The sequence below is a fragment of the Sparus aurata genome, unplaced genomic scaffold (genome assembly GCF_900880675.1).
Source record: "Sparus aurata unplaced genomic scaffold, fSpaAur1.1, whole genome shotgun sequence".
NCBI lineage: Eukaryota > Metazoa > Chordata > Actinopteri > Spariformes > Sparidae > Sparus > Sparus aurata.
Genome location: NW_022045108.1, coordinates 249,766 through 301,216, shown reverse-complemented (window position 1 = coordinate 301,216; position 51,451 = coordinate 249,766). Strand labels below are relative to the sequence as shown.

Sequence of the window (51,451 nt, the reverse complement as noted above, 5' to 3'; positions counted from 1 at the left end):
GTGTGGACCTGAATATGTCACTGATCAGAGCTGATGACTGGAGGAGGTACCACTGTGTTTTCCAGCTCTCAGGTGTTGAGGAGGACATGGTCACCGAGCTGGACCCAGCACTGATCAAGACTAACTGGGGTACGTTAACAATGGACTCAACTGGACTGTTTGTAACATAGAACAGACAGTACTGTAGCCAGCTAGCATGTGTGGCTCATTTTGAAATACATCATCTTTGCTAACCTGTTTGACATTTGCATATAATGTCAACTGAGCACTGAAGAACCTGAATCCACTTTTTAGTTTCTACATTGATGTTTACTTTAGACAGAGTAACTAAGTACATGTACCTTACCTAAAGGAATAGTTTCACATTTTGGGGAAATACTTGTTATATTGCAAAAATTTATGAGACTGGGTCCGTGTATCTTTTGGTCATTTGATTTTCCTGTCAGAAACGGGTATTAAAAAACAAAAAAACAAGTGGTTTTTTGAATTTTCATTTTAAAAAACAAAAAATAAAATTGAAATACAAGGCGATTTTCTTTTTCATGGACAAAAGGGGTTGAGTGAAATTTAAAAAATGATTCAATTTTCATTTTCTATTTCATATAACAAAAAATAAAATCACTAGAAATCAGAAACGGAAAAAAGGCCTGTTTTTTCATATTCTGAGACCGGATGTTGTCATTTACAGGATGGTGCTGTGTAGAACAAACAGTAGGCTACGGCGGGGTAATCTACCGTGACACATGGACATGGAACTGCGGTCAAGCCGGCCGTCAAGCTCCGTGGTCAAATCAGCCGCACTTAAATTTCGAGTGTACAAGTATTCTCAGCAGTATGGTAAATGCGGAGAAACAGCGTATTTACTTTCGGTTTTCAAAATAAAGGTATTATGAACAGTAAGCTATTATCCGAACCTACATTTAAAGTATCATTTCTGCACCAGTGTGGAGAAATGCCAAAATAAGAGTCCCATATTTATGCCTCCAGATTGCATATTTTACCATATTTGAGGTGCTGTAAAAACACTTTGCTCAATATTTCCTGCTGGTGGTATATTTCACTTCTACACATCTAAGACTACAACTGTACTTGATATCAAGCATTTTTACTGCACTAATGTGGAGAACTTCAACAGAAAAGTCCCATATTTCTTCCTGGAGATTGCATATTTGACTGTATTTGAGCTACTGCAAAATCACTTTGCTCAATAATTCCTGGCTATGGGTGATATATCTGACTTCTACACATCTAAGAAGTATACTTGATATCGAGCATTTTTACTGCAGCAATGTGGAGAAATTCAAAAATAAAAGTCCCATATTTATACCTGGAGATTGCATATTTGACCATATCTGAGCTACTGTAAGAACACTTGTGTAGAAGTCAGATATATCACCCATAGCCAGGAATTATTGAGCAAAGCGTTTCTACATTACGTCAAATATATGAAAATATGCAATCTCCAGGAAGAAATATGGGACTTTTATTGTTGAATTTCTCCACGTTAGTCTAATAAAAATGCTTGATATCAAGTACAGTTGTAGTCTTATATGTGTAGAAGTGAAACATACCATCCATAGCCAGGAATTGTTGAGCAAAGTGTTTTTACAGTAGCTGAAATATATGAAAATATGCCACTTGGGGGTACAAATGTGGAATTTTATTGTTGAATTTCTCAACATTGGTACAGTGAAAATGCTTCCTATCACGTATAGTTGTAGTCTTAGATGTGTAAAAGTCAAATATACCATCAGTAGCCAGGAAATATTGAGCAATGTGTTTTTACAGCACCTAAATATGGGACTCTTATTTTGGCATTTCTCCACACTGGTGCAGTAAAGATACTTGATATTAAGTGTTTCTTATTCATCATGGGCGCATGAAACACTTTAATGTGACATGTTGCATTTTAAATGTAGGTTCGGATAATAGCTTACTGTTCATAATACCTTTATTTTGAAAACCGAAAGTAAATACGCTGTTTCTCCGCATTTACCATACTGCTGAGAATACTTGTACACTCGAAATTTAAGTGCGGCTGATTTGACCACGGAGCTTGACGGCCAGCTTGACCGCAGTTCCATGTCCATGTGTCACGGTAGATTACCCCGCCGTAGCCTACTGTTTGTTCTACACAGCACCATCCTGTAAATGACAACATCCGGTCTCAGAATATGAAAAAACAGGCCTTTTTTCCGTTTCTGATTTCTAGTGATTTTATTTTTTGTTATATGAAATAGAAAATGAAAATCGAATCATTTTTTAAATTTCACTCAACCCCTTTTGTCCATGACAAAGAAAATCGCCTTGTATTTCAATTTTATTTTTTGTATTTTAAAACGAAAATCAAATAACCACTCATTTTTTGTTTTTTAATACCCATTTCTGACAGGAAAATCGAATGACCAAAAGATACACGGACCAGACTGAATCCACTGTCATGTCTGTGAGGTAAATATGAAGCTGCAGCTAGCAGCTGGTTAACTTCAGTTAGCTTAACAGCTGATTTATGGTCGAACATACTCCGTGCGGTGGTGATACGGTGGATTCCCAGCTGTACTTTCCCCAGTAAACACATCGACCCCTTCAGCTCACAGCTGTTTCTCTGAGCGAGGCAGAGAGTCTGCAGGAAGGGCTGCCTCTCCACACACACCGAGGTTGAAGGACTTGATTTCAGCAAGGTGGTGTTTTTCCACCAGGCGTCTTGTGGAGGGGCAGCCCGCCCTTCAGACATCCAGCCTGTCCACTCTCTGTTGCCCAGGGACACTCTGGCAGGGAAGAGAGGCTCCGGGGGAGATTATAACCCAAGAAGAGCAGCAGCCGGCTGGTCAGGAGGGACTGCAACAGCTGGAGAGGGCGGTGTGTTTACTGGGGAAACTACAGGTCACTGTCCCCAGTATTATCACCATCGCATGGTGCTGGAGGTGAAGCTGGAAAATGTGATTCTACCAAGCGGTGCTGGTCAACACTGTTACTTTAACTCCTTTAGTCACACTGTGGTGCTGACTGGATCATTTGGTTTTGCAGCTGAGTGGAGTGAAGGCAGTCTGACTCCACATCATGAGCTTTCTGAATCCTATAAAAACAAACCAGTAAATCATAATGGTAGTAATGACTCTGCAGATCTACAGTTGGATGTTGTCTTCCTGCATCCTGCAGACAGAACCTGATGTTGTTCTGTGTTCTGTTCAGTTGAGGAGTCCTCATCACTCTTCATCACTGTGGCTGTAGTGATCACAGTGTTCATCATCCTCACAGTGTTCATCACAGTCACAGTTTACAGAAGGAGAAAAGGTGAGAGACTGAAACTTGTTACTGCTGTTAGTCCTCCTCTGTGTCGTCCATGTGAAGTGATCTGAACTGAAGGAGGTGAAGGACACAAACTACAGTCCTCAGTCTGAAGTTCAGCTGATCATTAATTGAGGTTTCATGTAAATCATGAGTTGATCTTCCTCATCGTCACAGTAGGAAACTTTAGTTTCACGTTTGTTTAGCTTCAGATTTCTACTTTTCTCGCGCAGATACAAGTCAAATATTTTTCTGCTGCTTCTGTTTCACATGAAATTCTTCCCTCTTGCATTAGTGGGAGCAGTGTGAAACTCAACAATGATCTTGTAATTCAGGAGCTGTAAGAGAGAAATGCTGCAACAACAACATTTAAACAATTGTAGTGAATTTAAGAGGGAATCAGATTAATTAGAGCTGATGAGATATTCTGTGTTTCACAGAGTAATCCTTTCTGTCCTCTTTACATTTCAGATCAGGACCCTTCACCCTGTGAGTATTTAGTACTTCCTCCATGCTCATAGAGTCTGACCATCACTCTGTACTTACTGTATCTCTGTACTAAATAAATGTATCGGTCCTTCAGCTCCTGAAGATGTTCAGCTCTCTCAGATACTGGAACCAGAGTCCTGACTCCACACACCTCTGAGCAGACAGTAAGTTATCTCCATCTGAGTTTTTGCTCATAAGACATTAAAGACGAGATCCTGCAGACGCTTTTGTCCAAAGCAACTTACAATAAGAACATTTGTCACAAGAAAGAATCCACAACACATCACCATCGATAGAGTAAAAAAAGAAAAAATAGAAACAATTTTCAAGCCCATCTGAGGATCGTAGCTGTCACGGAGGAGGCGGGTCACATGGGAGAATTTGTGTGATTGTAAACGAGGCGCTGCAGCGTTCTGGATACACTGCAGTGGTTCAGTCTCAGAGGCTTAGAGTCCAGCCGAGAGGGAGTTACTGTAGTCCAGGAGGGAGACGACCAGAGCTCGGACCAGGAGCTGTGTTGCGTCCTTTGTGAGGGAAGACCGGATCCTGCAGATGTTGTAGAGGGCAAATCTGCAGGATTGGGCCACAGCAGTGATGGTGGGGGTGCAGGACAGTCCGTCGTCAAGGATTACGCCAAGACTCCTCGCAGTCGATGAAGGCGATACTGTGACATCATCGACAGTGACTGACAGGTCCATGTGAGGGCAGTCTGTCCCCAGGATGAAGAGGAGTTTAGGTTTACTCAGGTTGAGTTTGAGGTGATGAGCAGCTGTCCAAGCAGAGATGATGCAGACATTCAGAGATGAGCGTCATAAGGAGGAAAATACACATTTGAACTGACGTCTGGAAAGAGCCCTTTGGCCCCTGGACCTAAATGGTGATTCATGTCTGTCTCCGGCACCCTGCAGATACACATTTGCATTACACCAGTTGGTCTAAGGACTCCTGGACCCACCCTGATCACTATGTTAAATGTCTGCCCCGTGACACCCACCCTTTGCATACCTTTTGTTTACCTTTTGTTTGAACCTGCCTTTCCCTGTTCTTTGTTCTTACTGTATAAAATGCTACTGTTTTATTTGCTCTGGGTCGACTCACCGGCTCAGACCCACTCTGTGCCTGTCGGTTCACCAGTTTACCGGTATTCTTTGAATAAACACATCACCACAGCAAACTGCTCAACAGGACTTGAATGATTTTCTTCAACAGTCACAACGTGGCTGTTGGGGGAGGACGAGGGGAAAGAGAGGAACAGTTGGTGTCGTCAGCAGAACAGCGGTCAGAGAATCCATGTGATGTGACTGCAGAGCCTCGTCATCTAGTGTTAGTGGAAACAGAACCGGTCCTGATACTGAGCCTTGAGGGACACCAGTTTACAGAAAGCAGGGTTTGGATAAGGAGCCGTTCCATGTGACCTGACAGGTGAGATTTGTCAGGTATGATGTGAACCAGGTCAGAGCTGAGTCAGCGATGTTCAGTCAGAGTGGAGAGGAGGATTTGGTGGTTAACTGTCAAACACAGAAGATAAGTCGAGGAGAACGAGGACTGACGAGTGGGACGAGGTTCTGGAGGCACCGAGCGACTCAGTCACTGTGAGGAGGCCCGACTCAGTGGAGTGAGCGGTCCTGATTTGGGTCCAGGAGGTCGTTTTGTAAAAGATAGGACAGCTGGTTGCAGACGGTGTGTTACAGGGTTTTAGAAAGGAAAGAAAGAAGAGATACTGGTCTGTAGTTCCAGATGTCAGCTGAGGCCAGGGTGGGTTTATTCAGACATGTAAAGAAAAGTCTCCAAAAAAGGCACAAGTAGAACTTAGAACACCTTAACATTTAAATCCAGACTAACAGGGATATGCTTTTTTATTGTGAGAAGGAAAGGAAAAAGAAACAATCGCAACTTGAGTCAGTGGTAAAAAAGTATATTTTAATTACAGGACAAATGTCAAAATCTCAAGAATGACCCTTGATGAGGTGATTAAGTTCATCTCTAGATGTTGAAGAGTGTCTATAAATGTTTCCTGAAGGTTAGTTGGTTAGTTTGTACTCAAGTTAAACTCAGAGTTCTGGTCATGTGGTCCATTCTACTTCACATACATCTGCAACGATTTCCTGAGTTTCAAAAGGTTTTCACTTTATAAAATGTGAACAATGTTACTGTTGATGCTGAAGCGTTTGTCTGTCTCTCTTTAGGTTGGTTGAAAAGATGGACTGGAGCAAAACGAGGTGTCATTTCAGGAACGTGAGGATTTTTATTTGTTACTTGGCTGAAGACGGCAGCAGCTGCTTTGTTTGGACTGAAGATACAGAAGAGTCAGTGATGACCTGCCTCAGCTGGTGGAATGAATCTATTTATGCGTTAAAATTGTGTTGTATGACTTTAAATAAATAAGTAAATCATACTAAGTTTGTTATGTGTCTGATTTCAGTAAGGTATGTTTACTTAATTTAAAATGAGGACAATTAAAAAAAGATGACATCTCTTCTCCTCCTCACAGACAAAACAAGAAGTGAACCTCACACAGCAGTCTGTCCTCCTCTGGAGTCACATGATGAGGAATATCATGGAGTTATTGTATAAAGTGATTTATTACTGAATGATCTGAATATCAATTTCATTTCAGTTTGAGTCCAAGCTGCAGAGTGTTTTTAAATGATCCAGTCAAAATGAAATCAGTGGGTCAGAACGAGTCTAAAGTCTGATGCTTCACTGCTCTTCTGTTCTCAGTCTGAACCAAACCATGGACACACTGACGCTGCTGTTTTGCTATAAATGACCGACAGCTGATTTATCACTGTCAGATTGAAACTCTCAGATAGTCTCCTGACTTCAGCACAGACGGAATAGATAAACAAAACTCACCTCTCCAGCTGCAGGCTCGTTGTGGGGAAGCCCTGTGAGTCGATTACCGAGTGCAGTAGAGTCCCGCAGCTCAATGCTGATCATTACTGCGGGACTCTACTGCACTCGGTAATCGACTCACAGGGCTTCCCCACAACAAGGAAGGCTTCACGGGTGGTGAGTTTTGTTTATCTTTTCCGACAAATACGGCAACGATATCAAATGTTTGATGCCTCGAAATATGTGCTGGAACCCTGTTTCTAATGTTGCTGAAGTTTGGTGCTGTTCTGAGCATTATTTGTGGCTTTTTGATGGCGGTTTTATATTTGGATCCATTTACTGCAGTGTATCGTTGTCATGCGGTCGTTTCTGAGGTTGATAAAACTATGTTAGCTAGCGGTCTGCTAACTTTATCTCTCGAGAGGGAGTCTAACACAGTTTCACAGTGTGTTAGACCATGGATTAAACTTACACCGGAATATCCCTTTAACTGGAAAAACATTTAAACTAAACCCTGTAAGAATTGTATTTATGTCTCCTTTAAACTCATGAATAGATAACAGCCAGCAGATGTTTCTCTGGTCCAGCTGAAGAAGGATATCAGTGTTTATTCTGTCATGTTCTCCCTGAAACACTCATCAGTTCTGCCTCTGTGACAGCACAGCTTCATGGAGGACCTGAGGAGATTCATTAATGACAATATTGATTGTAACAGAGGTCACAGCAGTAAAATCTAAGAATATTAAATTATTAGTCTTTCATTCTCTCAGCAAAATGTCAAATGCACTAATCTACATTTAATAACTGTAAACCTTATATATGTATCATTTATAGATTCAAACAAGAGGTTAACTTTGTGCAATTCCTTTAAGACACACCTCAGTTCCCTTAAATCGCCCTCGTAACTGATGATGTATGAGCATTTTCTGTTGGTCTGAGCTTTGCCCCAGGGCTTTAAATCCGGTTCTGCAAGCAGATTATTCTGATCAGGAAGAAGCTGCCAATACATTAAAAGAAGAAGACGAAGTGAAGAAAACAACGAGGGAGAAAGAGTTTGACTTCATCCGTTCTTCTTTATCTTTTATGAGACTTGTGAAACAGAAATGCTGAGATTGATTTTACTCCTGCTGTCATGTCGTGTCACAGCCTCAGGTAAGATCACTTTTCACACTTATTGTAGTTAAGGAGTGAATGTGTGTTACTGTGTGATCTTCTGAGTATTTCTGACAGAATGCAGCTGAACTAGTGTTCGTTTCACATCAGTTTAACAGTTTAAGTGAAAAGTTGAATCTTTAAAAAGTGTTTGAGCGTTTGGTTTGTCCTCTCATGCACTACAGCTGCACTGACTCCAGCGTGGCTTCAGCTCCTCTGTGTTGTTGGTCTGCTGTCTCTGATCTTCCTCTTCACATTACTCACAGATTTGATAGATGGTCTGCTATCAGAGCAGCCTGAGCTTCAGTAACACCTCAGCAGTACCACAGGTTGATCTCCTCCATACAAAGCTGCACCGATGCAGCTCAGAAAAGAGTCCCGACCGAGTCGTGGGTGCACACATGAACATACTCCTCAGAGAGTCGACATTTCTGTATTATAAATCCTTTTTTGATTGGTCTTGTGTAATATTCTAATATGTATGTTGAATGTGGTTGTGGTGACAGTGGAGGACAGTCCAGTTCTCCCTGGTCTTGTTTGGTCATCTGTAGTTGTGTCAGAATTTTGAGGTGTGTTTGGGCTCATTATCCTGCTGCTGTATGATGTCAAATCATGACTAGACTAAAGGTTTCTAAGGGGGCAGAGCTGGAACTGTAACATACAAAGAAAAGTCCAACAGTGTTAAACAAGTTCAATCATCCACAGGCTCTTGTAGGCAGCTGAGAGAGACAGGAAGGTCTCATTTTACATGTCACGTTACAATCTGCTCACATATTATGGCCAATAGAAAAAGTCATTAATACATGTAGTTTAAAGCTGCAGTCTGGAGTTTTCTGAATAACGTGGACTTAGTCAGAACATCTGAATGATCACAGCTCCCAGGTCAGTCCTTCTTCCTCTCTGCCTTCTAAGCCCCTCCCTCAGAGGAGGAGCCTGCTGTGGGCTTGTAACTACAGTAACAGAGGAAGCCAGATAACCAAGATATCAAATTCAAAATAACAACAACACCATAAGCCCTGATTGTTCTATTTCTGGTCAATACAACTATATCACAAAGACGAGTGCCTCATGCCGAGTCACTGTAGATATCCGGAGTAACAAAAAGGATTCCTCACATCGCGGTAGACGAGTTAACAGGTAATCATTCAGGTAATCATCATCATTGAAGGCACTTTTGCTAACCAGTAGCCATAAACACAAAGCTATACACTGGAGTTTGAATACAAGCCAACAAGCTAGAGTTAGCAACAAGCTACGTAGCTCAACTGCAACATCAGCCATATGCACTATTGTGAGTATTACTGTAAATGCCACCAGCTTAGCCTTGTGGTTGAAACATAGAATGAAACATATATCCAGCAGGGGTCCTTACCTGTCCAGCAGAAAAGTCCTTACAGATGCCGCAGCTCCTCCAACCCTGAAATGACGCTCTGGCTCGGTCCAGTTCTTTGATTTTACTCTGCATTTCTTCGTCACTCTTCTTCTTTCTTCTCATTGACGTGGGCAATGGTGGGACATGTTTCTGCTCTGTTGTTTTTGTCTGTTCTCCGCCTTTGTTGTTTGTACAGTTTGGGCAGGAACGTGTCTGACCAGGTGAGAGCAGACACTGCACCTACACAGGGGAGGCAGGCTGCCAGCAGCGTATGCAAGAGTGATTGACATTTCTCAGACACGCCCCTTGGCTCTGATTGGTTGTGTTGAGCCGGGAGTGGTGGAGTCTTGCAAATCAACTTACAGCCACTGGGTGGAGCCACAGATCTGATTCTACTGTCAGATCATGATGACAATTTTTGCAAATATAAGAAAAAAAAATAGTTAGACTATGAGGTATCTGGATGGCAACACATTCTGATTCTTGAGTTTACTTAGTGTAGATTGAATGATGACTAATTGTTTCTCCTCATGTGAGTTAAGGAGTGCAGACAGAGTGAGGCTCACAGCTCCAGGGGTCCTAGAGTAGTTTTTCAACTGGGTGAGTGCTAATGGTTAGCAGACGGCAGGCCATCATAAAGCACTGAAACCTGAGGTTGGCCCGCACGCCAAATGGTGGGAGATTCCCAAACGTTTATGTTCCCGTAGAAGGATGGGGAACCCATTTGGGTCATTTTGGGGACAAGACCTACAGTTGACTGCAGCCAGGTCAGACGAGTTATGGGAGAAGAGCAGAGAGACAGGTCAACTCCTCTTTTAGTCTATTGGATAATATACCAAAATAACCAATTAGAAGAAGTGGGTGTATACTGGAAAAAGGTCTCTAAAGGCCGGTGCAGGGGGAGAAGAGAGGGGTGGCACTTGGTAAACCTCCTAAGAGCAAAGGCTGAGGTTTTGTGGGAGCAGAGGGCAAAGCATTTTGGCATTGTTTTGTCCACAGATTTGATAATATCAGAACGTGGCCGCTTCTGATCTGGACTCAAGGCGCTAGATTCTTTTTTAATAAAGACTGCTTCATCATTCCACCCAGCCTTGCCTCCGCAGAATCATTTATGATCAAACTACACGCCGACACCTTTAAGAGGAGAAGCCCAGAAACTACAACTACAACTTTAATATTAACTACTACAAAGAACACCTTTTCAATATATACAGTTGCTTTCTTGTAAAAAGATGCTGTGTTAAAAACGACCAGTTGAAAGCTTGAATGTTTCTGCTCGTCTACAGAGAAACACTCCCTAAAGCACCTCCGCACTGCAACTTCTGGGATCCCGAATGTCCCCGACTTTGTGGCTGTTGTGTTTGTTGATGGATATCAAACAGAGTACTACGACAGCATCAGCAGGAAAACGGTACCCACACAGACCTGGATGAACCGGGCCACAGAGGACGATCCAGACTACTGGGAGAGACAAACTTCTTTCTGGAGAGGTAAAGAGCAGTCTGCAAGAGCCAATATCGAGTTTTATAAGGAGGGCTTCAATCGATCTGGAGGTACGTTCACTGAACATTGACTTCTTACTGCTCAGAGGGTTTTTAGTTGTTCTTGTGTCACAGATCTGTGGGAATGTCAAGCTGAAATATCTCAACAACATCATGTCAGACTGTCAGGACATTTTCACAAAACTCCTGTTAACTGCTTTGACATTTCCTTTAGTGCCGTCTGCAGGTTTTACTGATGACTTTTTTCTGATTAAGATATATTTTATTCATATTACCTTTGTTTATGTATGCATTCAGTGCGACTCCCTGAGGATTACAGCATCAGCTAAATAAATGTGATGTAGTTGTGTGTTATTTTCTGTATTATTATCTTTCATACTGTGACCTTTTTACATTTTCTATTACTTGAATTCTAGTATTACTTCTCTTCTCTGGTATTCTCTGATCTTTTGTGGTGTTCTATCTTTTATTCAGACAGCATGTTCTAACTCTGCTACAGATGTTTAATCTGACGAGAATGTTTCCTCCTCTCTCTCTCTCTCTCTCTCTCTCTCAGGCATCCATGTATACCAGGTGTCTCATGGCTGTGAATGGGATGATGAGACTGGAAAAGTTCATGGTTTTAATGTAATTAGTTATGATGGAGTAGAAGTTGCAATGTTTGACGTGAATGCAAAAGTATGCATCCCTATGAAGCCTGAGGCCGAAGCCCGGTATAGGAGTAACGATGACCGAGGTGGGTTCACATTCGTGCAGCACCGTTTGATGCAGGAATGTCCAGAGAGGCTGAAGAAGAGTTTGGACTATGGGAAAAGAGTGCTGCAGAGAACAGGTGAGAGTAGAGCTTTTATCTATCCATCCATCCGGATAGAAGCCTGTCAGTAAATTTCAGCTACCCATGACAGGAAGTGTGTGAGATGGCTTGTCTGTGATTGGCTGACAGTTAGAGAGGTCAGGATTGGTTGAGAGGTCTGCTGGTGAGTGCATGAAAGAGAGATGCTAGTTGTGTGTACTTTTGAGGCGGCAAGTATTTTATTGGTTTGACGATGGTGACAGCCAACAGTCTGTATTCAAGTGATAAATAAAGAAAGAGAAAACCATGTCATGTATGTGTGTGTGTGTGTATATATATATATATATATATATATATATATATATATATATATATATATAATGTGACCTCTCTTGGTCCTGGTGTTCTCCCTCCAGAGCTTCCCTCTGTGTATCTCCTCCAGAAGACTCCCTCGTCTCCAGTGAGCTGCCTTGCCACAGGTTTCTACCCTCACAGAGCCGCCATCTTCTGGAGGAAAGATGGAGAGGAGATCCACGAGCAGGTGGACCACGGTGAGCTCCTCAACAACCATGATGGATCCTTCCAGATGAGTGTGGACCTGAATATGTCACTGATCAGAGCTGATGACTGGAGGAGGTACCACTGTGTTTTCCAGCTCTCAGGTGTTGAGGAGGACATCGTCACTGAGCTGGACCCAGCACTGATCAGGACTAACTGGGGTACGTTAACAATGACCTGGACTGTTTGTAACATAGAACAGACAGTGCTGTAGTGAGCTAGCATGTGTAGCTCATTTTGAAATACATCATCTCTGCTAACCTGTTTGACATTTACATATAATGTCAACTGAGCACTGAAGAGTCTGAATCCACTTTTTAGTTTCTACACTGATATTTACTTAAGACAGAATAACTAAGACATGTACTGTACTTAAAGGAATAGTTTATTAAAGGAATACTTGTTTTATTGCAAAGAGTTAAAGGACTGATTCCACTGTCATGTGTGAGGTATATTTTAAGCTACAGCTAACAGCTGGTTAACTTCACTTGGCATCAAAGGCTGATTTATGGTCGAACACAGGCTCCGTGCAGAGTCTAAGATGTAACCTAAGCACGTGGCCTAAGCTGTTTACACATGTGCTGACATGTCTGTGTTGCTGGCGGTGGTGATACGGTGGATTCTCAGCTGTACTTTCCCCAGTAAACACATCGACCCCTTCAGCTCACAGCTGTTTCTCTGAGCGAGGCAGAGAGTCTGCAGGAAGGGCGGCCTCTCCACACACACCAAGATTGAAGGACTTGATTTCAGCAAGGTGGTGTTTTTCCACCAGGCGTCTTGTGGAGGGGCAGCCCGCCCTTCAGACATCCAGCCTGTCCACTCTCTGTTGCCCAGGGACACTCCGGCAGGGAAGAGAGGCTCCGGGGGAGATTATAACCCAAGAAGAGCAGCAGCCGGCTGGTCAGGAGGGACTGCAACAGCTGGAGAGGGCGGTGTGTTTACTGGGGAAACTACAGGTCACTGTCCCCAGTATTATCACCATCGCATGGTGCTGGAGGTGAAGCTGGAAAATGTGATTCTACCAAGCGGTGCTGGTCAACACTGTTACTTTAACTCCTTCAGTCACGCTGTGGTGCTGACTGGATCATTTGGTTTTGCAGCTGAGTGGAGTGAAGGCAGTCTGACTCCACATCATGAGCTTTCTGAATCCTATAAAGGAGATTCTAAACAAACTAGTGAATCACAACAACATTACTTTATCCTCACTGATCATATCTGTGTCTTCCTGCATCCTGCAGACAGAACCTGATGTTGTTCTGTGTTCTGTTCAGTTGAGGAGTCCTCATCACTCTTCATCACTGTGGCTGCAGTGATCACAGTGTTCATCATCCTCACAGTGTTCATCACAGTCACAGTTTACAGAAGGAGAAAAGGTGAGAGGCTGAAACTTGTTACTGCTGTTAGTCCTCCTCTGTGTCGTCCATGTGAAGTGATCTGAACTGAAGGAGGTGAAGGTCAAATTCTTCCCTCTTGCATTAGTAGGAGCAGTGTGAGACTCTACAATGATCTTGTAATTCAGGAGCTGTAAGAGGGAAATGCTACAACAAAAACATTTAAACAATTTAAGTGAATTTAAGAGGGAATCAGATTAATTAGAGCTGATGAGATATTGTGTGTTTCACAGAGTAATCCTTTCTGTCCTCTTTACATTTCAGATCAGGACCCTTCACCCTGTGAGTATTTAGTACTTCCTCCATGCTCATAGAGTCTGACCATCACTCTGTACTTACTGTATCTCTGTACTAAATAAATATGTGAACAACGATCTATCAATCCTTCAGCTCCTGAAGATGATCAGCTCTCTCAGAAACTGAAGCCAGAGTCCTGACTCCACACACCTCTGAGCAGACAGTAAGTTATCTACATCTGAGTTATTACTCATAAGACATTAAAGACGAGATCCTGCTGACTCAGCAGTGAAAATGGATGTGAAATCTTCAGACATGTAAAGAAAAGTGAAGTCTCCAAACCAGGCACAAGTATAACTTGAAACACTTGAAAATTAAAATCCAAATGTAAGAAGAACCAGAGTCAGTGGTAAAAAAGCATATTTTAGATACAGGACAAATGTCATAATCACAAGAATGACCCTTGATGAGGTCATGAAGTTCATCTCTAGATGTTGTTTTACCTGGACAGTGATCAGCTGAGCAGGTCATGCAGTAATGAATGGATCAGTTAGATTGTCCATGAATGTTTCCTGAAGGTTAGTTGGTTAGTTTGTACTCAAGTTAAACTCAGAGTTCTGGTCATGTGGTCCTGAAGTCGTCCTGAATCAATCTTAAGTCCATTCTACTTCACATCCAGTCCGTCTACAATGATTTCCTGAGTTTAAAAGGATATTCCGGTGTAAATTTAATCCATGGTCTAAATCACTGTGAAACTGTGTTAGACTCCCTCTCGAGAGATCAAGTTAGCAGACCGCTAATTTACGGAGTTTTATCAACCTCAGAAACAACCGCACGACAACAATACACTGCAGTAAATGGATCCAAATATAAACCGCCACCAAAAAGCCACAAATAATGCTCAGAACAGCACCAAACTTCAGCAACAGTACAAATAGGGTCTCAGCACATAGTCCGGGGCATCTAACCTCCGCTAGCTTAGCTGGATTTCTATTGTGAAGCTAAAAACAGATTTCAACTCTCCTCCATCAGCTTCCGGGTCGGGGAAGTCCCGACGCGACGATTACCGAGTGCGGTTAGAAATGCTCAATTCCGTTCTTTTCCCTGTCCGCTCTCGATAATAACTGTTATAAACTGGCAGGTAAGACACATATGAACTTTGATTGCTTTTCCATGGAGTCATAATCATACATTTTCATCCATGAGCCGCGGAACTCTACTGCACTCGGTAATCGACTCGTCGGGACTTCCCGTCAAGCTGCTGCAGAAGAGTGGTAAATTTAGTCAGCTTTTCAGTAGAAATCCAGCTAAGCTAGCGGAGGTTAGATGCCCCGGACTATGTGCTGAGACCCTATTTGTACTGTTGCTGAAGTTTGGTGCTGTTCTGAGCATTATTTGTGGCTTTTTGGTGGCGGTTTATATTTGGATCCATTTACTGCAATGTATTGATGTCGTGCGGTCGTTTCTGAGGTTGATAAAACTCCGTAAATTAGCGGTCTGCTAACTTGATCTCTCGAGAGGGAGTCTAACACAGTTTCACGGTGATTTAGACCATGGATTAAACTTACACCGGAATATCCCTTTAAAAAAGTTTGTACTTTATAAAATGTGAACAGTTGATGTTACTGTTGATGCTGAAGTGTTTGTCTGTCTCTCTTTAGGTTTGTTGAAAAGATGGACTGGAGCAAGACGAGGTGTCGTTTCAGGAACGTGAGGATTTTTATTTGTTACTTGGCTGAAGACGGCAGCAGCTGCTTAGTTTGGACTGAAGATACAGAAGAGTCAGTGATGACCTGCCTCAGCTGGTGGAATGAATCTATTTATGCGTAACAATTGTGTTGTATGACTTTAAATAAATAAGTAAATCATATTAAGTTTGTTATGTGTCTGATTTCAGTAAGGTATGTTTACGTTATTTAAAATGAGGACAATTAAAAAAAGATGACATCTCTTCTCCTCCTCACAGACAAAACAAGAAGTGAACCTCACACAGCAGTCTGTCCTCCTCTGGAGTCACATGATGAGGAAGATCATGGAGTTATTGTATAAAGTGATTTATTACAGAATGAACTGAATATCAATTTCATTTCAGTTTGAGTCCAAGCTGCAGAGTGTTTTTAAATGATCCAGTCAAAATGAAATCAGTCGGTCGAACGAGTCTAAAGTCTGATGCTTCACTGCTCTTCTGTTCTCAGTCAGTTTAATGTATGTCTCCTAACAGGCAGCGTGCACCAGGAGATACACACTCTTTAACATCCTGTAGGGGGTGTGCTGGGAGGTTTTCACTAATCAAGTTAGCATTTATCAAAAGTCTTGTCTGCTATTAGCATCTAGATCACATGATTTGGTTCAGGCTATCTTTCATCGTTTCGTCAGCCTGATCAGAAAATATCATGGCCGCCAGTGATGGAGAACCTGCTTCCTTGGGGGTAAGTAATCATATATTAGTCTTCCTTTTTTTCAATAAAACAACAATATCAATTCCTAAAATTAATTCAGACATTTGTCTAAACATTCTGATGAAGAAAAAATGTTCCAACTGTGTTTGTGTCGTTACTTAGCAGCTTTTGAAATGTATGTATCCCCTGAGATACGTTGCCAGATTAGGGGTAGAAATTTGGTCAATGTGCATTATTAAAATTTTTGTTTTAAACTGGAAGGCATGTTAATAATTACTGCAGTACCATATATTATCATGCACAGCTGTGCCCATTACAACAGTATAATTGTATTTTACCTAAAAATATCTACTTTATTTTCAAGCAGGGCATCTCGGCTAGGTCCTTTTATGGGAAAAGAAAGGAAAGCACAGGGATGAGAGTGATAGAGGAGATCCCTGCAAGTTCTTCTGACTCTGAGTCAAACAGTGATGAAGATCAGGAAGTAATTTTCAGCCAGCATGAGATAGAGGCAGTGAATGAAGGCAGTTCTGATGAGGAGGATGAAGAGATGGATGGCAGTACAGAGTCCAAACGAGCCAAGGGATTCAGGTGACAGTAGTTATATTTAGGGACACTTATATGTGCAATCCATACAAATGTATGTATAAAGTAGTTGATGTAAGGTGAAAAAAAAGAAACGTTCTACTTCTTATGGTTGTGATATTTATTGAAAGTAGCATACCACTAATCAGCAAACCCCCTGAAATGGATTGACTCGCCGGCGTGTCAAAATCCCATGACCAATTTAAGATGACGTAGCAGCGAGACGGAGCCTCAGTCAGTCTCGGTTCTGACTTGTGTGTTGGAGCAGCCTTCAAACTATATACCAGTTTTTAAAGTGTGTTGATAGGCGAAGTAAAACCGTATTTACTATAAATAATGTACGCCACGTTTTTTCGCTAACGTGGCTGTCAGGAAGAAACGATAAAACGTGTTTCTCTCACGAAAGTGTCCGCAAGCAGGAAGTGTTTACAAGCAAAAAAAAAATCTGTGACACTCCCTTTCCTATTGGTGGAAAAAGGCACCACAACAACCAATCACAAAATTATATAGCAAACCACGTGATTTGGTTGCTGAGGAACAGCTGTGGCCGTAAGGTCTCCGGTGCCTGTCGTGGAGGAGTCCTATCGAGCCTGGTTGGCTCGGGGGACTCCTGAGGCAGCTGACGGGTACTGGCAGGCCAAGAGGTTGACCCATTCATCACCCAAGCTGAAGTCACTGAGGTAGTCCAGAAGCTCCTCAGTGGTAAGGCACCGGGGGTGGATGAGATCCGCCCTGAGTACCTCAAGTCTCTGGATGTTGTGGGGCTGTCTTGGTTGACACGTCTCTGCAGCATCGCGTGGCAGTCGGGGACAGTGCCTCTGGACTGGCAGACCAGGGTGGTGGTCCCCCTATTCAAAAAGGGGGACCGGAGGGTGTGTTCCAACTATCAGAGGATCACACTCCTCAGCCTCCCTGGGAAAGTCTATTCCCGGGTACTGGAGAGGAGAATTCGGCCGATAGTCGAACCTCGGATTCAGGAGGAACAATGCGGTTTTCGTCCTGGCCGCGGAACACTGGACCAGCTCTATACTCTCCACAGGGTGCTTGAGGGTTCATGGGAGTTTGCCCAACCAGTCCACATGTGTTTTGTGGACTTGGAGAAAGCATTCGACCGTGTCCCTCGTGGCATTCTGTAGGAGGTGCTCCGGGAGTACGGGGTCAGAGGCCCTCTGTTGAGGGCTGTACGAACAGAGCAGGAGCTTGGTTCGCATTAGGGTGACTATGTCACTCAGCTGGCCTGGGAACACCTTGGGATCCTCCCGGAAGAGCTGGAGGAAGTGTCCGGGGAGAGGGAAGTCTGGGTGTCCCTGCTCAGGCAGCTCCCCCCGTAACCCGGCCCTGGATAAGCGGAAGAAGATGGATGGATGGATGGATTGGTAAAAAATAATAAAATCAACTTTAAAAGTGCTATGTGTAATGTTAATGACCAAGGAATACAACAATGTATAATTCATCTTCATCAAACTGATCATTGATATGTTTAACATTTGGGCTCTATTTAGACCTTAATAGGGCAACGTACCCTGGGAGATCCAACTCATAAAATCCAAAATATTGAATACATATATATTTTAAATATGGAAATATTTTTTTTAGGGCCTTCAGAATGAGTGATAACATTAAATGATTTTTTGCAACTTATTTTCCACTCGTGCCTGTTTAAGGGTTAAACTCATGAATAGATAACAGCCAGCAGATGTTTCTCTGGTCCAGCTGAAGAAGGATATCAGTGTTTATTCTGTCATGTTCTCCCTGAAACACTCATCAGTTCTGCCTCTGTGACAGCACAGCTTCATGGAGGACCTGAGGAGATTCATTAATGAGAATATTGATTGTAACAGAGGTCATAGCAGTAAAATCTAAGTTTATTCAATTATTAGTCTGTCATTCTCTCAGCAAAATGTCAAATGCACAAATCTACATTTAATAACTGTAAACCTTATGTATGTATTATTTATAGAAACAAACAAGAAGTTTATGAAGAGGTTAACTTTGTGTCTCTGCTTTAGTGTATTGTGGCATTTTAGCTCATCTTGGTTACGACATTGTTTCTCTGCACCATACAAGTTTTACAATAGTTTCGCTTTCACTATAAACCTCAGTTCCTAAAATCGCCCTAGTAACTGATGACGTATGAGCCTTTTCTGTGCTCCTATTGGTCTGAACTTTATGTGATCAGGAAGAAGCCGCAGATGAAAATCAAAGACAAAGATGAAGTGAGGAAGTCATCGAGGAGAAAGTTGCACTTCCTCTTTTCTCTCTTATAAAACGTGTGAAACAGAAGTGATGAGACTTCTTCTTCTTCTTCTTCTTCTGCTGTCATGTCGAGTCGCAGCTGCAGGTAAGATCACGTTTAAATCTGACTGTAGATCAGTGTGAGTGTTACTGGGCGTCTGCTGCTCTGTCACAGGTGACCCAGTTCACTCTGAGAAAACAAAAGCCTGAAAACTGTTCAGCCCTCAGGTGTGTGTGAGGACACACCTTCATCACACAGACATGAGGCCGACAACACGCACACCTGCAACCAACCAGCAAGTCCTTTAGAGTCTGTTAAAAAGTCTGTGTATGAATAAATCTTAATGATGCAACGATCTTACAGACAGTTCTGCAGGATTGTCTAAATGGCCCTGAAGTCACACTTGTTGTTCTCATTCCTTCCTGTGAATGTACAAAAAAGACAATAATGATCATGATGACAAATTGTGGTTGTACATGTTGTATGTTGTAGATGTATATTGAGTACCTCTGTATTCTGAGCTGCTTGTTCAGTACATGTTAGAGAGCATCATTGTGTTTATGTCAGGACATCTTTAGGATAAATGGGTCCTTCACTATAAATAGGATGATTTATTTTGGACATTTTGTAGGTCTGGTGTCTCTGATTGTCTTCTTCACATTACTCATTGATTTTGCATTCATGCATAAAGGAGACCCGACCAAGTCACGAGTGCATACGTGAACATACTTTTCAGTTGTGTCAAAGCTTTAAGGTGCAGTATGACGTCACAGCATGGCTAGACTAAAGGTTTCTAAGGAAGCAGAGCTGGAACTGTAATATACAAACAAATCCAGCAGTTCAACACATCATCCACAGGCTTGTGTAGGCAACTGACATGTCATGTTACAATGTGCTCATATATGGTCAATAAAAGTGTATTAATACTACTTGATACATAGAGCTGTTTTAAATAGTACCAGTTTGAATGTTGAGTGTTTCTGCTCGTCTCTACAGTGATTCACTCCCTGAGGTACGCCCACACTGGGTCCTCTGAGATCCCAAATGTCCCCGACACTGTGGCTGTTGTGATTGTTGATGGATATCAAACAAACCACTACGACAGCATCACCAGGAAGATGGTACCCACACAGACCTGGATGAGCCGAGTCTCAGAAGATGATCCAGACTACTGGGAGAGAGAAACGTCGTTCTGGAGAGATCAGGAGCAGTATGCAAGAATGCACATTGAGTTTTATAAGGAGCGCTTCAATCAGTCTGGAGGTACGTTCACTGAATGTTACCGTCTTTCTGCTAAAAGAGGTTTTTTTTTTCTTGCTCTGTGGGAATGTCAGACTGAAACATCTCAACAACACCTGGTTGGACTGCTATGGCATTTTCTGAAACTTTATTGTTTCTTAGAGCAGAACTCCTGTTTGCCTTGGTGAACCTCTGACTGTCATCTAGCGCCATCATCAGGTCAACATGTTGATGTGTCCAATACTTTGGTCTTTAATCAAAAACCTGCAGTGAATGATGATTTTTGGTTCATCATGTCCTGTTTTTATTTTGTAGAATTCATCCAGATGTTTCCCTTCTCACTTTTGTGTGTTTTCTGCCCTCTCTGCTGCTCACCTGTGTTCCATTAATCAATCATTAATCAATCATTCCTGTGTATTTAAACATGTGTGTTCCCGTCACTCTTCGTAGGTTAGACGGTGTTTCTCTGTTTTCCCCTCCCGTCATATTTTATCTGCTTTTGCTGCCTGAGTCCTCGTGGTATTCTGGTTTGTTCTTAGTTTAGTGTCAGTTTTGCTCCTGTTTTGTTGTGAGCCTTTTCGCCTGCTTTTTGTTGTGGATTTTGGATTTTATTGCCTAAAACTTTCAGTGTTTCCCACACATATATTTTCCTTGGGCAGGGCGTCCAGGTATATTTGCCGACCCACTTTAGCATTTTTGTTTTTGCTGCATAACGAGGCTCCTCCACACCTGGCTCACCTGCTGTTATGACGACAGAATTTAGGGTGAAAGTTATTTGTTCTTTTGGTTTGTAAATAACTTGGTGCTGACAAAGAAGGCAGATAAGCTGGTGGAGAGAAAACAGAAAGGAGTACATGAACTATTCTGAGGTTGTCAATTATCCACCCCAGGTTCACAGCTACCAGCCCAAGTCTCAGCCTCCAGCCACACCTGCTAGATATCAGCCTGCCTTTTTATTAGGCTCTGTTTAGTTCACCTGTAGCCTTCCAGTTCTGAGCTGGCTAACCACCTGCCTGTCTGCCTTTAGCCAGAGATGCAACCTGAGCTGGTTGGCCTCCAGTGTGGTGCCTACTAATTCTTGAATCAAATCAAATCAAATCTGACAGGACAGGTTCACTGATGTCTGTTTCCTCCTCTCTTTCTCTCTCAGGTATCCATGTCCTCCAGGTGTCTCATGGCTGTGAATGGGATGATGAGACTGGAGAAGTTCATGGTTTTGATGTAGTTCGTTATGATGGAGAAGACGTCTTGATATTGGATGTGAAGGCACGGAGATGGATCGCTATGAAACCACAGGCACTTAGTTATCAGCACAGGTATAACAAGGACGAAGGTTGGCTAGAGTTCATGGATCACCGGTTGTTGAAGGAGTGCCCTGAGAGCCTGAAGAAGAGTTTGGACTACGGGAAGAGCACGCTGCAGAGAACAGGTATGCATACATACATACATAGATAAAAAGAATGCATCCCCTTTAAATGAACTGACCTAATTCAACAGAGGTCCAGCCAATTGGTGCTAGTAGTCTCACAATTAGTACAATGCAGATCACCTGAGTCCAGTGAGTGTGTCTCAAGTGATTGTAGTATAAAGACACCTGTATGTGAAGGTCTAGTCACTGGATAATCAGTATTCATGGCTAATTACTCCATAAAGACAAACGATGTTCCAAGAAACTCCAGGAAAAGTAAAATTCAGGGGGTGGATACAAAAACATTTCCAAGTCACTGACCATCCCCCTGAGTTCAGTTAAATCCATCATTAAGAAATGGACAAGAGAAAGCTGCTGCTGAAGAAAACTCATTAAATCTCAACGGCAGCATATTCACTCACAACCTGAAAATGAGACGAGCAGTATAGGATGTTAACTGTTGATTAAATATCTGCAGCATGTTGACTTTACACCATATTTTTCACCAGTAACCTCAACCTGGTTCACATGTTAAGGTTATTGTAAAGAATAAGGCTGGCTGTATTTTATATCTTTGTTACAGACTTCAGCTCTCATGTTGAGATCCAAACCAACATGTCGGACTCTCTTAACACTGTCTGACTTCCCGTCTCTGTCTCCAAGCCAAGGAGTTCCTTCTTCAACCCTAAATCTTTACAAAACTCCTCACAAATCTACAGGTTCAAGTTTAAAAAGGTTTCGGTAATTTCCTACTCACTGTAGATTTTAGTACTGATCAGCCTGGTGACACAGTGATCCACTGGTGGCACAGACTGATCCTCAGTTTAGTTCAGATTAGATGTGCCCTCTCTTGGTCCTGGTGGTCTCCCTCCAGAGCTTCCCTCGGTGTATCTCCTCCAGAAGACTCCCTCGTCTCCAGTGAGCTGCCTTGCCACAGGTTTCTACCCTCACAGAGCCGCCATCTTCTGGAGGAAAGATGGAGAGGAGATCCACGAGCAGGTGGACCACGGTGAGCTCCTCAACAACCATGATGGATCCTTCCAGATGAGTGTGGACCTGAATATGTCACTGATCAGAGCTGACGACTGGAGGAGGTACCACTGTGTTTTCCAGCTCTCAGGTGTTGAGGAGGACATGGTCACCGAGCTGGACCCAGCACTGATCAGGACTAACTGGGGTACGTTAACAATGGACTCAACTGGACTGTTTGTATTATAGAACAGACAGTGCTGTAGCCAGCTAGCATGTGTGGCTCATTTTGAAATACATCATCTTTGCTAGCTGTTCGAGCGGCTGTGGCTCAGGGGCAGAGCCAGCGTCTTGTAATCTGAAGGTCACTGGTTCAGTTCCCCTGGTCTGCATGTTGAAGTGTCCTTGGGCAAGATACTGAACCCCAAACTGCTCCTGATGTGCTGGCCGGTACCTTGCATGGCAGCCACCACCATCAGTGTATCAGTGTATGTATCAATTACGGTGAGTTTGCTTTGGACAAAAGCATCTGATCAATGGCCTAAATGTAAAAGTTTGACGTTTACATATAATGTGAACTGAGCACTGAAGAGTCTGAATCTCCCTCCACGTTTTAGTTTCTACATTGATGTTTACTTTAGACAGAGTAATTAAGACATGTCATGTACTTAAAAGTTTGACATTGGGGAAATACTTGTTTTATTGCAAAGAGTTATGAGACTGAATCCACTGTCATGTCTGTGAGGTAAATATGAAGCTACAGCTAGCAGCTGGTTGACTTCAGTTAGCTTAGCATTAAAGGCTGATTCATGGTTGAACGCAGGCTACATGCAGAGTCCAAAGGCCCCCATACACCACCCAGACTCAAACCAACAGCCAGCTGCCTTTATGCGACCACTCTGTTGCCTCTCGTCTGACCCGTTCAGCAGAAAAGTTGCATTGAACACACCGCCTCGACGTGCTGCCAGCTCCACAGTAGCGTGTACGTTCTGCTCTTGTGGGAGATGCAACAAGCTGGTGTAGCTAGTGTTGTGTATAAAAGATGCTGGACCAGAGGTTTATGCACGCAACTCTCTTTACTTTTGATCAAATGAAACTTAACTATTTCAGACAAAAACAGCTGCATACTAAACATGCAGCGAGGCATTACCAAACAAACACAGATTAATTTGTCCTGAACGGACATAGCAGCTGGTCTCGTGCCAGTAACGTTCCAAAACATGAAAACAGGAACAGAGTGCATAGAAAAATGAAGCGCACACAGTATTCCGCCCCTTCCACACACCGCGCTGATCGCTAGCACACCGCCAGTCAGAATGGTCATACAGCTGGCACACAACCAATCAGAGAATCCAATTCCTCAGACGGCCGACAGCCAACCTTCTCAGACTTTGCATGTTGAATCAGAGCAGACAACGTCCGCAAAGCTCTGAAAGCTTCCAATGCAGCTGAACACACCGAACAGATTTGTTCCTGACCTCGTCCAAGTCTCTCCAAATGTTTCCGGCGTCCAACGGGTGGACCAGTGTGTTCCTGCCTTAAGACGTAACCTAAGCACGTGGCCTAAGCCGTTTACACATGTGTTGGCATGTCTGTGTTGCTGGCGGTGGTGATACGGTGGATTCCCAGCTGTACTTTCCCCAGTAAACACATCGACCCCTTCAGCTCACAGCTGTTTCTCTGAGCGAGGCAGAGAGTCTGCAGGAAGGGCTGCCTCTCCACACACACCGAGGTTGAAGGACTTGATTTCAGCAAGGTGGTGTTTTTCCACCAGGCGTCTTGTGGAGGGGCAGGGAGCCTGTCCACTCTCTGTTGCCCAGGGACACTCCGGCAGGGAAGAGAGGCTCCGGGGGAGATTATAACCCAAGAAGAGCAGCAGCCGGCTGGTCAGGAGGGACTGCAACAGCTGGAGAGGGCGGTGTGTTTACTGGGGAAACTACAGGTCACAGTCCCCAGTATTATCACCATCGCATGGTGCTGGAGGTGAAGCTGGAAAATGTGATTCTACCAAGCGGTGCTGGTCAACACTGTTACTTTAACTCCTTTAGTCACGCTGTGGTGCTGACTGGATCATTTGGTTTTGCAGCTGAGTGGAGTGAAGGCAGTCTGACTCCACATCATGAGCTTTCTGAATCCTATAAAGGAGATTCTAAACAAACCAGTAAATCATAACAGCAATAATGACTCTGCAGATCTACAGTTGGATGTTGTCTTCCTGCATCCTGCAGACAGAACCTGATGTTGTTCTGTGTTCTGTTCAGTTGAGGAGTCCTCATCACTCTTCATCACTGTGGCTGCAGTGATCACAGTGTTCATCATCCTCACAGTGTTCATCACAGTCACAGTTTACAGAAGGAGAAAAGGTGAGAGGCTGAAACTTGTTACTGCTGTTAGTCCTCCTCTGTGTCGTCCATGTGAAGTGATCTGAACTGAAGGAGGTGAAGGTTAAATTCTTCCCTCTTGCATTAGTGGGAGCAGTGTGAGACTCAACAATGATCTTGTAATTCAGGAGCTGTAAGAGGGAAATGCTACAACAACAACATTTAAACAATTTAAGTGAATTTAAGAGTGAATCAGATTCATTAGAGCTGATGAGATATTCTGTGTTTCACAGAGTAATCCTTTCTGTTCTCTTTACATTTCAGATCAGGACCCTTCACCCTGTGAGTATTTAGTACTTCCTCCATGCTCATAGAGTCTGACCATCACTCTGTACTTACTGTATCTCTGTACTAAATAAATGTATCGGTCCTTCAGCTCCTGAAGATGTTCAGCTCTCTCAGAGACTGAAGCCAGAGTCCTGACTCCACACACCTCTGAGCAGACAGTAAGTTATCTACATCTGAGTTTTTACTCATAAGACATTAAAGATGAGATCCTGCTGACTCAGCAGTGAAAATGGATGTGAAATCTTCAGACATATAATGAAAAGTGAAGTCTCCAAACCAGGCACAGGTATAACTTTGAACAGAAGAATAAAGAATGGCAACTTGAGTCAATGGTAGAAAAGCATATTTTGCATATTGTAGTTGATGGACAAATGTCAAAATCCCAAGAATGATCATTGATGAGGTCATGAAGTTCCTCTCTAGCTGTTGTTTTACCTGGACAGTGATCAGCTGAGCAGGTCATGCAGTAATGAATGGTTCAGTTAGATTGTCCATGAATGTTTCCTGAAGGTTAGTTGGTTAGTTTGTACTCAAGTTAAACTCATAGTTCTGGTCATGTGGTCCATTCTACTTCACATACAGTCCGTCTGCAACGATTTCCTGAGTTTAAGAAAGTTTTTACTGTATAAAATGTGAACAGTTGATGTTACTGTTGATGCTGAAGTGTTTGTCTGTCTCTCTTTAGGTTTGTTGAAAAGATTGACTGAAGAAAGACGAGGTGTCGTTTCAGGAACATGAGGATTTTTATTTGTTATTTGGCTGAAGACGGCAGCAGCTGCTTTGTTTGGACTGAAGAAATGGAGACAGATCGTACAACCTGGTTAAAAGAGTCAGTAACACTTTTAAACAGGTGTTTCATATTGTTACAATACCTGCCTGGGTTTGTGATGTCATCTTGAAAACGTTGCCTTGTTTCTTTAAATGAGCTGCAGTCAAAGAATTAGTGTCACAGGTCGACTGTGTTTTCAGCTTCAGCCCCAGTTGGTCCAAAAGAAAACATAAGCCTGTTACACTCAGTTATTCATTTTTATTTTTGTGATGCTCTGGTTTGTTCACATCTGTAGCCTATATGCTAACACATTTTTACACACACAGTTTTTTTATCACAAAAATGCATGTTTTACTAAAGAAGCATCAAAATGGTGTTTATATATATATATATATATATATATATATATATATATATATATATATATATATATATATATATATATATATATATATATATGTATGTATGTGTATATATATATATATATATATATATATATATATATATATATATATGTTTATGTATATTACTATATGTGTATATGTATATATGTATATATATGTGTATATGTGTATATATATATATATGTATATATATATATATATATATATATGTATATACATATATATATATATATGTATATGTATATATATATATATATATATATAGTATTATTGTCTACTATATATGTCTGTATATACTCTATGTATTTATGTATTTCTATATATATATATATCTCTCTATCCTGTATTACTCTGTTGTATATGTCATATCATATATGTCTATGTATATATCTTTTATCTATCTCTATCTAATAGTATACTCTTTATTATTTTTGTTTATGTATATCTTATTCTATTCTATATGTTATGTATCTATCATATATACATATATATTGTATGTATCTGATATTATTTCTGTAAAACCAACAGCTGGTACATGTAAACAAGAATGAATTCGAAGTGGTTAATCTTGATGTTTTATATATTTTCTAATTTGAACAATTTCTTAAAGATGACAGGAAATTTGAGCTCCTTGTTAAAAACTAATGGTAATTAAATGCAATAATATTCACCCGTTCTTCCTCCTGCATTCAGAAAGTCTCACTGAATGGGTAAATATATGAATGTGCACACTGCCATGGGAAGTATTATCAGCTGCTCTTGTTAAAGATTTCACCTGAAAACCTTTTAAAATGTAAATCTGCAGTGTGTGATCAGATGTTCTGAAATGTATTCTGTGAGTTTCCCGTACAGTGTTTAATGTTGTTCAGGCTGAAACACTCCGTTCATGTTCAGCATTAATACATGAATTCAGGAAATAAAATACTTTTTGACAAAACAAGAATTAATCTGTGGATTTTCTTACATTCTGAAATTTTGTGGGAACATCTCAAACATTCAGGAAGTGACGTCATGAACTGGAGCCACTGGAACATTAGAATAAATCAGTTGAAATCATCTCTGATTATTTAATGCTGTATTTATTATCAGTGCGCTCCTGGTGTTGACACCTCCTCTCCGGCAGGAGGCGGTAGAGACACGACCGTTACCATCGAAAACCTCACTGAGCATGCGCATAGGCGCTGACCCGGAAGTGTAGCTGATAAACAACCGAGCACGACGCTCCGGTGAGTGAAGTTCTCCGGTTTTCCTCTCAGACTGCCGTCAAAATGTCTAAAATCGAGATGCTGCGGCTGCTCATCAACCAGCGGCTCACCGAGGCCGCCGAGGAGATCTTCGGGGTGTTCGGGAGAACCATAGCCGAGTACGAGGAGGAGATCTCCCGCTCCAAGCTGGAGATCGACCGCCAGCGCCGGCTGCTGGACCTCTCCAGGAAGCCGCAGGTCTCCCTGCAGGTCAACAGCTCAGGTCAGACTCTGATCAGGAAGCCAGCTGATCGATAAGCTCATATCGAACTGTTCGGCTGTGTAGTGTTTCAGAGTGAAGGAGCAGATCTGACACAGTGTCAACAGTCACAGGTGTTTAATGTACCTGCAGCTGCACAACTCTGTTACCTTCCAGAGTTTTCTTTACTGAAATACATGCTGAGTGACGTGTCTGCTCCTCTTCACACCTGCTGCAAACACCTGTCCTGACTCTGATCACAGGTGGACAGCTGACAGTGCAGGTCAGACCACAACATCACCAGACTCCATTAACAAATGTGGTGATTTTAAGAGTTGTTGAGTTAAAACAAACTTTATAACGTAGTGAAATTGTTTCTCTCACAGATTCTAACTCATTGTGTTCTTCTTGTAAATTCTGCATTAAATGTAATACATAAAGCCAACTATTAACCACATTTCACCAAACTCCCTTAACAAATCAGCTAATTTAAGGAGTTGTTGTGTTATGTAAAGCCTTATAAACATGATGAAACTGTGTCTCTGACAGATTCTAACTCATTATGACTTTGTTGAAAATTCTGCATTAAATGTAATACATAAAGCCAACTATTAACACAATTTCACCAGACTCCATTAAGAAATCAGCTCATTTTAGGTGTTGTTGAGTTGCGTAAAACTTTATAAACATTATGAAACTGTGTGTGTGACAGATTGTAAGTCATTGTGTCCTTGTTGTAAATTCAGCATTAAATCTTTCAGCTGAAGTTGTTTGTCTCCTTGTAAAAAGTGTCAGTTTGTGGCAGCATGTCTGTACCAGCCTGTCTGCTTCTGTGTCTAAAGTGCTAAAGTCTTACCTGCCAACATTGATCAGCTGTTTGAACACACTGTTTACACTGATTTCACCATTTACACTCCATTTATGAAAGAAGAAACATGTTATTGATCTGAACATGTCACATGTTACAAAGACACTAAACAGGAACAATATAGGCTACTTCTTTGTCCCCGTGGAGAAAGTCCCCAGACTCCCTTAACAAATGTGTCAGTTTAGTGAGTTGTTGAGTTGGAGACACTTTATAAACTCTGTGAAACTCTGTCTCTGACTCATTCTGCATTATTTGGACCTTCTTGTTCATTCAGCAAATGTTCTACATGAACTTCTTTCTGTCTTTGAGTAGAAACATGGAGTCTGTGTGTCTCAGTGATGGACGGGTTTGTTTCATACAGAGCAGGAAGTGACATCACATCACACATGTTGATACGAGGTGTGAACAGGCTCAGTGTGTCTCAGGAGACATCAAATGTTTACATGATTACATAATATCAGGAACTTGTGTACAAAGTGATGTAATGTGTTGAACGTGGGACCAAACTCGTGTTAACTGGTTCTGTTGTTGGTTGTGATTGGCAGGCGTGTCTGAGCAGCAGGACTGGAGCTCCAGTTTGGACCTGAGCGAGATGAAGTCTCCTCACATCAAGGTGGAGGAGGAGGAGGAGGAGCTGTGGCCTCCTCAGCAGGAGGAGTTGGAGCAGAACAGCGTGAAGTTCCTGTTGATCCAGAGCAGCGGTGTGAGAAACAAGCAGGATAACGACCACGTGACCTCAGAGGACTCGGAGCTGGACCAGCAGCCCGGCACCTCGGTCCAGCAGTCCTGCTCAGACCCGGACGAGGACGCACCTGAAGCTTCAGACCCAGCTCCAGGTAACGGCCAGCTCGACTGCGTGGACCTGGAGGTGCCGCTGTCCGAGGTGGTGGACTCCTACATCTGCACCATTTGCGGCCGTGCGTTCGCTCAGCGGGGCCACTGGGCCAAACACGTCCAGGTCCACCGCAAGGTCGAGACCAAAGTGGACAAGTCGTACACGTGCGACATCTGCGGGAAGAGACTGACGCGGTTCGACGGCTATCAGAAACACTTGAGGATTCACACGGGCGAGAAACCGTACAGCTGCGACGAGTGCGGCCGCAGATTCAGCGACAACTCCAACTACAAGCGACACATTCGGACACACATGGGACATAAAACACAGCAGAGCTGAAGCTGCGGGCGAGCACGACACGTAGAGCTGCAGCTAAAGATTATTTATCGATTATTCGATTGGTCGATGTTGATGACGGCCACAAATCCAAAGATGTTCAGTTTAACTTCACCGAGGAATAAAAGCAGAAAACACTCACATTTCAGCAGCTGCAGTCTGAGAGAACGTTATTTAAAAAGATCACCAAAATAATTAGTGATCAATCAATCAGTGGCTGCAGCTCAGCTTCCTGCAGACATGTTGGCCCTGATGTGGACCGATTCATCCTTCACAGCGCTGATGGTTTTATTTATTTTACTGTTTGTGTGCGTCGCCTGTTTTAATCCACTACAAAGTAAAATACTCGCAGTATTTTATCATGATGAAAGATTTCCAGGTTTCACTTTTAGTTTGTGTTTTCTGGAGTTGGAGGAGAACGAGTGGACGAAGAGAAGCAGACGTGTCATCACTCTGTTCTCCACAGTGACCACTTAAAAGCTTTTTTTTCCTTCGTCAACATTTCACTGAGGACGATAAACGGACGAAGAAGAGACATATTGTATTTTTCTATATTCTATATTTTGCCAGACGTTTGTACACTGGAGCAGGAGGCTGTGACTTCTCTGTGAAACCTTTTTATCCTCTGTGTTGCTGACAGTGAGGCGGTCAGACGTCTGCAGCACAGATATGATGAAGTCACTACTCGACAGAAACATCTGTAGTTTCTTCTGGCTGTCAAATAAACCGTGAAACAGCTTTAATGAGACTGTACGACTTTTACTGAGGTAATAAAATCACAGGATTGAAAACTGATTCTGATGATTTGTGTTTTAAAATCTCACGTTTGTATTCTCATGTGTTCGTGATCTTTATGTCACAAATTACAACAATATAAACAATCAGAGACGGTCAGAGTGTCTCAGGAGCAGATTACAGATACTTGTGTTTCAAATGAATCCAAATAAAACACAAAATTCTGGTGAGAAAAAGTAATGAATGAAAAAAAAATGCAGAAAGACATTTTACACAAACTATATCACATTTGATCTATTTATAAATGTGTAATATTGATGATATAATCTCTTTATATTGATTGTATTCCTGCGGTCGCTCATTTACTGTGTGACGTCTTTAACCAGCAGATGGCAGCAGAACTCTTATTAAACAGCTTCACGGTCACACATGTTGACCAGGACGTTTATATCTGGAAATATGATTTAATATCTTAAATATTCAGAATGATGTTCAGCTGGTAACAGAACATGTTGAGTATGATTCTGTATCTAGAGCCCTTTAATGTAACTAACAACACAGCAGCAGCCTAAACCTTTCTGAGGCCTCATGGACCCTCTGGAAGACTCGGACCCTGTTGAAGACTCGGACCCTGTTGAGGACTCGTGCCCTGTTGAAGACTCGGACCCTGTTGAAGACTCGGACCCTGTCGAGGACTCGGACCCTGTTGAAGACTCGGACCCTGTTGAAGACTCGGACCCTGTTGAGGACTCGGACCCTGTTGAAGACTCGGACCCTGTTGAAGACTCGGACCCTGTTGAGGACTCGGACCCTGTTGAAGACTCGGACCCTGTTGAAGACTCGGACCCTGTTGAAGACTCGGACCCTGTTGAAGGCTCGGACCCTGTTGAAGACTCGGACCCTGTTGAAGACTCGGACCCTGTTGAAGACTCGGACCCTGTTGAGGACTCGGACCCTGTTGAGGACTCGGACCCTGTTGAGGACTCGGACCCTCTACACAGTTCTTGGGTTCTCCTCATGTGAGCTCTGAAATCCTCTCAGGACTCTTGGATCCCCTGCAGAACCTCTGGATCATGTTCAGGAACCCTGGCCGTCTCTCCAGCAGCCTGTGGTCCCTCAAAGAAACACCAAAAGATTCCTGGAACACACTGGAAGACTTTAAGGACCCCCGCCGTGAAGTCCTGAAAGCTCACCAGGACTCCTTCAGCACTTTCCATCGTGACGACCACGAAACCTCCTGAAGAGCTCCAGGACCCGCAGAACTGATGGTGTGCAGACCTTCTTCATCACTGACGAGGCACTGAGAGCTGTTCCTCTCGGGAGGATGCCGTACATGTACATGCCGAAGCATCCTTGAGCAAGATACTGAACCCCGGAATTGCTCCTGATGTGCAGTTGGCACCCTGTGGGGCAGCCACTGCCTTCAGTAAGGGTCCTGCGATGAGCTGGCGACTCGTTCAGGGTGAACCCTGGCCTACGCCCATGAGTCGAACTGGATTTGGCCCCAGTAAGACCCGCAACCCCTCAGGGGATAAAAAGCGGCAACATCCCGCAACCCTCACGGAAAAAGCGGAAAAGAAAACGAACGAACAAAAGTTCAAATTGGAATGAAAAGAGAAAAGAAGCAGAAGGTTTCTGCTCGTCTGTTGAGGCTGACGGCAGGATATAAAACACGCTGCTCGTTTGGAACCGACTGGAGGAAATTACTTTGTGTTCTGTTTGTGTGAGCCCAGAACTTTGTGTCCCGGTCAAGAACACCTGGTCCAAAATGACTTCAAGCCCTCCAAAGATCTCTGTGACGTCCTGAACAACAGACGCTCTGATCAGTGAGTGAAGACATTATTGTTCTGGTGATCCATTCTTTAAAATCTGATCTAAATCGTTTGTTGGCTTGAAGGTTTTAACGATGATCTTTACAAGTTTTCATGTTTTTTTATTCATCTGTGAAACTGAAATTAAAATAATTTATTTTAATGTATGAAAAAGAAACATTTCTCCTGCAAAAACTGATTTATTGAATCTTTTTCTCACATTTTGTTTTTTTCAGGGAAATTTTGTATTTAAAATAAATGAATAAAATTCTCCTGAAATTTTTCCCACCTGTGTTTTCACAGACGGAAAAAGAAATTAAGGAATTTAGAAAGATTATCTGGCAGAGCTGGTGGGAGGAATTTTGGCAAAGCAAAACAAATTGTTTGATGTTTGATCTCTAACTTCCTGATTCAATGTGACTTTCAAGGTTCTTTTCAGCATTGATGGCCATGTACGGAAGCCCTGAGGGACAAGTTAAGATGATCTGTTTGCTTCATCTTATCTGAAATATTTCCTTTCCTGTTTTAACTCTGCTGACATTTTATTGGTGAGAAAAAGATTTGTTTTGTTTCACAGATCAGAAAACAATTTAGGGGAGAAAATGTTTTCCCCCTGAAAACAAAATGAAAGAATTTAGAAATATTATTCTGCCAAACGTTTGTTGTGAGAAAAGTTCTCAGGTCAGAAACAACCGAGAGAAACCAGTTTGGATAAGATGTAGAAAACACCTGCAGACAAAGTTAAATGTTTTTTATTTTTCATGTTTTCACATTTGGTTCCACACGTGAAAAAGATGGAAAGATATGAAGGAACTTATAAAGATTATCCTGCAGAACTTTTATTCTCAGCAGTTCTCAACAGTTTAGATCAAATAGAAAACATGACGAGGAAAAGAAAAGTCTTCACTCGCCCCTCTGGGCCTCCGTACAGTCGGCGGTGCTGAAGAAACATTTAAAAACAAATCAGATTGTGACCTTTAACCTGAGAGTCACATCGCATCAGGAAACCCCTGAGAGTCCCTGATCAGCTGCAGGAGTCTCGGAGGGAGTTCCACTTCCTGTCAGGACTCTTGGAGATCATCCGTGACATCCTCGAGGTCTCTGGATCCAATTAAACCTCCTTTATTCTGAGAGATCCCAGCAGACACCTGAATCAGCACATTGTGGAGCTGCAGGTGAGCACACACTGTTTCTATTTTCAATCAGAACTTCAAAATAAGAGTCCACAGAGACACCAGTCGACTCAGTATCCTTTATTTACACCGTCATCCACATCGTTAATTAATAGCAGTAAGGTAAACAGAATAGCTTTTATTACATTGTCATTCTGGTGAGGCCCAGCGGGTGGCGCTGTGAGTCCGTCATCAGTGATGTCACAGTGTCTCCGTCCCTCCAGAGCGCGTTCAGAGGACGGAACCGACAACCAGCAAACCAATAAACACATTTATTTTGAAGGTTACAAGTGCATCTTCATACAAAAAACCCTTTTTATAAAACCAGCCGTCGTGTTTCTCCCAGTGACGGACCAATCAGGAGTCAGAACTCAAACCAACAGCAGCGACTCTTTTAATGGACTTCCTGTTCGTCGCTGTGTCTGTGTGATGTGGACGAGTTAGAATCAGCAATATAAAACATTTAGAAGAGACGAGCTGCTGTGAACACTGAGCTGATGTTTCACTGCAGGAGACCCGGCGGCTCTGACGGGCCTCCTGCAGCCCAAACAGCTACTTTATCTTATTTTATAGCCAATTAAGTTTCAGTTTTGTTGCTTTGGACCATTTCAGAGTGCTCAGAACACTTAGATAATGTTTAGTTTGAGTTTGTGAACTGATAAAACCACAGCGAGTCTCCGTTTATGTGTGAGTGTCCCCAAAAACTGTTTCATTCAACAAAAATGTAAATAGTGGAATAAGAAACGTCAGCAGGTGATCTGAGAACTCACACAGGTTCAAATCTGCAAACCAGGAACGTTTCTCCATCGTCACATTTTGGGTGTTTGACAGTTCAGTTTTTGGTCGGTACAAAAAGAAGTTTGACGTCCAGCAGAACTCAAAAACAAACATTTAAAACTGGTTTGTATGGAGGACGAAAAAAGCCAAAATCAGAAACAAATAAATAAATAAGCCACTGATGATATTTAAGCATTATTTAATTTAAAATTATTAATTTCTGTATTTATTTACTTTCCCATTTTAATTAATAATTCTTTCATTTTTAAATGTATTTCTTTCTTTTCACATTTATTAATGAGTGTCTGCTTCATTATCCTAACGAGGGTCTCACATATGAATAAATACATTTCACAATATATTTTAGATTAATAGATTTATAGATAAGATGCTAAAGGAAATGGGAAAGTGTACGGAAGCCCTGAGGGACAAATGAGGACATTTTTTTTGTTTCTGGTGATTCTTTGTTGAATCTTCTGTGTTTCTGACTCGAGTGAAGATGTGGAGGAAACAAAGTTCTGCAGGATGATCTGTCCAAGCTCCTTCATTTGATTTTTTCAGCTGCGAAAACGTGTGAAAATATTCAGGAAAAAAAATATTTCAGGAGATTTTCTTCTTTGTTTCCTGTGAGAGACTAAGTAAAAAAAAAAGTTTAAAGAGAGAAATTAATTTGAGTTTGTTTTTGTGATACTCACTTTGACCACACGAGGCTGCAGTGCAACACTTCACCATGATCACACACTCTGAACACAACACACATCTATTGATTTATCTTTGTTGTTTTCAAATGAAAACAAAATGCTTGTGGAATATTTCCCCACGTTTTCACAGATGAATAAAAAACCTTGAGGAACTTGAGTCACAAACTCAGAAACTTTCTCCTCAGGACGTCTGTAAATGTCACATTTTAGAAATGAGCCAATATTTATTTATCTTTGATTTCCTTCATAACTTTCTGTTTTTGTTTTTTTCATTCATTCCTTTTGATCATGTTGTCAGAAAAATGCACAAAGTGACATTCAAATGTTTTTTAAAAGAAAACCCCCCAAAATATTCATCTTCAGCAGCAGATTCATCCTCAGAACACAAATCTTTTTCATTTTCAAGAAACAGTCGTTTATTTTGACATTCATGTCTGCGTCTTTATATAAAAACAACATATTTCACCAGCTGACTGTGACTTTGCTGAAGTGAGAGGGTCTTTGAACGCACCACAGAGGACAGGTGTCTCTGAGCGGTACGTAACAAACAGGTGACGCATGTTTGAATCTGTGTATGTTAAGTTTGACAGAAAATAACTGAAGGAAACTAAAGTGAAACTTTATTTTGAAACACTGTTGAGCAGCGACGTTCATGTGACGGGTGTTTAATGAGGTAAATACTCAGGAGGACGCCGCTGCCGCCATCGCCACCACCGCCGCCGCCGCCACAAGCTCAGATCAGATTTGCTCTTCTCGTGTGAAGACGGCTCGTTAATTCAGACTGTGATCCAGGCCGGCAGCCAGAGCAACACTGATCTCAGATCAGCCAACGAGCCGCAGTCAGGACGGAGATTCAGGTCGGACATGATGAGGATGATGTCACATCTTCAGGTACAGCTCAACGTTAAACTGCTGCTTATTAAATCTCAACAAAAACCATCAGTCTTCAGCCTTCACATCCCTCCTTTCCTTTCCTTTCCTTTCCTTTCCCCTCCTCTCTTCCTTCTCCCTCCTCTCCTCTCCTCTCTCCTCTCTCCTCTCCTCTCTCCTCTCTCCTCTCCTCTCCTCTCTCCTCTCCTCCTCTCTCTCCTCTCCTCTCCTCTCCTCTCTCCTCTCTCCCTCTCCTCTCCTCTCCTCTCTCTCCTCCTCTCCCTCCTCTCTCCTCTCCTCTCTCCTCCTCCTCTCTCCTCTCCTCCTCCTCTCCTCTCCTCTCCTCTCCTCTCCTCTCCTCCTCCTCTCTCCTCTCCTCTCCTCTCTCCTCTCTCCTCTCCTCTCTCCCTCTCCTCTCCTCTCCTCTCCTCTCTCTCCTCTCCTCTCTCCCTCTCTCCTCTCTCTCCTCTCCTCTCTCCTCTCCTCTCCTCTCCTCCTCTCCTCTCCTCCCTCCTCTCCTCCCTCTCTCCCCTCCTCTCTCTCTCTCCTCTCCTCTCTTCCTCCTCCCTCCTCTCTCCTCTCTCCCTCCTCTCCTCTCTCCTCTTGGTCTTCTGGTGCTGGTGGACTCACGGTTGCATCATTTGGTGCAGAGGCAGCTCGGCCCGCTCCAGCAGACGAGGATACTTCACTGACACTCTGCTGCAGCATCACTGTCGCTTCATTATTGCTTCATCTGTGTGCCGGTCGGGTCGGATCAGAGTTTGTTTAATAACCGACTCGACTGTTAATTTGTAATGTTATCTCGCTCATTAACGGACCACGCTGGTGTTTCACATGTGATGTTACAGTTTGAACCGACCAATCTCAGCCTAACGCCCACCGACCAGCCTCCCCGGGCTTTTAACCGCGTCTCCTGGTCCTTCTCAGCAGACTGTGTGGAGACTCACCTTCAGTCTTTCAGCGCCTCGTTTCTTTAGAGATCTTCTGTCCGGGTCAGAAACTCCTGTTGCTGTCTGTTACTTGACTCCACTGCCTCAGCGTCGCCGCTGTTAACCTTCCACCTCTGCACTCGTTTGGTTTCTCTTTCAGGCCGAGTGCCCGGACGGGAGAAACGGCCACAGAATGAGAAACTACTCCTGACCGCTGACAGACTCTGAGAGGTAAAACAGGAAGCAGCAGGTTCTGCTCACAGTCGGGTATTTTTAGCCCGTCGATGCAGAAACACTCCCACTGACTGCCGACAGAACCACCGGAGAGTCTGCAAACCGTCCACCCGGATCACCTCAAGTATCGACACGAGTTGTTCCTCTGCTGTGGTGTTTCTATCCACGCAGGTCCATCTGGTTTTATTTGTTTCAAACTAAAACATGCTGAAATTTAACAGACGAGCGACAGAAAACAAAACAAACTGGTTTAACAGAATTAAACCGTCCAGAACATCATCACATGGCAGCAGGTCCAAACTGTCAGGCTGATGACTGAAGGAACAGTCTCTGCTGCAGCTCGGTCGCGGAAGAACGAGACACGATGTCTCCAGATGAAAACAGAACGCGACAGCAGCGCTTCCCAACACAGATTTGAACCGGGTCGGCTCCCTGCCTGCTGCTCCTGCAGCACACCGAGCCCGTTCTCAATGTTCTGATGTGGTGATGGCGGCGCCGACACGTCCACATGTGTCTGCTGTAGCTCTACGACGCCACGTTTCATGTTTATTGCTTATTATTTCTCATCTTTCTGGATTTTATGACTGACTGAACTGAAGCTGGTCCGGTCCACCAGATAAAAACAGAACCTCGGGAGTCTTCTGCTGCCTCGGTTTGTGAGATTGTTTTTACCACGTCAGTACATCTGAGCGGACCGGACCGCAGCTGCAGTGTGACCCGTTTCTGTTGGTTTAGTTTTGATGTGTTGATGTTGTTTGTAATTAGTTTTGATTTGAGCGTCAGCAGTCAGTCACAATCAGCTGGAAAATATCAGCAAAAATCCAAAATGCTGCTTCTCTCCTGAACCAACAGCCGGGTTGGGAAACGCTGCACTCGAGGCTCAAATGATAAAAGAGTTTTTGTAGTTTGGGCCGAACTTTGTTCTACATTTAATTCTGCGAGCTGCATCAGAGCTCAGTGAGCGACCAGGAAACACTTTTGATTAACTTTTCCCTCAAATGTCTTAATTAATACCCTGAAACTCACAGCGGACCGTCGGGTTCATTACAGTCTCACTTCTTCGACACCACTCTAACTTATTTTATGGATCCTGCAGATGTCGGCTCGTCAACATTCAGCTCGGAGGTTTCTTTCTTTCGAGCTCGTCGTACATAAAGACGGATGCAGAAAGGAGAAGGAGGGCGGCACATCAAGTCGTTCGAGGGAGATTATTCATTCAAGAGAATTAATGAAATAATTTTGAACATACAAATTACAAAATTGAAGAAGTATTAAGTGTTTTGAGAGCATGAATTTTTCATTTGAGGGAATAATTGATCAGAAATCTTCCCTGGAACGCCTCGTGGGCTCCAGACAAACACACAGCCGCTGCTCAGTTAATGCTTTGTTTGTGTTTCAGATACCAATATGGTACAAAGAGAACATTCATCTGGTTCTGTCTGGTTCTGTGATGGCTGCTCCGTTTCACTTTCTTCTCACGCTCCTCAAAGTGCTGCTGATGTGTTGGTTTACAAAAATCTGCATCTATCGAATGTCATCGTGAAGCTTCTGATGTGAGAACAAAAACTTCATTGTAGTCATTTTCTCCTTTTTTCCACAGGAAAGCAGTGAACCCGCGTCTCAATGTCAGTTTCCTGGAGCAGATTCAGAGGGACGAGCAGACGCTCCCTCCGGGTGCTTCTGACATTATCAGCTCCGTGTTTTATGTCTCCTGTGGGAAGAAATGCTGCGTCGGACTCGGAGTCCTGCAGAAGCGTCCGTCGCTCCGAGCTGCTCAGATCTGCTGCAGTCCGATTTCCTGCTTTTTTGAATCTTTGCACATGAAATCTGTCTCCGTGCCAAAGTGCAACAACTGGGACATCAGATCAAAGCGCTCGTAAGAAAACTGCTTTAATCAAGGATTTTTCAGGCCACCTCGAGCCTCGGGGACTCTCTTTGAATCATTAACATCGCTCGCTCTCCTTTGGAATGTTTCTCTGACTCGTCTGAGCCGGTTCTGATCCGCAGTCTGTCGTGAGGGGAAAGTCACCACGAGCGTCCCCGCCTGCCCGAGGCGATGAGTCAGAGATCTTGTGTATTTGTCGATCCTCAGAGTGTCTGACTGTGAGGCTCTCTTCAGGACTCAGTGCAGCCGCCGTGACTCAGAGAGGCGACGGACGGCGTCCTCGCCGCCGCAGGAAAGTAACCACAACTGAAGGCTCGTAATGAGGACTGATGGAGACAAGAAGCTCTGAAGTCTCTTTTGTCTTCTCGTCTCATCAGTGGACTCAGTTTGTGTCTCACGAGCCCTGCAGACATGTCGGAGTGCTTTACTTGTTGACGACTGTAGCAGCCATGTTGGATTGGCGCCACTTCCTGTGACAATCTCAGTATTTGTATTTTCCTGCTTCTGCTACCGGTGACGTCGCCGTGTTTGGCAGAAACAGCGGTTTTGGCGGGACTTGGGGTTTCAGCGACGCCGTTCTCCGGACGATGGCCGCCCGCTGCACGTGCGGTCCCTCGCTGTAACTGTGCTGCCGCGTCAGGCAGGAGCTGGCCACTGACGGCCGCTGGCTCTCACTGCTGGTGTTCATGGTAGCCGCCCCGCTCGCGGGCGGGGGGCCATTGCTGCTGCTGTTGGTGTTCATCCTGGCTAGAAAATGTGCGTGCGCCCCCCGTTGGTTGAAGCTGTGGTGGCGTGGCACAGCCCCGCCCCCACCTCCTCCTCCACCCCCGCTGCCGCTGCCCATCTTGATGAGGGAGTGGCGCTGGGAGTGATGTCGTGTCACAGAGACGCTGCTTCCTCCGGGTCTCTCTGGAATCACCTGCTGCTGGAGCGGGGTGGAGGAGGAGGAAGAGGAGGAAGAAGGGATGGAGGTGGAGGAGGTGGGGTTGTTGGACGATGAAGAGGAGGAAGAAGAGGAGGTGGCAGAGGAGGAGGTGGAGTTCTGGACCGGGGCATCCAGGCGCTTGGGGAGGCCGTCCCTCGGGAGGGTGGAGGTGCTGTAGTATGAAGTCGACTCCGTCTCGGGGATCTTCTGCTGGTGATGGTGACCGCCGCCGCCGCCGCCACCACCGCCGCTGCTGCTGTTATTGTTGTGGTGGTTGCTATGGTGATGGCTGTGGTTGTAGTGGTGGGTGCGGGTCTGGCCGGGGGGATTATGATGGTGATGGTGATGGTGATTGTGTCCTCCAGTGGAGGAGGAGGGGAACAGGGAGGACGAGGAGGTGGAGGTGAGGACCTTGATGCCTCCGGTCCCCGACGCGCTGACCTCGTGGATGTGTTTGAGCAGCTCGTCCAGCGCCGACACGTCCACCACCGTCTGTGGGAGGGACTGCTGGGAGTGGTGATGAAGAGGGACTGCTCCTCCTCCTCCTCCTCCTCCTCCTCCACCTCCTGCTGCTGCCATCACTCGCTCATCGTTGGACATCTTCCTCTCCTCGGGGAGGTGCAGGGACGTCGAAGAAGCACCTGCTCCATGAGCTGCTCCGTTGCTGAAACTGTTGCTGTGGTGATGAGAGAAGGGAAACACCTGCTGGGTCAACGAGTTCCCGACCACCGCCATGAAACCCAGACTGGACCCGGAGCAGCTGGGCCCGGGCGGGGGGTTGTTGTCCTTGGCGTTGTTGCAGTTCTGGTTCTTCTCGTACTGATGGTGCCGCAGCGCCTTCATGTTCTTGATGGGAAGCTCCGGGGTGGAGTCGGGCGTGGGCAGGCCGGACAGCTCGCCATCCGCCTGAGACAGAGACTGAACACAGCTCAGTGTTAGAGAGCAGGGTGTCAAATCAAACATCTGATCAAAACAATCAAATAAATCACTCAGTCATTCTGTCCTGCAGACACGCTGACGCTTCGTCTCTAACACGACCTGAGGATGAGCGTCAGTCAGTGTGGGTCTGACCAGATGATCACTGGATTCTACTTTTTGGGTGAACTATTCCTTTAAAATACACAGAGTCACATTCAGTCTCACAAGCTGCTACTGATCTGTATATTTGTTGCGACTGATTTTAAAGGAACATTCCCTCTTTAACCCTGAACAGGTGAAATGTGTTTGATCCTCAGCAGACGAGCCGTCCTACCTGGGAGAGGCTGAGCTCGGGGTCTCCCAGCGGGAGGCCCTGGTGGACGGGGGTGTGGAGGTGAGGCTCCGAGTGTCCGTTGGGGATAAATGAGCTGTACATCTTCGGAGTGGACACGTCCAGTTTGTCCTCCTGAGGGAAGATGACACAACAGAAGAAGAATTAGAGCGCCGCTGCTTTCTCTGTGTTTATTATCATTTCATGTCTCCAGCTGAGGACGATGATTCAGAGATCGATGCAATAAAAAGCATTTTAATCTTTGAATAACACGTTGACCTGAACTGTGAGGAGAAACTTCTCCACCAGCTCGTTTTTAATTATCGTCTCTCTGGCAGTGTAACGAGCAGCTGGTGTAGGTTTCAGCAGCAGGGTCAGAGGTCAGAGGGAACCAGCAGCAGCTCACAGATTCAGTTTCTTGCTCAAGGACACTTTGAAAAAGGATGTAGCTGGTAATGAAAGAGCTGATTGTAATGACTGAATAAAAGAGTGAAGTGAAGCTATTAACTTCTCATGTCCCCCTGAGAGAAGAGGAATATTAACACGCTGCTCTGAATTCAGATGATCACGTCGCTGCCGCTCAGCGCCACAACAGAAAACTGACAAATGTGCTGCAGGATTTCTCTGCTGCATCAGTTTGTTTCAGGTCTGCTGGATAAACGTGACCTTTTCTGTCAGAGGTGAAGAAGAAGTCACAGGAAGTAGAAAGAGGTCATTAAACGTCTTCAAAAACACGACTCGTCAGAAAAGGTCTCCAATTTTATCCATGTGTGGTTTTACTGAACTTTGTCCTCCGAGTGTTTCCTGTTTTGCACTAATAAAGTTTTCAAAGAATTTTTTTTTCATGTTTGAAACAAATAGATTTGGGACACATAATCGTTCTGACTTCTGAAGGTTTTTTTCTTGTGACAAAATTTTAAGGAGGAATTTTTTGTTGTTGTAATTTTTTCCCATGAAGAATTTTATTTTATTCATGTCCTCAAAGTGTTTTCTGTTTTTTTTAAAAAAACAACAAACTTGTGTCTGTTGCTCTGTGTGTTTGTTGGTTTTAATGAAGAAGGTGCAAATTTTTGGAAACCAAAAAATAATCTGCAGGTTTTCTTTCTGTGAAACAGTGAAAGAAGTTTAAGGAGGAGAAACAAAATAATCTTTATGTCAGACCAATCTTTAATTTTCCAAGTAATTCATTTGACTATAAAAAAGGTTTTGACATATTTTCTTTCTTTTGACAGCTCAATAGAAAGAATATCACATTTTTTTCTCAAACAATTTCACAAATAAAAAAAAATATTATTTTCTAACATAGCAACAAAGGAGAATTGATTCCATAATTTTCAGGAAAAATTCCTGGAGATATTCTGGGAAAATTCGGAAAAATACCAGGAACTATTCGGGAAATCCAGGAAATTTTCAGGAAATTTTCGGAAAATTATCACAAAACCGTTTTTTTTTTAGCCTTACAAAAATGAATTCTTATGTTTGTTGTTGTTTTTCTGCTCAGTCTCTTACGAGAACAAACTAATAAAGACATTAAATGTGATCATCAAGTTGTGTCATCACTGCACCAGCCTTTTTTTTCCTCTTTATGTCAAGATAATCTTTAAATTCAATAATTAGTTCATTTTTACCGAAAATCAGGTTTTGAGAGAAGAAACCATTGATCACCCTGTGTCACAAATTGCATCATATTTGTGACTGTCTGATGAAAATTGTCAATTTATTTCTCAATAACACATAAAAAAAGATTTTGGTGTAAAAAATAATTAGGAAAATTCCGGGACATTTTCGGAAAATTCCAGAAAATAAACAGGAATATTCCAGGAATAGTCTGTCATTATCTGGAATATTAGTATATAATATCAATACAATATTTCCAGAATTTTTCTGGCGAATTTTCCGTAATAAAGTTTTCGAAATAAATCTTTTGCAAGTTTGTAACCTAGATAAAGAAACTTTTGTCTGGAATTTTTTACGTTCATTTTTTTTCCCCCAAAACCTGTTAAAGTACAGGACATTTCTTTTCAGGAGAATTTTTGCCTTGTGTGTCTACACAAAGTTTTGTCTACAGTGTTTCCTGTTTTGCACTAATAAAGTTCAGACAAATCTCCTTTTGCATGTTTGCAACATTTGAGTGAAACATTTTTAAGCTGGACAGTAGTTCTAAGTTTATATCTGTGGACGTACAAAATTCGGGAGATTGTTGGGGAAAATTTTTGAAGAAGAAACTTTTCTGAAACTGAGTAAGAAAGTTTAGTTCAGGTAATCGTGTCTTCATGCAGACGGTCCACTCACCTTGGGCTGTCCGTCCAGCAGCCCGTTGAGCTTGGCGAGGGATCGCAGCGATAAGGCGTGCGGCAGCGACGCCTCGGGGTCCTTCCCCAGCCTCCTCGCCCGCTGAGCGGCGCTGCGGCTGCAGTAACACGACACCAGGAAACCCGACAAGATGGCGCCCAGGAAGAACGCCACGAGGACGCAGGCGATGAGCAGCGTGTAGTGGACGTTAGCACCGGCTTGCAGGTCCATCTCGGGGAGACGGCGGACACCTGGAGGACAGGGGTCAGGAGGAGAACAGGGTTATTACACCTGTTTGGCTCCTTAGCTCACATTGTTTCATGTTTGATTATTTCAGAGCGTTGAAGATGTCTGGAGGAACTTCTAAAGAGAAAATGAAACAACATGAAGGAAGGCTGAGTCGGCAGGACGGACTGGACCGGGGGGGAGGGAGGAAAACAGCGGGAGGAAGAAGTGAGGGAGGAAGAAGGGAAGGGAGCGACAGAGACGAGGATTGAACTTAATGAGGAAGAGGTGGTTCACAGCTGAGAAGACAGGATGATGGAGGAGGTGAAGGTGGTGAGATGTGAGAGAAAAAAGAGAGGAAGGAGAAGAAAGGAAGAGAGGAAGAGAGAGAGGAGGAGAGAGAGAGAGGAGGAGAGAGAGAGAGAGAGGAGAGAGAGAGGAGGGAGAGAGGAGGGAGGGAGGAGGGAGAGAGGAAGATGACAAAAGGATGGAGGGATGAAGAAGAGAAGAGATGAAAGAGTGTTTATTGTTTGGCAGTGTTCCTCTCATCAGGTTCAGATTCAACATCAAAGCCTCTCAGGTACAATGATCATCACACACGCACACACACACACACACACACACACACACACACACACAGTATCAGAGAGGAAGTTTTCATCTGTTTTACATGAAACTGAACGGAAACATTCCAGGAGAAATGTATTTCTAAATAAGGGTTTAACTTTCAAAGTCCAAAGAAAATGTTCAGCAGGAAAAAGTCTCTAAATCAAGTTTTTCATGAAAACATGTGAGAACATTATTTTACCAGGATGATTTTCTTGTGTCAAACCGAGCAGGCAAAAATAAAAAGTTTGAGGAGAAATCTTGGAATTATTATTTTCTAAAAGTAAAAAAATTATGTCAGGATATGTTTTTTTTCGTGTGAGAAAACGAGAGATTAAAACATTTTGACAGGATCATTTTCTGATCCTGACACATATTAAGTTAAATCTGTGAAACTGAATGGAATTCTTTGTTTCAGGAGATTTTTTCTCTGATGCTGGAAACAGTGAATATATAAAGATTGTCACATATGAGATTGAGTGGTTCTGAGGTCACAGTCGTGTTATTTACGACAGCTCTTGAAGGCAGCGGTCGGTGCTGAGTCAGCGCTGTGATGGGCCACTCTAACAGATGAATGCTGTGACTTTCAGCTCGGTTCTGTTTGTTTCTCCCTGAAGGTGTGACGGAGCGTCCAGCTCCACACCTGGCAGCCTCCCAGACCCTCGGCTGCTTCACCTGCGGACACGTGACTACGTTTTCTATTTTCATATGAACATCTTCAGCTGATCAGCGCGTTCACGAAGCTGCACGTCACAATACATCTGATTCCTACAGCAGCACAAAATACTTTGACATCTAAATCCATAAATGAAATCAATAAATGTGTGGATCTGACCCAGAATTAAGAAAAGGCCTTCAGAGTCGTTGATGATGAAGATGATTATGATGCAGAGAAATCTCTAATATGAGAGACAACTGACTCAATTTCCGATTCAGGAGCATCTGTTCACCTGCATCGTCTGCATGAACACATCTGTGTGTTCAGCGACGAGCTGGAGCAGCTTTAGTGTTGTTAAAGATAAAACATGAAAGAATTCTGCATTAAACGTCTCCAAATGACTTGACCTTGGTTCTGTGTGTTGTTGAGTTGTGTTGTCACGTCGTCCCAGATGTTGGCGGCAGTGTTCGGAGCAGAGAGTCGCTGAGGAGCTGCTGACTGCAGCTTATTACTTCAGTTTGACTTGAACGTCTCAGAAGGAGCAGCGTGTCCTGAAACCTGATCAAAGGGCCCAAAATACCCGCAGAAACAAAAAAGCTAATTTCATGCCCCGCTCCGCTGGCCGTCCGGGGGTTTGATTCCCCCGCCTGCCGCCAGTCCGGGACTCGAACTGGCAACCGTCTCTAACCTCAAAGCCGGCGTCGCCTAGAGACCCGCGAGGCTTTCGCTTTGATACGAGACGCCATGGAACAAATGTGTCTTTTATGGAAAATACTGTTGAAATGGAGCGAGCAGTCATTACACGTCCAGTCAGGATTAACACACACACACACACACACAGACACACACAGACACACACACACAGACACACACACACACACACACACACACACACACACACACACACACACACAGACACACACACACACACACACACACACACACACACACAGCCCCCTGTGTTTAACAGAGACGATTATTTCATGCCGGTTGTTTCGTCTCTTTCATCTGCGTCCTTCACTCTGACAGTTATAAATAGGATGATGGAGACTCACAGAACAATATTATGCTAATTACAGCCCGACATGGAAAATGTCTGCTTCTGTCTTCTTTGTGTCTTTTCTCCTCCGTCAGGGAGAAACTTTCTCTTTCTTTCTGCTGTCAGTCTCAGTTGTACAAACTTCCTGCTGAAGTCTTTTCTCTGTGTCTCCTGTCAGGACAGAGTTCTGTCCTCTCCGCTCTCTTCTTCACTGACTCACACTGATCAACTTCTTCCTGTCTGAGAAACCAACAGCTGAACCGCTCCAACCAGATTCAGGACAAAATCCTCACAGACGCCACGTCTGGTTATTATCAACATGGTTTTTATTGGAGACTTTGGGTTTTTAGAGACTTTGGGTTTTGGTAGAGATGCACCGATCAGGATTTTTGGGGCCGATCACCGAAAGCAGTATCTGCCGATCCCGATATTGCCGATCACCGATCACAGCATCAAATCCATAAATTCTTCTATATTGTTGTCTTGTGTAACTTTCATATATTTAATTAATGATTCTTCTTACACAACATTGACATTGTATTATTAAGTATAAAAATTAGGAGATGAGAAAGTATCATGAATTGACCACTGTTTTATTGCAGGCTGAGGCAATGTGCAATATTTCACACTCTAGAGACTCTTAGAGACAACTTGGACTCAGCTTACATAGAGTAACTGTAGCTTACTAGTGGGAATGGATTATGTATTAAAACATTTTTTAATACCAATATCAAATTAAAGTTACATTAGAAAGTAGTTTTTGTTAAGTAGGGTTAGGGTGAGGTGATTTTTGTGACACCACACTGAATAATAGTGTTACTGAATATTTCTCCCAATAGAAATTCCCCAAAATTATGGCAAAGCACATTTTTTCCAAACAAAAAATTGTAGAATAACAGCAGGAGACCACTGATGTGTGGAGTGATTTTGGTGACACTACACTCTGAATAATAGTGAAGTTATTGAATATTTTTTGTAGTTTCTCTTTTCAGTGCTGCACTTTGTAGACGGTCCCTGCGCCCTCGTCTCACAGCTGGCTGACCATACAGACCAGAGTTAATGTCCAGACGCTCGTTTTGATTAACATACGGTTGTAGCTCGTTGTCTTCCTCACTACGGTAGGAAAGAGCCGTCAGTTGTGTTTTAACAAGGTTTCACTTATGAGTTATTGATCCGGGAAGTTCGAATCTGTGAATATATTTCCAACTTTACCGGACTAAATCCTACCACATAAGTCAGTTACGTATCATGTCAAACCGGCTGCGCTCGCTCGCTGTGCTGTAAGTTTCGTTCTTCTGTTTTGAGACGCTGCTGCTGTTTGAGAGGCTTTCACGTGAGATCATCGTGATGATGAGACTCCACCTGCGCGAACTGCGGACTCACTGAAGTTACTGTGAGTGACTACTGTGCACTCAGGTGGCTGTAATTAAAGGCAAGCCCGCTACGCTGACCGGGCCAGGGGCACAGAGGCCACTGTGGCTGTACGATGAGTTTTTTTTCACGCGGCATCAAGGCCAAAGTGCGGGGCAACAGCGGCCATGAAATTCCCTCCCTGCATGCAGTCAATGCACTCTATATTGAAATGTCATCTGATCGGCCTGCTTTGATCTATTTTGAGAACTCAGATCAAAACCAATAGGGGCATTATCGGCCGATCGGTTGCCGATCGATCTGAGCATCTCTAGTTCAGTCAGACAACTCACGTTTGATATGTTTATTACAAGCAGAACATAGTTAGATTTGTTTTGGCGTCAAGGCTCTGACCTCACCACTCCCTGCGGATATGTTTACATGAGATATTGGGGAGTGATGATTAAATATATTTCCCCCGACAGAGCCTGCAGGTGGATGCTGGGGTGGTGGTGGGCTGAAAGAGCGGGCGGTGATGCTGGTGCAGAGCAACAGCAGCATTGACGAGCCAGAGGGAGAGAAGCGAAATTCATGCGTTTAAATAACCCGCTCAATAGAGAGGGTTCGTTTGTGGGATGGTCTGGAGAGAGAGACATATCACGTGTGTATATGGCAGTGAAGCTCGAGTTGACTGCCTGAACTAGCTCGCAGGCGTCGCTTCATTTTTTGGAGACTTTCGGTTTTTAGACGTGGTTTTTGGAGACTTTGGGTTTTTAGACGTGGTTTTTGGAGACTTTGGGTTTTTGGAGACTTTGGGTTTTTAGACATGTGGTTTTTGGAGACTTTGGGCTTTTAGACATGTGGTTTTTGGAGACTTTGGGCTTTTAGACATGTGGTTTTTGGAGACTTTGGGTTTTTAGAGAATTTGGGTTTCAGACATGTGGTTTCTAGAGACTTTGGGTTTTGAGAGACTTTGGGCTTTTAGACATGTGGTTTCTAGAGACTTTGGGTTTTTAGAGAATTTGGGTTTCAGACATGTGGTTTTTGGAGACTTTGGGCTTTGAGAGACTTTGGGCTTTTAGACATGTGGTTTCTAGAGACCTTGGGTTTTTAGACATGTGGTTTTTGGAGACTTTGGGTTTTTGGAGACTTTGGGTTTTTAGACATGTGGTTTTTGGAGACTTTGGGTTTTTAGACATGTGGTTTTTAGAGATTTTGGGTTTTTAGACATGTGGTTTCTAGAGACTTTGGGTTTTTAGACATGTGGTTTTTGGAGACTTTGGGCTTTTAGACATGTGGTTTTTGGAGACTTTGGGTTTTTAGAGAATTTGGGTTTCAGACATGTGGTTTCTAGAGACTTTGGGTTTTGAGAGACTTTGGGCTTTTAGACATGTGGTTTCTAGAGACTTTGGGTTTTTAGAGAATTTGGGTTTCAGACATGTGGTTTTTGGAGACTTTGGGCTTTGAGAGACTTTGGGCTTTTAGACATGTGGTTTCTAGAGACCTTGGGTTTTTAGACATGTGGTTTTTGGAGACTTTGGGTTTTTGGAGACTTTGGGTTTTTAGACATGTGGTTTTTGGAGACTTTGGGTTTTTAGACATGTGGTTTTTAGAGATTTTGGGTTTTTAGACATGTGGTTTCTAGAGACTTTGGGTTTTTAGACATGTGGTTTTGGAGACTTTGGGTTTTTAGACATCTGGGTTTTGGAAACTTTGGGTTTTTAGACATCTGGGTTTTGGAGACTTTGGGTTTTTAGAGACTTTGGGCTTTTAGACATCTGGTTTTTGGAGACTTTGGGTTTTTAGACATGTGGTTTTTGGAGACTTTGGGCTTTTAGACATGTAGTTTTTTAGAGACTTTGAGTTTTAGACATCTGGGTTTTGGAGACTTTGGGCTTTTAGACATGTAGTTTTTTAGAGACTTTAGGTTTTTAGACATCTGGGTTTTGGAGACTTTGGGCTTTTAGACATGTAGTTTTTTAGAGACTTTGGGTTTTTAGACATGTGGTTTTTAGAGACTGGGTTTTTAGACATCTGGGTTTTGGAGACATTGGGCTTTTAGACATGTAGTTTTTTAGAGACTTTGGATTTTTGGAGACTTTGGGTTTTTAGACATCTGGGTTTTGGAGACTTTGGGCTTTTAGACATGTGGTTTTTAGAGACTTTGGGTTTTTAGACATCTGGGTTTTGGAGACTTTGGGCTTTTAGACATGTAGTTTTTTAGAGACTTTGGGTTTTTAGACATGTGGTTTTTAGAGACTTTGGGTTTTTAGACATCTGGGTTTTGGAGACTTTGGGCTTTTAGACATGTAGTTTTTTAGAGACTTTGGGTTTTTGGAGACTTTGGGTTTTTAGACATCTGGGTTTTGGAGACTTTGGGCTTTTAGACATGTAGTTTTTTAGAGACTTTGGGTTTTAGACATGTGGTTTTTAGAGACTTTGGGTTTTTAGACATCTGGGTTTTGGAGACTTTGGGCTTTTAGACATGTAGTTTTTTAGAGACTTTGGGTTTTTAGACATGTGGTTTTTAGAGACTTTGGGTTTTTAGACATCTGGGTTTTGGAGACTTTGGGCTTTTAGACATGTAGTTTTTTAGAGACTTTGGGTTTTTGGAGACTTTGGGTTTTTAGACATCTGGGTTTTGGAGACTTTGGGCTTTTAGACATGTGGTTTTTAGAGACTTTGGGTTTTAGACATCTGGATTTTGGAGACTTTGGGCTTTTTGACATGTAGTTTTTTAGAGACTTTGGGTTTTTAGACATGTGGTTTTTAGAGAGTTTGGGTTTTTAGACATCTGGGTTTTGGAGACTTTGGGCTTTTAGACATGTAGTTTTTAGAGACTTTGGGTTTTTAGACATGTGGTTTTTAGAGACTTTGGGTTTTTAGACATCTGGGTTTTGGAGACTTTGGGCTTTTAGACATGTAGTTTTTTAGAGACTTTGGGTTTTTGGAGACTTTGGGTTTTTAGACATCTGGGTTTTGGAGACTTTGGGCTTTTAGACATGTAGTTTTTTAGAGACTTTGGGTTTTTAGACATGTGGTTTTTAGAGACTTTGGGTTTTTAGACATCTGGGTTTTGGAGACTTTGGGCTTTTAGACATGTAGTTTTTTAGAGACTTTGGGTTTTTGGAGACTTTGGGTTTTTAGACATCTGGGTTTTGGAGACTTTGGGCTTTTAGACATGTAGTTTTTTAGAGACTTTGGGTTTTTAGAGACTTTGGGTTTTTAGACATCTGGGTTTTGGAGACTTTGGGCTTTTTGACATGTAGTTTTTTAGAGACTTTGGGTTTTTAGACATGTGGTTTTTAGAGAGTTTGGGTTTTTAGACATCTGGGTTTTGGAGACTTTGGGCTTTTAGACATGTAGTTTTTTAGAGACTTTGGGTTTTTAGACATGTGGTTTTTAGAGACTTTGGGTTTTTAGACATCTGGGTTTTGGAGACTTTGGGCTTTTAGACATGTAGTTTTTTAGAGACTTTGGGTTTTGGAGACTTTGGGTTTTTAGACATCTGGGTTTTGGAGACTTTGGGCTTTTAGACATGTGGTTTTTAGAGACTTTGGGTTTTTAGACATCTGGGTTTTGGAGACTTTGGGCTTTTAGACATGTGGTTTTTAGAGACTTTGAGTTTTTCGACATCTGGGTTTTGGAGACTTTGGGCTTTTAGACATCTGGGTTTTGGAGACTTTGGGCTTTTAGACATGTAGTTTTTTAGAGACTTTGGGTTTTTAGACATGTAGTTTTTTAGAGACTTTGGGTTTTTAGAGACTTTGGGTTTTTAGACATGTAGTTTTTTAGAGACTTTGGGTTTTGGAGACTTTGGGCTTTTAGACATGTAGTTTTTTAGAGACTTTGGGTTTTGGAGACTTTGGGCTTTTAGACATGTAGTTTTTTAGAGACTTTGGGTTTTGGAGACTTTGGGTTTTTAGACACTTGTGTTTTACTGTAACACATTGCAAAAGCAGTGTGTTACAGTAATATATTACTTTTAGAGTGATATAAAGCGTCACTAATAATATGTCAGTCATATGTTACTGCAGTTATGTCACGTAACACGTTACAATCCACGTCACCACCAACCGTTGTTTTCTTACTTCCCCTGAGCGTACTTTTATTTTCATTGTTGAAAAATATCTTAGCATTTCTTATTACTTAATATAGACTTTATTAATATGTATATGTACAGCCGAGCCTAGAAGTTCTGTTCAGTCTGTGTGAC

At 43.0% G+C, this 51,451-nt stretch overlaps 4 protein-coding genes across 4 annotated transcripts; 3 read left to right on the top strand and 1 right to left on the bottom strand.

Moving 5' to 3' along the window:
- The first annotated feature begins 10,344 nt into the window (after positions 1–10,344).
- On the top strand, positions 10,345–15,386 carry LOC115577681 (major histocompatibility complex class I-related gene protein-like). The gene is made up of 7 exons (XM_030410588.1): positions 10,345–10,689; positions 11,195–11,470; positions 11,848–12,150; positions 13,261–13,362; positions 13,645–13,662; positions 13,771–13,840; positions 15,279–15,386. The coding sequence occupies exons 1-6, from the start codon at positions 10,566–10,568 to the stop codon at positions 13,815–13,817; spliced, it is 870 nt and encodes a 289-aa protein (XP_030266448.1). The 5' UTR covers positions 10,345–10,565; the 3' UTR covers positions 13,818–13,840; positions 15,279–15,386.
- Positions 15,387–18,807: 3,421 nt separating this feature from the next.
- Positions 18,808–26,250, top strand: LOC115577680 (major histocompatibility complex class I-related gene protein-like). The gene is made up of 8 exons (XM_030410587.1): positions 18,808–18,942; positions 19,834–20,100; positions 21,227–21,505; positions 22,359–22,661; positions 24,715–24,816; positions 25,099–25,116; positions 25,211–25,280; positions 25,808–26,250. The coding sequence occupies exons 1-7, from the start codon at positions 18,888–18,890 to the stop codon at positions 25,255–25,257; spliced, it is 1,071 nt and encodes a 356-aa protein (XP_030266447.1). The 5' UTR covers positions 18,808–18,887; the 3' UTR covers positions 25,258–25,280; positions 25,808–26,250.
- A 1,216-nt stretch (positions 26,251–27,466) lies between these two features.
- Positions 27,467–30,520, top strand: LOC115577659 (zinc finger and SCAN domain-containing protein 12-like). Its single transcript, XM_030410556.1, has 2 exons — positions 27,467–27,762; positions 29,152–30,520. The coding sequence occupies exons 1-2, from the start codon at positions 27,564–27,566 to the stop codon at positions 29,778–29,780; spliced, it is 828 nt and encodes a 275-aa protein (XP_030266416.1). The 5' UTR covers positions 27,467–27,563; the 3' UTR covers positions 29,781–30,520.
- A 5,865-nt stretch (positions 30,521–36,385) lies between these two features.
- LOC115577682 (semaphorin-6D-like) lies at positions 36,386–43,937 on the bottom strand. The gene is made up of 3 exons (XM_030410590.1): positions 43,358–43,937; positions 41,069–41,200; positions 36,386–40,734 (listed from the first exon to the last, which is right to left on the bottom strand). The coding sequence occupies exons 1-3, from the start codon at positions 43,586–43,588 to the stop codon at positions 39,373–39,375; spliced, it is 1,725 nt and encodes a 574-aa protein (XP_030266450.1). The 5' UTR covers positions 43,589–43,937; the 3' UTR covers positions 36,386–39,372.
- Between the last annotated feature and the right edge of the window lie 7,514 nt (positions 43,938–51,451).

Coding starts and splice junctions, on each gene's coding strand:
- LOC115577681 (XM_030410588.1), top strand. CDS start 10,566: ATGAACCGGGCCACAGAGGACGATCCAGACTACTGGGAGAGACAAACT. Junction 10,690..11,194: donor GGGCTTCAATCGATCTGGAG/GTACGTTCACTG, acceptor TCTCTCTCTCAG/GCATCCATGTATACCAGGTG. Junction 12,151..13,260: donor ACTGATCAGGACTAACTGGG/GTACGTTAACAA, acceptor TGTTCTGTTCAG/TTGAGGAGTCCTCATCACTC.
- LOC115577680 (XM_030410587.1), top strand. CDS start 18,888: ATGAGACTTCTTCTTCTTCTTCTTCTTCTGCTGTCATGTCGAGTCGCA. Junction 18,943..19,833: donor ATGTCGAGTCGCAGCTGCAG/GTAAGATCACGT, acceptor TCGTCTCTACAG/TGATTCACTCCCTGAGGTAC. Junction 20,101..21,226: donor GCGCTTCAATCAGTCTGGAG/GTACGTTCACTG, acceptor TTTCTCTCTCAG/GTATCCATGTCCTCCAGGTG.
- LOC115577659 (XM_030410556.1), top strand. CDS start 27,564: ATGTCTAAAATCGAGATGCTGCGGCTGCTCATCAACCAGCGGCTCACC. Junction 27,763..29,151: donor CCTGCAGGTCAACAGCTCAG/GTCAGACTCTGA, acceptor TGTGATTGGCAG/GCGTGTCTGAGCAGCAGGAC.
- LOC115577682 (XM_030410590.1), bottom strand. CDS start 43,588: ATGGACCTGCAAGCCGGTGCTAACGTCCACTACACGCTGCTCATCGCC. Junction 41,201..43,357: donor TGCTGGACGGACAGCCCAAG/GTGAGTGGACCG, acceptor ATCTTCCCTCAG/GAGGACAAACTGGACGTGTC. Junction 40,735..41,068: donor CCGAGCTCAGCCTCTCCCAG/GTAGGACGGCTC, acceptor AGCTGTGTTCAG/TCTCTGTCTCAGGCGGATGG.